Source organism: Quercus suber, unplaced genomic scaffold, assembly GCF_002906115.3.
Source record: "Quercus suber isolate HL8 unplaced genomic scaffold, Cork oak 2.0 scaffold_202, whole genome shotgun sequence".
Lineage (NCBI taxonomy): Eukaryota > Viridiplantae > Streptophyta > Magnoliopsida > Fagales > Fagaceae > Quercus > Quercus suber.
Window position 1 is genome coordinate 408,419 of NW_027069660.1, and position 70,640 is coordinate 479,058.

Sequence of the window (70,640 nt, forward strand, 5' to 3'; positions counted from 1 at the left end):
CTAAAATATTATAACTAAATTTTATCTTTTAAACATTATTAATTTCTCTGTTTGGATTAAAAATAGTCTTTATTTTATTGAAAAAAGTCTTCTTGTCGATGAATTTGTTTTTTAGAAGGAATCTATCGCCCAGATTCCGAGCGCACACTTACCGCCATGTCGTGCACACACATTGTATCCTTCCCACCAAACCGAATCAGAAAATAGACTAATGGTCGAATATCCTTTGGCCTTACAAATACAGAAACAACACGTGGTTTCAGCAATTAGCGACTCAAAATCCTCACCTGGCTCACTCTCTCTCTCTCTCTCTCTCTCTCTCTCAACTATTCCATATAATTATCATTCACGCTATTATCTGTGAAACTTCCTAGGGTTTCCTCTATTCCGATCTTTCATCAAATCTCACACCCATTTTTCTCCAAATTCTCGTTTCCGATTTTGCTCTCTGACCATCAGACAAGTTCATAGCTTTCTCGATCTCCGAAAGCTGAGGAACATTTTGGCTCTGCTCAAAGGTTCGTTCTTTTTTCCCTAACCTCTTTGATTTTACTGGAAATTAGTTTCACAAAAATTGTGTATTAGGGATTTATGGAAACTATCAAATTATTCAATTTTTTTTTTTAAATTTTATTTCTAATTTCATAAAGATATGAAATTTACTGATGGGTTTTTTGTGTTTTGTATTTTGGGTTGAGAACAGGGATAGGTGTGTACAAAAGTTTGGCTTTTTTATTTATTTTTGGGTGATGTCTGCAATGTAATGTGGGAATAATTTGAGATAAATAGTGTTAAGTAACTCAGTTTTGATGAGGAAGAAGAGGAAAGGAAGTGATACTAATGGGTCACCAAATTTACCAGACACTTTAACGTCCCCATCATTGAGTTTCACCTCACACTATTCACTAGAAGACTATACAAGGTTGAAGAAGAGGTGCAAAGAGCATGTTGATACTGAATCTGTTGTTACCTGTAAAAATAGGCTTGCTGGGGTTGCCACTGCTCCGCCGTGTGGGACTTTATCTTCGGTCCCACCGGGGAGAGGGCTCAAGAGGAAGATAGGGTGTATAGATGTTGCAACCCAAATGGGTAGGAAGAATAAGGTGGAGGATGATTATATTTTGGGTGCAACTATTGGGAAAGGGAAATTTGGGTCGGTTTGTTCGAGTCGGTCTAGAGATAGTGGAGTGGAATATGCGTGCAAGACTTTGCGGAAGGGGGAGGAAACGGTTCATAGGGAGGTAGAGATAATGCAGCATTTGTCTGGTCATCCTGGGGTGGTGACATTGCAGGCCGTGTACGAGGAGCCGGAGTGTTTTCATCTTGTGATGGAGTTGTGCTCCGGGGGATGTTTGATCGATCAGATGAACAAAGAGGATCAATATTCAGAACATCGTGCTGCTAATATATTCAAGGAAGTGATGTTGGTTATTAAGTATTGTCATGATATGGGAGTTGTGCATAGAGATATAAAGCCTGAGAATATTCTTCTCACGACATCAGGGAAGATAAAGCTTGCAGATTTTGGTCTTGCCACAAGAATCTCAAATGGTAAGCGATACATGCTATGGAGAATGTCGATGCTTATTAAGTTGTTTATTTTATTTCCTTTGTAACTTTTCCACCTGAATTTTTAGCACCTTGTGTTTTGAGTTTAAATGGTAGTATGTTGTTAATGCATGTCCAGAAAACACAGAGAGTGAGAGTGAGGCAATGGATATATCATTATGATTGATAAATTATCTAATGTGTCCTCCATGTTGTAGCTTTCTGTTTCTGTTTGATCAAATGAAGTTTTATGCCTCTGTTTGGCTCTGATCATGGGTGTCTTTATCTGTTAATTGTGGTGAGAACAAGATCATTTTTTTAAAAGAAAAGTAGATGGTATCAATTTGAGCTTCATATAAGGATCATTCTACCCATTTTTTCTTTGATGTCCATTTTTTGACTCTTTTGAGACATTAGGTTCCCTGATATATACTAAGTTTTAGTAATTTGCCATATTTCATAATGTATGTATTATCATTATATTTCTGATCTCTTTTTCATTTTAGTTAGTAGGTCTTGTATGTACTCGTTCCTTTTTTGGGAGATCAAGGCTATAGAATGAAAAGAAGAGTGCATTAGCCTATATTTGTTGAATCATATGAGTAGCTAAATGGAGGAAAATCATTAGAGACAAGTGCAGGTCCAAAATGGGAGGTTAGTTAGAGTCCACAAAAGGTGAGTGAATTGGACACATTAGAAGAATCGAGTTGGAGAGAAGAATTTTACAACCCCCCCCCCCAAAAAAAAAAAAAAAAAAAACTACTCAATGGAATTTTGTTCATACTCCAAAAGAAGCCATCCAGTTGCGATCAAGTTGTGGTAGATGCCTCCTAGTTGTCCATCGTGCATCCTTTTTCATTTTCATTTTGCCTATTCTTTTGGACTTTGGTGGTTTGATTTTGTGCAATGACCTTGCAAGAAGAAGCCACAGGGGCTGAGGCACCTGTCCAATTGCAAAGAACCCAAGAGGTGATTGCAGTTTGTATAACTCTCATCCTTTGTTCCTTAGTGCAGTCTCATTCCTTAGTCTACGATTCCATTCTCCTCTATATCCACAGCCAATATGATTTCGTACCAACCCCAAGGCTGACTAAGGCAGTGACCAAATATCCTGAATCAGGCTTCTGCTTGTTGGTAAGGCACCCTGGCATTCTTTAGACCAAATGACATCATTCTCAGCCACTAATTTAGAAGAAAATGGAAATTTATTCCCTTATGCGGTAAAGAAAGCAAGTAGGCCTTGAAAGAATTGAATTGATAAGGAATTGTTCAATGATGTGTGTGTTTAAATGTCCATCGGATTGACTTGCTTTGTTGGTTTAGTGAAGACGTACAAATAGATAGACCAGGTTCATAAAATGTTGAGGTCAATGCAAATCTGTTTGTGATTAAGATTCTATGTAGCGGAATATACTTTGCCCCACAATTAGTGTACACAACAACTATCAAGATTGATGACTCACTGAACATTTGCTCCCATTGGAGATTTTATAGCTTTAGGGTGTTTAGAGCTAGAAAGTATTACAGTCACTTAGTGGTTTAGTCAATGAAAAGTAGATACAGTACGAATACAAAAGGAGCTAAACAATCAAGGTCACAGGTGAATAGCTTCTCTATGTTAGAATGGGCATGGGACACGGGATTGGCAGATCCAGTCAAGGTTTCAAAGTCAAATCCTACACATGAAGAATGACTATGCAAAAATCACCCACCAGTCAGTTGGGCCCTATTTGAAGCAGAAAATATTGAGTGTAAAACTCAATTTCAACTTGACAAGACCTTTGAACGCAAACTATGAGAAACTGACTTTGTTCCATATCCTGTAATGCATAACCCCTAATACAAATCTAAATACATATTACTTGTCAAAACATATGGATATTATCTCTATTATAGAGAAATGACCAAATAATATACCTGTGTGTTTGTGCGCATCCACAGATATAATATAGTAAATACAATATAATACAATAGATGTGCAGCTTTTAAATAGCACTGTACAAACAAATCATTGTTGACTCTTTATAGCTTAATGCTTCTATCTTGTAAAGATGATTTTTTTGGGTCTTTGGATGATTAAGTTTGTTTCTACTAGGTGATACACTACCATCTATTTGGCTATATTATTGTGAAACTTTTGCTAATGAATCTGGCTCAAATGGTATTTCCTCCTCCATCAATAATATAATGGATTTTTGGTTCAAGACCTATTGGGTGTGTGTGTGTGTGAAACTTGTATAGTGGATAAAATCCTTTGACTAGGCTCCTGTATGTGCATATTGAATGGTTTTCTTATTGTATACCTTACAAAGGGATAAGAATTTCTAGAGGGATCTTTAATCAGCAGTAATCATCATGCCTCTCTATTGAAATCATTATCTATCACATCCCATCATTTATTAGATATTTTTCCTTTAAATTATTTTCATTGCCCTGATAAATGACATTGTATATCCTCTCTCTAAATACTATTTACAAAAATCTCTTTTTTCCCCCATAATACTATATATATTATTTGTCCGGTTCCTGCCTAAACACAACTACAAGTGATTGGCATGTGTCCTTGTAAGTTTCTGTTGGATTTCTTGTTGTCTCATACATTGGTTGGTTGTTGGTGAAAGCTTTGCCAGGTTGCTCATAAAATGACACAATTACTACACTGCAGGTCAGAACTTGACTGGATTGGCTGGAAGTCCAGCCTATGTTGCCCCAGAAGTCTTGTTAGGAAATTATTCCGAGAAGGTTGATATTTGGAGTGCTGGTATCCTCCTCCATGCTCTCTTGGTTGGTGTTCTTCCATTTCGTGGAGATTCCAAAGAAGCAATTTTTGAGGCAATTAAGAACGTGAAGCTTGATTTCCACACAGGAGTATGGGAGTCAATATCTAAACCTGCTCGAGATCTTATTGGTAGAATGCTAACAAGGGATTCTTCAGCTAGGATAACTGCAGATGAAGTATTAAGTAAGTTTATGATGCTATTGATTGAGATTTTAATTATAGAGAACTTCTAATTACTTCCTGTGCTAACTGCTCTATCAGTCCCCTCATTGCCCTGCATACTTGAATCATCTTTGAAATATCAACCAGTGTTGCAAATTTTGTGTTCAGATGCTGTGTTACACTGAAATGTTTTCAAGTGTTGCATATGCCTTTTTCTTATGCTTTTCTTCCAACAAGCATTAGCTGGTCCAACCATCACTAAAGGTTGATCTGCTTACCTTGGCCCATTTTATCTTTTTGTCTAATTGCAGCTATCCACACAACTATAAAGGGGCATTTGTAATATAGCATCCTAAATTACAAATTTTGCACTCAACACTTTAATAGCAAGTACAAGATTAATTTGCAAAGTCCATCCACCATCCAAATTAGTGTCTAGATTATCAGATTAGTGGAAGATTATCTCACATTTAGCTGTAAACTATATGATTTAGACCCTGATTTGGTCGATGGGGTGACAATTGCAAACTAATCTTGAATTGGGGTATTGATTGCAGAATTTTGAAGTTTGGGATGCACATGGTAAATGCCTCCATAATTTAGGGTGGATAGCTGACTTATCAAAAAAAAAAAAAAAGGGTTGATAGTTGTTAATAACCCTATTCTTTTATTTGCTTGATTGCTTGTAACTTCTTTAAATATATGAGTGGGTTGTGTGTGAGTCTTTTAATTATTAATCTAGCAGTTTGGGATGTGGTTTTAAGACTGAATGATGGCCGACCTCTGGATTTGTTCATAGTCAATTGACACACAAATCGGTCTTGTTTCAGGGCATCCATGGTTATTGTTCTACACAGAGCGCACACCGAAGACTCTTCCCCTGAAATCAAATTTGAAGAACCATAGAGGAGCACCTAGATTAAAGTCAGATGGAAACGGGATGCTTATTGGCTCTCCCAATGAGGTCTTGAGTCCTCCTCCATTGTCTGAAAGTTGCAAGTCAGAGGATCCCGATGAATTCTGTTTGGTGGATGCCCTTGCCACTGCAATCTCACATGTTAGAATTTCGGGACCAAAGAGGAGCAAACTGTGTGGTTCTACAGGCCCAATAGAGCAGCAGGGTTCATCTAACATGCAGGCTAACAATCTCTGCAAAGCATTTTGACCCTACTGACAGACTGACTCTACCAATATCACTATCTCCGCTGTTTTTATTTGGGGGATTAAAATTAACCCGCCTCGGTGCAAATGATGATTACAAGTTGATGTTTGTAGATCAAAATGGTAACGATCTATATCATGCTTGTAGCTTGAGCTCTTGTTGCAATTCTTCTATGTTTTTATGTGTGCTGTTTTAACATAATAATGGTGCTAATCCTGATCAACTGACGGAATTAATGTACAGTATATGTAAATAGAATGCTAGTATACTATGAATTGATTCCCCTTTACTTACAGCATGGGCAGATACCATTTTTTTGTTAATTTAGTTATTTGTTCAAAAAAAGTTGCAGCTGTCTTTGAAGAAAAGACTTTGTTTTGTTAGTGGTTCAAATAAAGTTGCATTCTTCTTTGAAGAAAAGGCAGCTTGGGATTTATGGAGCAAGGATCTTTAGCTAGCGGTTGGTCACAGATTAGTAACATTGTTCAGACTTACTGTGGTTGTATTTTGGTTTATTTTACTTGATTTTATATTTTTTTTTATAAGTTTTTAGAACCGTTCAAAGAGAACAAGAAGCATGCAAACATGATGTTATATATATTTTTTAAGTAGAAAAGAAAACAAAAAACAATTTTAGTCAACCACATTTAGATACTTTCTGAAAATAAATAGTCTGATTTCTAGTTCTCTGAAAACCATTTTTAAAAACACATTGGATGGGTTTTTTTTCCCACTGTTTTGTGTGAATTGGGGAAAAAACAAAAAACAAAAATCTGTTTCTAATAATTAGAAACCAAACAGATTTCATTCTTTTTCCGATTCTTACAATGTTTCTCCTCCTATTTTTCTAAAAAATTCTAAAATTATCTTTTCTTGATGTTTATAAAATGCCTACTTGTGTTCCCTATCAAATGGCTCTTGGAATCTGGAATTGTTGCAGCCCACTGTTTTCCGCGTCTCCTTCCCAGTTCCCACTTGAATTTATTTCGAGCGGGAATGGTGGATCTAAAACAAAGCTCTATAAACAATGGTTTCTCCGATCTATCTTCTTAATCAGACCCGCTTGACCAGGCTATAGCTTGAAATTTCACAAATATAGATGTACTTTTTTATCTTGCCCGTGACTGTGCCAAGTACATGGAACATTAATACTAAATATCAAAACTTTTGTCAACTGAGTATCATAAGGGCATACATTAGGATGCCTTTAATATTAAATTAAATGAATAAAAATATATATATATTACATTAAATAATATTTTTAAATTTAATTGAAATTGTGCATAAATATTAAAAAAAAAAAAAAAAAAAAAAAAAACGCATTCAAATACAACCATAATAAATTTGTCTATGCAAAGTACTAAAATTATTGACAAATGTATATTTTAAAGGCTTCTTTTTGTTAATGGATGCCATTGCACTTCCGTTAAGAAAGAAATTTATTAAGTCTCATTGCATTGAGAAGTAATAAAAGCAAATAAACAAATACTTTATTAAATAACTCATGTGAGACTGCACTCAATCAAAACTCGATCTTAACTATTGCTTTTAGACACTCGATAATGGGATGGGACCATTTATTATTCTTTAGGGCACTCCTTAAAATTTAATACCACGACCTAATGCATTCGCAAGTCGCACACACGAAAACACGATGCCAAGAGGAAGATTCTGCATCCACTTGCTAAAATATTGATTGAAAGTGTTGGGTGACTAGTGGTAACTCAAGGACTTCAATTTTTGGACCCGGCCGATGGTAGTAGTATTATGATGGTCAACACTCTAACAGCATTTTACAGCACTAAATAAATTTTTGTCCTCACCACTCTCTTCCATCCACCACACTTTGCTCACGAAGGGTGATATCCTGTGAGATTGCACGTTCATGCCCTTTACACAAAAAATAAAATTGAGATCAGAATTCATGCTTTTTTTATTAATTGAACAGCCATATCAATCTCGAGACACTTATCCGAGAGAGAGAGAGAGAGAGAGAGAGAGAGTCAATTATAGTTATACACGTTTTATGAAAACATTTATCAATAATTTATTGCTCACGATTTTGCATGAGCAGGTTCATTTTTTTTTTTTTTTTTGAGAAGAATGAGCTGGTTCAAAATGATTGTGATACTCATTGACATTTTGTGTGTAGTTTAACTTTCTTTTTTTAATCCATTAACAAAAACCTTTTTCAAGTTCTACAATTTTTGTCTTTTCCTCAAGAAAATGAGTAATAAAAATCATAAATACAAGTTCACTTGGGCAATACTCAACTTGACCAGGCTGATGGAGGTGGAAACTGGCCGCAAAGCTCCTACCAAAAGAAAGAGTTCCTTCTACTCAATCAAACTCATAATATGTGTCTTTGTACTGTTTTTATTTGTCATTCTTTTCCAAGCAGAAACCTCTTCTTTTGATTCTTATTCCTTATCACCCACTGCTTCTTCATGGGAATTTTTCAAGAAATGGAAAGGTTTGGCACTGAAAGCCAACCATGTTCCAAGTCACTCAGATATTACAGACAGTACTATAATCTCAAAGCTCCAAGAATCTGTGACTTTCCTTCCCTTAAAAGACCTCAGGTTTTCTGAGACTGCCATGTCAGGGAACACTTGGTTTATGAGCTCCTTGAATGACACTTATGAGGAAAATGAAGCTGAGTACCTATATTTCCCTTCAAAAGCATCAAAGGGAAGGATTTTGTGTATTAAGGGTCGTGATGTAAGAGATGGCACAAAAAACTCATATGCTTTGGCTTGGCCAGAAAGCCTTCCAGACAAAACTTTGTTCATGAAGGGCTTGACTTTTGTGTCAGACAGTTACTATGACTATGTGAATTTGTGGCATGGGGTGTGTGCTATGGCTCCATTTGTTGGTTGGTCCATGAAGAATGAGTGCTTAAGACCAACAAGATGGGTACTATACCATTGGGGTGAGCTTAGGAATAGCATGGGAAAATGGCTTCAGAACCTAATGCAAGCAACCTATGGGGAAGTTTTGGTTGAGGGATTTGAAAAAGGAGATGATGGACCTTATTGTTTTGAGAAGGCAATAGTGATGAGGCATAATTTGGGGAACATGGGGAAGGAGAAAAAGCTTGAGGTTTTTGATTTGTTGAGATGTAAGGCAAGAGGTTTTTGTGGCATTAACCAAGCAGGTAGAGGGAGAGAAGTCAATGAAAGAGGGGAGCCAATCATAAGGCTAACTTTGCTGATGAGGAGAGGTTCAAGATCTTTCAGAAATGCAAGTGCTGTAACTGACATATTTGCAAGGGAATGTGCAAGAGTGGAGGGTTGCTGCTTGAAGGTAATTCAGTCAGAGGATCTTACCTTCTGCGACCAGGTTTGTGATCTCTTTATCTTGGCTCTTACATTTTTCATTGAGTAACGCTAGGAACATTCGATTTTTCATTGGAGGAGCATCAGTTTTACATAGGCTTAACATTGATACAACTTTTATTATGCATTAATCAAAATAGATTTATTGTTTTTATTTGGCCCCTCTACTTCCAGAGAATTTAAACACATTGAAATAACATTCTTGAATTTCATCCTCCTCCACCCCCTCCCCCCCCCCACCCCCTCCCCCCCCCAAAAAAAAAAAAAAAATTGTAAGATAGAATGTGAAGGTGGCCCATATTGGTGACGGTGATTAATGCTCAGGTTGACTTAGAAACAAGAATGTTAGCAGTTAAAAAAGTAGTGCAAACACTAACCATCTTCTATGAAGTGTGACTAAAATTGGTGTTTGTTCAGGTCAAAGTTATGTCTAACACCGACATTGTAGCATCTCCTCATGGGGCTCAGCTAACAAACATGATTTTCATGGATAGAAATAGTAGCATAATGGAATTCTTCCCCAAAGGATGGTTGGAACTCGCAGGCTTAGGCCAGTATGCACATCATTGGATGGCAGACCTATCAGGGATGAAACACCAAGGTGCTTGGTGGGATCCAAATGGCGAAAAGGAATGCCCATTTTCCAAAGAAGATCCTGAATGCTTTACCTTCTATAAAGATGGCAAGGTTGGTCATAATGAAACCTTCTTTGCAGAGTGGGCAAGACGTGTCCTCAAGCAAGTAAGGATAAGCAAGCTGGAACAAGCCAACAAGAGTACACCTCTGATATCAAGCGCTTGTATATGCTAATCCTAGTTGTTCATTTTAGTTCTTACCACTTCGCTAAAAGTGCACAAGTGGAGGTAATATATGGATGGGACAACGGTTCTTTCTTTGATACAAAATACAAAAATAATTTCATACGTTAAGGGTAGTTAGTTCAAAAATGTTTGACAAGCTCAAAGCCTTGTTGCTCAACTAGTTGACATCTCTTAATATGTCCATGACATCCAAAATTCCAATCCTCCCTCCACCGTTGTATCTATTTAATTATCAGGGGAAAAAGATGTTTGGTAAGATACACATTCTTTTCCCAATTAAGAACTCACCTTTTTTCTTTTTGGTTGAATGATATTGTATTAAATTCAAACAATATTATTTCCAAACGTCTTGGAATGTAATGTTTCTGGTATGTTCTTGGGAGTACCAATTTTGCTGCTGGAAGGGCTTGGATACTTGTGGCATAGTTTTAAGCCATTTAACAAGCTAGCTCAAAAGCACCGTAACTTTGCTAGTAAAAGATATTTGTTATCAGTTGCTATAGGGCGAGCAAATTTGCATCACTCAATAAGCGAAGCTTAAATATTGATAAAAGAATGCTTTCTTTTATACAAAGGTCATTTCACAAAAGTTAGGCATACTATTGTAAGTTGTAACATTTAATAAGCAGTAATATCCTTTCCTTCTCCACATCTAATAACACAATTGTTCTAAAACCTAGTCAAAGATGTCCTCTTTCAAGTCACAAGAACATGACAAGACTTTACAAATTACAACAGAACCAGTAAATTGTGTGGTCCAGAATAAAACCCTTCAATTGAACTTCTTTGAAGTAACAGGTCATCGGCAGGAAGGGTATCTCCAGTGCCCGCTCCATGGAGTGGACCTCTCACAGCAGGGCTGCTGATCCTCACTTTCTGGACATCTTGGCCCAAAAGTAAACCACGAAGAAACAAATTAGAGCAAAAACAACCACTTGAACGATATGGTTGGAGCCATGCTGGATTATGCTCTTGTTCAATCGCCTTACATTATTCTTCACCCCTGCTTGAGCTTTGAGTACTGTCATTTGCTGTAATGAACCAGATAATAGAATTAAATGTAAGAAAGCTGTTCAACATTTTCCTTCATGAGGAAAGGAACACAAAATGCTTCTACTTCTGACTAAAAACAAACAAGCAATTCCAAAGATGTATCAGACATAAAATATATGTTAAGAACTTTTCCTCAAAGAAATTTTAACTAGTAGATTCATCATGCTCAATTCGAAATTTAATTTAAATAACCTAGTAGTTCCTCCAATAAAATTCAGGATATCTTGACAGTAAGAACCAAGAGCTGGCCACAAATCATAAGAAATATAAATGCGTGTGTGTGAAGCAAGGGTATGTGAAAGTAAATGGTTTACCAGCTGATTAAGAAAATCTTTCTGAAATCTTGCTTCTGTCCCTATCTCTTCAGCAACCTGCACCAGAGAACTTGAAACACTAAGCAAACTGGGGGAGAATATTTAATATAAAAAAACAAGAAAACTGAGCAATTAGATTGACAGCATTAATCAGGTAAAAAGCATAAAAGAGCAACAAATTGCAGACAAAAAATTCAATTGATCGAGGAAGAATGTGCAGATTTGAAAAGAATAGTGATATATGGCAATGAAACTCACACCATGTTAACAGTTTAGCTAGACAAAACAATAATTTAAGGTCGAATCACTGAACAGGCACCATATGAAAAGATATGTGATCAAAACCATGGCATGTCTATTAGAAAACACACAGAACTACATATTGAATACATCTAGTATCCTCCAGGCAGCTCCAAACCTTTTTCTCAAGCAATGCCAAGATCAGTTGATATCATAACAGAACATCTCTATAACAATTAAGAATAAAATTTATCATTTTTAAAGCAACCCCACAAACTATCGGAGCAAAGAGATAAGAAAATAAAAAGACATTTCAACGTTTTTGTGGTTTTGTACATGTGCTATATGGAAAACAACTTATTGTGTGGATGTCTATGTATCTGCATGGGAAGTAGCTAACAAAAGACAAAATCCTCCTTGTAGGGTCACAATTTGTAGCCCACGCCCTAAGGATAGGAGATATAGGCCCAATGAGCCCAGTACAATAAATTTGTAAATAGTGGGTGAAAGATCTGGGCTTTTGGTGGATTAAACAATGGCTAGTAAGGATTTCAAAAGTGAATAAGCATGAAACACACATAAAACTCGATAAACTTGTTGTCCGAGGAGGTAGTTTATAAAAATAAACTAATAGGACTGAACACTAATACAGATTTTACTATCACAGTTGTTCTTTTCTGATTTTTTCTCATCCCCTTCTCATGGGAGGTCTTTTACATTATATAGTTCCTTCCAAACTATCCTGGTCGTAAACTTGTCAATCATCTAAGCCTTCACTTGAGTACACGTCCCATCAGACATTTTCTTTGGTTCTCTGTGAATTGTGGTAGATGAGACAGCACTATTCAGGGGTCCTCTCCACATAAAAGTGGCCAGAAAAGTTGTTGCAGTGCATTTAATGCGGCGGTAGCAACTTTTCCTTTAGATATTTCTGAGCTCTTATCACCTTTGTATGTGCCTGAGGTTCATCCTTATTGTTAGAACTTCTTGGAAGGTCACCTAAATTGCCCAAATATAGGTTTGATCGATATTCATCGCATCCAAGAAGGAGATACTCCTCGGACTGTATTCCTCTATTCTTCTCTTATGTGATTCTCAACTTTGGGGCCTCTCCCAATCATTTACTCCTCTTTGGACATGTCCACGTCCTTGGATAAGACCCAAGGCCCAGTATACAATTTCGGGATCTTGCCCCCACACTCCTCTTTTATTATTTGGTTATTTATTTAATCTAAGCATCAAATGAACTATTATTATGTGTAAAGTCAGCAACTTCTCTCTCTTCATTTATTTTATTTTATTTATTATAGAACTTACCACTTCAATACATCATATCATATTCCACCAGAACTAACATTAGTGTGAGAGAATTTGTTTAGTGTACATCCATGATGCATAGGTTACCAACCAGTTATATTTGTAATTGAAAAAATGGTGAAATTAGAAGGTAATATATATATATATATATTTTGATAGGTGAAATTAGAAGGTAAAAATACAGCTCAGCCTAAAGTCTTGAGAATAATGATGAGTAATGACGATAAAACAAAACAGCCTGAGCTACATATGAGACTAAACTCACTTCGCACTAGTTCTCGCCACCAGTCACTTGTTCTCACTAGTCTTTGATAAATATGGGAGGTCAAGTGTGAGGACTAGAGAAGAAAAACAATTACAGAAAACAAATTTTCCAAGATGTAGTTAAAACTTCAAAGTTCTAAGAAAAAGTCAGTGGTACTACCAAATACTTAGAAACCTGATAAAATAATGCTTACCAAGTTAGTAATAATAAAAATGTTGCTCAGGGCATCAAAATACACACTTAATGCATTATAAAATGAGGAAAGATGTAAGTTGCTTTGGGTTTCCAAGTTACACCTGGAGAAAATATTGTTTTTATAGTGACAAATGGAGATAATACAACATTGAGAAATTAATATTGATCAAGAAAACATTGGAACGAATCTGCAACATTTAGATACAAATAATTATCTAAAAAAAGAATTAGAGGGAAGAATTTGGAAACTTTCTTTTCAAAATATAAAAATAAAATAAAATAAAATAAACCTCGTAAATGGATATTAGCATGGTTCAACCTTTAAAACTAGATTTCTATAGCAATAGTTTTGAAAAATGTGCATATCTCTTTTTGAATAACTTTTATGCTCTTAATATTTCAAATAGCTTCAAATTCGTTCGTAAAAAAGGTCCTTGGTTTAAGAATTTAGTGCCACCAAAATTAACCTTCAAAACGGAGTTATTTTGAAAATAAAAAACAGTTTGCTAGGAACTATGTTACTAGACTAAGTAAGAGAAATATAATCACATTAATATCACTGTAGTGAGCTTTGCACCTTGGGTTTGAAACCTGCCTAATTATTACCCATTGGAGAAAAGAAGATGCAAGTAATTAAAGATGTAAAAGTAGCATAAAGCTTGTGTATCTCAAATATAAGCCTTTGAATTCTCCCGTCTCTATTCAGAGAAATTAGTATACAACAGCTAAAATTTTAAGTTGTACAAATTATAAAGATGTAAAAGTAGCATAAAGCCTCTTGTGTATCTCAAATATAATCCTTTAAATTCTCCCTTCTCTATTCAGAGAAAGTAGTATACAATAGCTAAATTTTTAAGTTGTACAAATTATCCAGGTGATGCAAAAAACAACACCAACATATAGTCAATCTCGGCTTTCTTAGTGCCAACAGCTATCTATAAAAAGAATAAGCAAAAAGAGCAACATTTGAGACCCACAAACATTTCTGCTTTTCTAATGCTTTCTTATAATTTTTTCGTTCAAGACATATGTATGTTAGTAATGAATGCCCTCTGTACCTCTCAAGAAAAATTTGTTCTTCAATTTACGTTTTAGTGCACATAACTCTTACTATATATACTTATAAACAAGCAACCACAAAGAATTAATACAAATTGCAAAACCATACATACATACACATATATATAGACACACATATAACGTAAAGAAGAGCCCTTTGGACTCACCTCTATCCACTAAAACCTACAGGCAACTAACCTACCACCAGCCATAACTAGTTGTCGTGTGATCTAGTGACATTTACCCTTGACGGGCTAAGCAATTTATGCTCGTACCCAAGAGCAAAACCCACATAACATTAATAATAACCATTCTTTTCTTATTGGGGAAGATGTATATTTTTTGTTGCCTATTACAGGGTGCGTTTGTATAAGTTGTCCTGAAACGGCGTTTTGGGTTTTAGAAATGCACTTTTAGGCTCCTAAATCACCTAACCAAACGGACTAGCAAGCTTAATCATTTTTTTTTGGGGGTACCCAATTCAATTAATTAAACAACAGAGCCTTAACCCCCAAACTATGGGGTTGGGTATGAATCCTTAACAGACTAATCAGGGTCATTCATTCGCATGTGATATGTATTCTTCTCCATCATTCTATACTATCAAAAATGATAATATCCCCAAATTCAATCAATTAAAATTCAAAAAAACACAAAAATTGAAAATGTGAGAAAGTAAAAGAGGACATACGTGTCTGAGTTTTTTAACTTGGGTTCGGAGACCGGTGATCTCGTCGTCAAAATCGGCGTGCATAGGATCGATTCGCAATTGAATTTCATCAGAACCACCCACTGCTCTCGTGCTTAGACCCTCTCTGCATACCCCAAACATCAACAACCACCAAAATTTCATCAAAATTCAAATTGAAATAGAAAAATGAAAATTGTGCAATATGAGAGTCCGATCCTTATGGATTAACCGGAATCAAATTTTCGAATCAAACACCTTGATCGATAAGCAGCAGCACCGCCATAAGAGGAACCGCCATACGAATTAGACGCCATTGAAGAATTGAAGAATTGAAGAAGAAGAAACCCTAGATCGAAGAAGAATGGTACAACAACGAATTTGAATTTGAATTCGAATTTGACTAGCTCCGCTTCGATTGTTTGTACGATTTTGAAAATTTCTAGACCAAGGAAAATACAATGATGATGTTGTAGGAGGGTAAATCCACCGTGTTTTTTTTTTTTAATGATCACACGGTTTTGAAGGATTATGTCGGCACGTGTGGGAATTTTTTAACAAATTTAGCGCACGCACACGGAAAGGGTGGAAAGTTGGTAAAACTATCCGTTGGGCCCAAACCCAACCAAGTTGACTAGAGCTCAAGATCTTGGCATTTGGGTAATTTGGGAGACAAATTTTTTCTAAGATTACGAGCCATTTGTCACAACTTTTATTTTTATTTTTATTTTTTATTTATAAGAATGCTGGTAAGCTTTCATTAAACTGGGCTGAAACCCAAATCAGATACATCATTAAGAACTTGAGACACAATTATAGGGGGAATATCTTCCATCCAAATAATACATTTAGAAATCTGTTTGGCGTGTTTAGCCATGAGGCGAGCTGCTTGTTCCCTTCTTTGCGCGTGAAGAATGTCACAACTTGTTGAAGTTGTTGATTGTGAGCGGAGAATAATTACTTTCATATAAACCTACCACTCATAATTGATCTTATTAAATTGTAGTTAAGAAGTTGCATCCTTGGACTTTAGCTTTTGAGACATCTCATAGCATAAAAAGGGTTGATAGAGCTAAGCAAGTCTCACGTCCACTTGAAGCTCGGCGACACCCCGTCACATCTACATTAATTTCCCCCTGTTATCACTTGTACATTAAATGCAATATGGTAGGTAGCATCATTATGTTGTCTTGTGAGCTATACCCATAACTAGCCCCCTAACTAAACTAAAAGGGCTGTGTGTTGTTAGGCTTCTGTCTCTCTTTCTTTCATTTGTCACAACTTGTTATAGTTGTCGACTATGAGCTGAGAATAATCACTTTTATATAAATCTACCACTCATAATTGATCTCATTAAAATTGTAGTTAAAAAGTTGCATCCTTGGACTTATAGCTTCTATGACATCTCATAACATAAAAAGGGTTGGTAGAGCTAACTAGCTAAGCAAGTCTCATGTCCACTTGAAGCTCGATGACACCCCACCACATCTACATTAATTTCCCCCTACTATCACTTGTACATTAAATGCAATAGGATATGTGGCATCATTATGTTGTCCAATGAGCTATACCCATAACTGGATTTTATTAAAAAAAACAAAATTCCTCAAACTATTTTATTAGTAAGGCAAGGTTTGAAACTATTTTTGTTTCTAACAATTCGAGTCTAGAGAACTCGATTTTGCCCTTTGAAAATGCACTTGAAACACTCGATTTCGAAACTCGAGTGTGAAACACTCGATTTCCAAGTGCATTTTCAAAGGGCAAAATCGAGTCCTCTGGACTCGAATTGTTAAAAACCAAATATGTTTGAAACGTTGCCTAACTAATAATATAATTTGGGTTTTATAGTTATTTAAAAAAAAAAAATCCCCCATAACTAGCCCCCTAGGTAAACTAAAAGGGTTGTGTGTTGTTAGACTTCTGTCTCTCTTTCTTTCTTTCTTTCTTTCTTTCTTTTTTGGGAGAAGGGGGGGAGGGGGGGGATTGCATTGACCCTAACTTAGACAATCCCATAAATAAAATGATTATGTTAACGGGTACTCTTAGGGTAATTATTAATAAAATATCTAGGAAAATTTTGAAACAAATTTTTATGGAAAATATAAAAAATCGTCAAAAAAAAATTAATTACTTTTTTATTTTTTCAAAAAAGGTTTCTAAAAATATTTCCTAAACCAACGTCCTTAGAGCATCCTTTTTTTTTTTTTTTGGTTGTAAATAAAACTATCAGTATGCAATTTATCTTGCGCGCAAAAGCCACTTTATTTCTAACTTCAGTTTTAGAGTGCCTCAAGCTAACTACGTTGGTTGTTTGATTGAGTTTGCAAGTTGTCCTTCTTTCGAAAGTTTGATTTTATCTTGCTTTTATTTGGATTCAAATCCCCTAGATTTCTTAGGGTACTCTACCAATAAATTTCCTTAAATTCTAACCAATTTTTTTTTAGTTTAAGAGTCTAAATTCTGTCATGTCAGCATTCTACTAATAATACTCTTAAAATAATATAATAATGTTGCAAACAAAACAATTACGATTATTGTTAGTGGAATGTTGATATGGTAGAATCTAGATTCTTAAATCATAAAATAATTGTTAAGATTTAAGGAAATCTATTTGGTAGAGTATCCTAGGAAATCTAGAAGATCTGAATCCCTTTTATTTTCAATATAAAATATGAAATTTGATAATTATGATATTTATTAATATGTATTTATTCTGGTAGTCACAATGTTTTTTTCTTCTTTTTTTTGGAGCAAATATGAAACTTGATAATTCTGATAGTTATTAAATATACATCTATTTTGATTGTATTTGTATATGAAATATTAAATTTGAAATTTGATAATTATGATATTTATTAATATGCATTTATTTTGGTTGTATTTTTGTATGAAACTGTGTGGACGAGGATCCCTAATCTCATTTAAGTGGATTGCTAAGATGATTTCTGAGGATGCACCTCGGACCTCGGGGATGAGCACTGGACAAACACGAGACAAACACTTGTTGACCTTGGGGAAGAGCAGTAACCATAGGAGGCTCATAAAGTTAAAATATCACATAGGGAAGAAAGTAGATTTGGCACGGGTTACGAGGAGGGTGAAAGGAGAAGGGTGTGAAAGCTATCTTCTCCGCATTAAGTGCAAAACAACTACTCCTCTGGCTGCATTAATGAGGAAATGACTATGAACAGTGGTGACACAGCTCAAATTGCAAGGCAAAAACTTAATAGTATGTTCTTGATGAAACAGAAGTCTTGGGAATGCAATCTTAGCCTCCAAATGTAGGATTAAGATAATTTATGTGTAAATATAAAAGGAAAATGAAGATCCTTATTGAGGGGAGGTAGAAAGAAGAAGAAAAATATTTGTGAAAAAGAGAAACAAGACTCATATATAAAAGATCTTCCTCGGGTTGAACTGAGGATCCCTTTTTCTTCATAATTGTGTGATCCTACTCATTTATTCGGCGTTTCTTCTCATTGTGATTAACTTTAGCTCATTAAGTAGTCAATATCCTGCCAATTTTCCAACAAATTTATTGTGGTAGATTCATTAGGCCACTGTTTGGTCATTCTTGGGCTGTAGGTTTGTTTGTGCCCTTACAGAAACTATTAAATAAATAATTATGGCAATTATTAAGATATATTTATTATGATTGTATTTATTTATTGAATCATTTTTTTTATCATTTTAATTAAAATTAAATAATAAATATAATCATAATATTAGAATATTGACATGTAAAATTGTGAAAACACAAAAATTTATGTAACAAAATATTATGAAGTCAACTAAAAGTTAAATATCTTCCATTTTATTTAAATTATAATTATAAATGGAGAATACTAAATGTATTGTAAGTTTTACTACTTAAAACATACAAAATGATGTGGTAATGAATGTGATTAGTGAACTTCAACCACTCATAACTAAATTTTAAATTGTTTCTCTATAATTGGTAATGACACATTAATTTTTAATATCAATACATAGTAATTATAGTACTACTCTAAATAAATTATAAATCATAAATATAATAATGTAGGACATGGCTTTTGTCAAATGCATTAGTGCACTTGACACATGTTATACTTTTCTTTGATTTGTTTTTAAGCTATTAGCTATTCAGTTGATTATTCTTCAAATAGGACCCATTGATTTACAAATTTTATTAACCACCGAATTTAGTGAGCGGCTTGTTATACTTTACTTGAATAAGTTTGTATGTTATTAAATATTCCGTTAGGGTTTGACTTACTTTTAATACTTTTTTAATTGGACACGTGCTTTTGATTTAAATATACAATAACAAGTGATAATAAATTTTAATTTTCACATTTTATTTAGTTAGTAGGTGATATGACAATTTCTCATTATAACAAAAGAAGATTTTTAAAAAAAATAGAGAAATGCTAACAAGTGCCTTTAGAGTACTCATTAATAATCTATTTAAAGAAAGTTTTTAGGGGAAAAAAGTAATTAATATTTTGACAGTTTTTTTCATTTCTTATAAAAGTGGTATCAAAATTTTTATAAAATGAATTATTAATGAGTACTCTTAAGACACTCGTTAGCACAACCCTTAAAAATATACTGAAGATAAGCCAAACCCGTTCGGTTGATTCTTCTCCAAACAAGAACCACCCATCTACAAATTTTAACCATCAAATTTAGTAAGCAGCACTACGTGTGCGTATCTTAAAGTATCAAGTGCATTAATGCACTGAATACCATCTGTAACCAAAAAAATATATATGCACATAGTCCACTTTCCTAATTTTATTTTCCCCTCGAATAACTCCGCTTTCATAATCAATGACCTCAAAACACACCATTTTTCTTAAACGCGTCCGATTGAAAGCCTTCACATCCATTGACCCATCTCACCGTGGTCCAAAAAGACGGAAACTCTTTTGTCTCTGACACGGTCCCTATATTTGCCTTTAAATTAAGCGACGGCCCACGCATTATAGCTCCATCCCAGAATTGCGGAAACCAAGAACAAAGTAAACGGTAAAATATTGTCCACACTATAAACACCTACGAAATACTCTTTATTATTCGGTTTGTTCCTTATTAAAGTCTCAGAAAGAAGAACAAAGGAACAAAAAGCAAACAAGAAAAAAACATGGGAAGCGAAGCTGAGACGGTGACTTTGAGAAAGCCCAGGTTTCTATGCCTTCATGGGTTCAGAACTAGTGGAGAGATTCTGAAGACACAAGTGACGATGAAGTGGCCCGAATCTGTAACACGAAAACTCGACCTCGTTTACCTCGATGCTCCTTTTCCTTGCCAAGGCAAATCCGATGTCGAAGGAATTTTTGATCCCCCTTATTACGAGTGGTTCCAATTCAATAAGGTATTTGTTAAATTTTATTTTTATTTTATAAATACTATTCCTTGATTTTAGTGTCTTTGTGGTAAGAATATATGGTTGAAAATGTTTTGTATTTTTCTTAGGAATTTACGGAGTACACGAACTTTGATGAATGTCTTGCATATATCGAGGATTACATGATTAAGAATGGTCCGTTTGATGGTCTCCTTGGTTTCTCTCAGGTGAGTGAGTGTAAAATTTAACTTGATTTCGTTTTCATTGAATTGGGAAAAAAAAATTGTGAACAAGTGATTCACTGATTTGATTTTCCTTTACGTTTTGTCTTAAATTTGGGGAATTATGAATCGTGGGTCTTGTTTACGTGGAGAAATTGTTTTCCAGTAAAATTTTGTTTTCTTTTTCATATTCATTTCGTGGTTCTTTGAGTCATGGAATCTTAAACATGCAATGATTCTCAGGGGGCAATATTGTCAGCTGGGCTGCCTGGTCTGCAAGCTCAGGTACGTGTTCATTTGTAATGAATTAGTTGTTTTTTTTTTTTTGGGTGGGAATTTTCAACTATGAATGTCCTTTTCTATCTTGGGTCATATTTAGGGCGAAGTTAAAACAATTGTTAATAATTTTTTAGGAAAGTTTTGACTTTATTTCAATAAGAAATATAAAAAGTCATTAAAAATTTTAATTATTTAAAGAAAAAAATATATCTTAAATTAAGAAAATTTTTCAGTACTACTTGAGTATGGAGAAATTTTGTTACATTTTTTATATTCGTGATGGATCTTATTAACTCCACCATGAGTCATGTTGGGTCATGTGTACGGCAAAATTGTTTTAACAATTGTAAATAATCTTTTAAGAAAGTTTTGACTTTATTCTTATAAGAAATATAAAAAGTTGTTTAAAAAATTAATTATTTTTTTCTTTCTAAAAATATATTTTAAATTAGGAAAATTCTTAAGTATTGCAGGAAAAATTCTACTACCTTTTCTTAAATTTATGGTAGATCCTACAATGAATTTAATGAGTAAACTCCATTATGACTTATGAGGTGTTTGGTTCGCTATGATGTGCATTATGATGATATGATATTAAAATTTTTGGTTTATTTTATTTTTTCTAATATTACCATAATTTAAAATTACAAAATATATCACATAATTTTAATCTTATCACCTTCCTTTTTTTTTTTTTAAATCAACCTTATTACCTTTCTAAACAATCTAATATTGTATTATTGTATTGATATTACATTAATGTAAAATTACAATAAAAATATTATAGCGTAATGTAACATTATGGCGAACCAAATGCCATTGAATGTGAGAGAAGGAAATATAATTTTTCCGTGTTCTAGAAGTACATGATAATTATTCCTCAAACTAATGCCATCTGTTAATTTTTTTTTTTCTTAACATTGTAGGTCCTTTGTTTAGTAAATTTGACGATGTAACTGAGGTTTATGATTTGGTTTTATTTGCAGGGCTTGACGTTCACGAAGGTTCCTAAAATTAAATTCCTAATAATAGTTGGGGGAGCCAAGTTTAGGGCAGCATCACTGGCTGACAAAGCATATTCTACTCCAATTCAATGCCCTTCCCTTCACTTTTTAGGTACTTCCTCAGTTTCTTTACTTATAGCATTTTACAAATACAATATTTTGTTATTTTCCTTTTGATGTTTTGTGATGGCTACGGCTATCACGGCTACACACCCATCATTAAGCATTTAAAAAATAAAAAATAAAATCTTTGTTTGACTTTATTTGCCTTTTTTTTTGGTTGAGAAGGAGATTTTATTTGCTTGATTACTCTAAATCAAATAAAAATAAAATGTCACTTAAAAAATAATTATATTAATAAAAATTTCTCATTAATTCGAATAAACTTAAAAAATATTGAGTTCTTGTATAGGTGCTACTCTTCCTTAGGGCTAAGAGCATTCGCATCAAGCCGACTAAATTTTTTTGTCTATTTTAGACTAAGAACCTATATATATATATATATATTTTATACACCCACTTCTTAAAATCATCCATATCAGTTCATCTATTCTACAATATATTTTATTTAAATAATCAATTTCTTAACTTTTTTTATTATTTCTCTCAACTAGCCATTACCTTTTTGAACACGCACGCGCGTGTGCGCGCACACACATTCTCTCTCTCTCTCTCCCCATTTCTAAACAAACAGATTTTTGGTTGCCTCCATAGACAATCCTTTACTCAGATCTCCTCTCCCTTTCTTCCTCTCAGTCTAATCTCCACTCCCTCTCGATTAGATCTCCTCTACCTCTGTTCAAACCCTTAAGTTGCCTCAAGCATTCATCTCCGCCACAAGTATAGAGACTCACTCCAATCAACCCACAATGATAGATCTCCACTACAAACGTGTTTTAGTCAACCCCCAAGCACCGACCCACAACCACATCTTCTCAACAATCCTCTCTTTGTCTCTATTGTGTGTCCGTATATGGGTGTATTTGATTTTCCTTTGAATTTGTGGTTGGGTTATTATGTATTGTAATCTTGTGATGGTGGTAGTGGTTGGATGGTGGTGGGTTGTGGTGGTAGGTGGATGGATTGATCGGTTGTAGAGAGGGAGAAAGTGAGATGGAGAAGAAGAGAGGATGTTAGATTGGGTTGATTTCTTCGTTTTCTTCCTTTTTTTTTGGATTGAAGAGAGTGAGGGGAAGAGAGAGATGCTGTATTGAAGAGAGAGATTCAGGGGAAGAAAGAGAGAGATACTGTATTGAAGAGAGAGATTTAGGGGAAGAAAGAGAGAGTTGACGAGGGTGAGAGAGGAGGGAGAAAAAATATTTAAATAATAAAATACAAAGCTACAGTAACCGTGTAAATATGCATAATCACAGTTTCTGTATTAATTTTGGAAATGCACAATGTTATAGAAGGACTGGTGGGGGTAGATTTTGAGCAAAAATTTGTAAAATGATGCACTTTTTCTATTATATAGGGATTGATGCAATTGCTCTAAACTCATGACTTGGACGGTTCTACCCCTAACATTTAGTATGTATAATTTGGGTTGGCATTGTCAACATCCTGAACATAGATGGGCTTACCAACCTTACTATAAAATTAGGGTCCTATTAACGTATATATGTTAACGAACAATTTTATAAAAGTTTTGATACCACTTTTATGATAAATATAAAAAAAGTGTTAAAAAAATCGATTAATTTTTCTCTTCCCATAAAACATTTCTAAAAATATTTCTTAAATCAATGCATTTGTTAACTTTTCCTATAAAATAAGATGCGCTTACCAAATTTAGCTGACTAGTTCCAAATTAGGCACATACCAAACTATCATTTTTTTAATGAAACCAAACTATCAATTAAGAGCCTTTTCTTTTGGGTAGTCCACATTCCACAATCCACATTTATCCAAGCTTCACATGAATCACATCCCTTGTAATTAATAAAGATCTATGTGCCAAGAGTTTTATAACTGAATTGACACCTCCTTATGCATGAAGTGCTTGGGGGTTTAAGGGGGAAAATATTCAAGTTATGGGGTTAGTAGCATACTATAATTATCTTTAAAAAATAAATAAAGACCTATGTGGCTGTGTTGTAGGGGAGACTGACTTCTTGAAGGAATATGGAAAGGAACTCTTGGAAAATTGTGTAGACCCTGTTGTGATTCATCATCCTAAGGGCCACACAATACCCAGACTAGGTAAATTTATCAATAGATTGCTGCATTCTCACTCTCTCTCTACAATTATGCTTTGCGTATGAGTTATTGATAGAAAAATTTCTCTTTTTATATTTCAGATGAAAAGGGTTTGCAGATTATGGAGAGCTTCCTTGAGAGGATTCAAAAGATGGTAGATGAGAAAGAAATCAAAGAATAATGAATAATAATATGCTTTGGTAGCTGGGCATGAAAGAATAAATGTGCTTTATTAGTCATCGACTCATCGTGTTATGCAAATTCCCTGTTCTCTTTTAGCATCTTCGGGGATATTCGGATTGTCCTGTTTTATAGTACCATTAAGTGCTTGTTATAGGTAGATTCTTGACATATATGGCACAATCCATTGAACTTTTTTTTGGTAATATAATTACGAAATTCCCATTGCTTATAAACTTAATACGCAAACTGCAAAGTCTCCACTTCAACTTCGGGGAGTTATTTCTTCTCAAAAATAAAAAGAAAAAAAGAAAAAAAGAAAAAACTTGGGGGTGTTATCGTAGTGTGAAGTTGCATCTAAAAAAAAAAGTTTGAAAAGTTCTTATATTTATTAATTTTTTTTATACAAAATAGAATTTCTATTTTAGTTTAATCTAAATGTATATGTGTGTAAAACTTCCTTTTGGAGATTTGAACTCCGGCTTTACCTCTCACACCCCACAAGCACTTATACTTGTGGAATAACCACTGCACCAAGAGTGCGTAATAGTAAAGTTTAAAAAGTTGTGTAAATTAAATAAGTTGAACAAATAACTTATTTTACCCTAATAGTTAATGTGAGCACTTAGAGTATTTGTTAAGTCTCATGAGTAATTCATACACCCTATGCTTTAAAACAAAGTAAACTTTCTTTATTATTATTATTTTTTTGAGAGAGAGATGTATCATAAGGATGGTTATCCATTGTTTGTTCACAAAGTATCTTCTTGATTAATAAATCATCTCTCAAGGCAAAATATTTAATGTTTCTATCCTCTTAAAAATTATTTTTAGTAAAAATAGACAAGAGAGAGAGAGAGAGAGAGTTCAATTGTTACAATAAATGGAAGAAAATAATTTGAACTTTGGTTTTGTTCGTATAAGAGGTTAAATAATGCCACTAAATTACAAGATTTTAAACAACACAATAACTATTTGATAAATTATTTAAGTTATTAGAAATGTTTAAATTATAAATATTTCTATTGAAAACATAATCAATTATTGAGTTACAAGCATTCTCTCATTAGTCCCTCTTATTTTTATTTTTTATTTTTTTGACTTAAGATCAGACCCCCAATCTAACTCCGCAAAACTGCAAATTTTGTAGCCGGTGATAGAGGCAAGCAACAAAAACAGGGAGACACATCAAAATAACCCATTTGTATATTCGTCTGCCCTGAGTATTCAATACTGAATTTAAACAAAAAGCAGAGCATCACCCATTTCTGACTTCTCACCCTATCCTCCCATTCGAGATTAGAGATGCAAAAAAAAATCGATTAATTTTTCTCTTCCCATAAAACATTTCTAAAAATATTTCTTAAATCAATGCATTTGTTAACTTTTCCTATAAAATAAGATGCGCTTACCAAATTTAGCTGACTAGTTCCAAATTAGGCACATACCAAACTATCATTTTTTTAATGAAACCAAACTATCAATTAAGAGCCTTTTCTTTTGGGTAGTCCACATTCCACAATCCACATTTATCCAAGCTTCACATGAATCACATCCCTTGTAATTAATAAAGATCTATGTGCCAAGAGTTTTATAACTGAATTGACACCTCCTTATGCATGAAGTGCTTGGGGGTTTAAGGGGGAAAATATTCAAGTTATGGGGTTAGTAGCATACTATAATTATCTTTAAAAAATAAATAAAGACCTATGTGGCTGTGTTGTAGGGGAGACTGACTTCTTGAAGGAATATGGAAAGGAACTCTTGGAAAATTGTGTAGACCCTGTTGTGATTCATCATCCTAAGGGCCACACAATACCCAGACTAGGTAAATTTATCAATAGATTGCTGCATTCTCACACTCTCTCTACAATTATGCTTTGCGTATGAGTTATTGATAGAAAAATTTCTCCTTTTATATTTCAGATGAAAAGGGTTTGCAGATTATGGAGAGCTTCCTTGAGAGGATTCAAAAGATGGTAGATGAGAAAGAAATCAAAGAATAGTGAATAATAATATGCTTTGGTAGCTGGGCATGGCAGAATAAATGTGCTTTATTAGTCATCGACTCATCGTGTTATGCAAATTCCCTGTTCTCTTTTAGCATCTTCGGGGATAATCGGATTGTCCTGTTTTATAGTACCATTAAGTGCTTGTTATAGGTAGATTCTTGACATATATGGCACAATCCATTGAACTTTTTTTTGGTAATATAATTACGAAATTCCCATTGCTTATAAACTTAATACGCAAACTGCAAAGTCTCCACTTCAACTTCGGGGAGTTATTTCTTCTCAAAAATAAAAAGAAAAAAAGAAAAAAAGAAAAAACTTGGGGGTGTTATCGTAGTGTGAAGTTGCATCTAAAAAAAAAAGTTTGAAAAGTTCTTATATTTATTAATTTTTTTTATACAAAATAGAATTTCTATTTTAGTTTAATCTAAATGTATATGTATGTAAAACTTCCTTTTGGAGATTTGAACTCCGGCTTTACCCCTCACACCCCACAAGCACTTATACTTGTGGAATAACCACTGCACCAAGAGTGCGTAATAGTAAAGTTTAAAAAGTTGTGTAAATTAAATAAGTTGAACAAATAACTTATTTTACCCTAATAGTTAATGTGAGCACTTAGAGTATTTGTTAAGTCTCATGAGTAATTCATACACCCTATGCTTTAAAACAAAGTAAACTTTCTTTATTATTATTATTTTTTTGAGAGAGAGATGTATCATAAGGATGGTTATCCATTGTTTGTTCACAAAGTATCTTCTTGATTAATAAATCATCTCTCAAGGCAAAATATTTAATGTTTCTATCCTCTTAAAAATTATTTTTAGTAAAAATAGACAAGAGAGAGAGAGAGAGAGAGTTCAATTGTTACAATAAATGGAAGAAAATAATTTGAACTTTGGTTTTGTTCGTATAAGAGGTTAAATAATGCCACTAAATTACAAGATTTTTAACAACACAATAACTATTTGATAAATTATTTAAGTTATTAGAAATGTTTAAATTATAAATATTTCTATTGAAAACATAATCAATTATTGAGTTACAAGCATTCTCTCACTAGTCCCTCTTATTTTTATTTTTTATTTTTTTGACTTAAGATCAGACCCCCAATCTAACTCCGCAAAACTGCAAATTTTGTAGCCGGTGATAGAGGCAAGCAACAAAAACAGGGAGACACATCAAAATAACCCATTTGTATATTCGTCTGCCCTGAGTATTCAATACTGAATTTAAACAAAAAGCAGAGCATCACCCATTTCTGACTTCTCACCCTATCCTCCCATTCGAGATTAGAGATGCAAAAAAGTTACAACACTAAACTCAACTCATAAAGCAAAAACACAAACAAAATCTACTACCATTCGTACATATACATACATGAAAAACCATGTGGTCATCGTTGGCACGCAAAAGCCGAACCATGACATGCCTATTCCTCGGTACTCACCAATCCTCACTCCCTCTCATTTTTAACTCCAACGTTCTGAAACCTTCTCGCTCTTTCCACCACAACGCTCTCTCCAATAATAAACTCTCCCCGGTAATCCTCTCTCTCTCTCTCTCTCTCTACACTTTCTCTCTCTATAACTAACATTTTAACTACCGACTAACTAACTCACTCTATTTCTTTCTTTCTGTCTAGGCATTTCTCACTCCAATTCCGAGTCTCTCAATTCGTGCATTTTGTACAAAGCCCAGTGCAAAAATGGCAGACAGAGCGGTTCAAATCCAAAACCCAGACTCTATATCTTATCTCACGCAGCGTGAAGCCGCCGAGATCGATGAGATCCTCATGGGTCCTCTCGGGTTTAGCGTCGATCAGCTTATGGTCAAGCTCAATCACTCACTCACTCACTCATAATTCAATTCTTCTTTGCCTTTTTGTCATTTTCACATTTTTTCAATTTAATTTTGTTTATGATGTTTAGGAATTGGCTGGCTTAAGCGTAGCTGCATCCATAGCAGAGGTAATGCGTTTGTGTTAGGAATATATTAAGGCTTGCAATTGCATTCAAATTGTTTGATGATTTGTCTCTGTGAAAATCCAATTTTGCTTTTGCTCTGTTTACTAGCTAGAGGCCAGTCCAAAGGGCTATTCTTTAGAAACGTGAAAACCCAATTTTGTTTTGTTTTCAATTTTAGGTTTACAAACCGAGTGAGTATAAGCGTGTGCTCGCAATTTGCGGCCCTGGGAACAATGGTGGTGATGGACTCGTGGCTGCTCGTCATCTTTATCACTTTGGTTACAAACCGTCTGTTTGTTATCCAAAGCGTACTCCCAAACCTCTTTATTCTGGTTTGGTCACTCAGGTATGTATGGATGGCTCTACCTTTTCTTTTTCATGGAAAATTGATTATATATTTTGTTGGAAACTATCTTATTTGATGTTGTCAATTTTGTAGCTGGAATCACTGTCTGTCCCTTTCTTGTCAGTTGAAGATCTTCCTTTGGACTTATCAAAGGACTTTGACATTCTAGTTGATGCAATGTTTGGATTCTCATTCCATGGTAATTATCTCGTTTTCTTTTTTAAGTGTTTTCTAACTTTTATGCTTATACGGGTACTCTGCATTGGATGTTATTTTATTATTTAGGACTAGGCAATCGTATTGAATTTCACTTTCCTATGTCTTTGACAAGTTAATAATAGTATAATACTTCTTTAAAAAAGCTCAACTCAACAAGTTATTGTTGCATCACTTATCTCTGATATTTTAGGTTTCATTGGTAAATGATTGAGGGTGATGATGGTAATGGTGTTTGATTGGAAACTTCTCGTCTAATATTGTGTTATCGAACTCAAGTAGTTTTTAATTCCTTTAGGCATCCCCAGGCCACCTTTTGATGATCTTATCCAAAGATTGGTTTCTTTACGAGATCATGATCAAACACACCAAAAATCCCCTGTTATTGTCTCTATAGACATTCCGTCTGGGTGGCATGTTGAAGAAGGAGACATTGGTGGTGAAGGCATTAAACCTGACATGTTGGTATGTTTCTAACGGAAATCTCAATTTTGTGTGTGTGTGTGTGTGTGTGTGTGTGTGTGTGTATGAGAAAGTCTAGTGACAGAACTTATTCACAACTTGCTTAAGTGACAAGTTGTGAATGGTAATAACTAGAGGTGATGTCGATAGTGGGTCCAAGTAAGTGATTGTCCATCACTCACAACTCATCACATTAGCAAGTTGTGAAAAAAAAAAGTGAAATATGTTACATGAACTTGTGTGCAAGCACATACACATTGAATATACTGAGCAATGCGACTTTGGTATTTTCTAGGTTTCTTTGACTGCTCCAAAGTTGTGTGCGAAGAAGTTTTGTGGTCCACAGCACTTTCTAGGCGGTAGATTTGTCCCACCATCTGTTGCAGATAAGTATAAGCTTCGTCTTCCACCATATCCTGGAACTTCCATGTGTGTCCGAATTGGAAAGGCTCCAAAAATTGATATATCAGCTCTTAGAGAGAATTATATTTCCCCAGAACTCCTCGAGGAACAAGTGGAGGCAGATCCAATTGATCAGGTATTAATTAAATCAAAACTATATCACTGATCATATATATCATAATCTACTTTTGTCTTCATGCTTTTGAGCTGAATAGTGAATTTTAAGGTTTATACATGAGACCTTTTTTTATTGGCCGTGATTTGTCACAATCAATAGCAAAATCCTTGTTTCAGAAAGCAACATCAACTAATGGCCATCTATCATATCATTAATAAGCTGTTAGTTATCTTGCAGTTTTGCAAATGGTTTGATGATGCAGTGGCTGCTAGCTTGAAGGAACCAAATGCTATGGCATTGTCAACTGCTGGGAAGGATGGAAAACCGTAATATTCAACTCCTTTGTTTTTTTCGCTTCCTGTTGAAAAGTGACCATTTGATTTACATGGGAACCTAAATCTTAATACTTCAAAGTAATAAAATGTGTCAAATTCAACACTGGTTTCCATTATAATTCAACATGCTTGCACAGATATTAAGAAATATGTTATTATGTTGTGTTAATGTGTGATTTGGTTGATTCAGCCCCCATAATAGTTCACCATTTTTTTCTATGTTGTCCATAATAGTTTCCTGTATTTTGAAGATGATAAAAGCAGCACCCTTCTTAACAGGGGGAGCTCAGATATCCATTTATGCGTTACAGCCAGTTAATTTTTCACTTTGGAGTTGCTTTCTAGACCTTTGAAATGAAGGACTTTGGTTCTGAACCTTCAAAAATTTACCCCCCCCCCCCCCAAGTGAAGGAAAAGCTCAATTTGTGTGCTGCTATATTATAGGTCTTCTTGCCTAATCATTTTTTGTTTTTATCATGTGTAACTTTTTGTTAATGTTACCCTACTTAAATAAATTTTAATTAGATTTAATCTAATTATTGGTTATATGTTCTTTTTGTTCTTAATGTACACACCAAATTTCATATTAATTGGATGCTATTTACTCTTAGATCCATAAATTCATTTTTTGAGTATTACTTAAAATATAACAATAACAATAAAGCCTTAGTCCCAAATTTTTTGGGCTTGGTTATGGATCCTTAATATATTAGTCAGGGTCCGCCATATGTATTCTTTTTCTCCATTCTATTATATTAGAACTCATATCCAATGTAGTGCATCACTAGTAGAGGATGCCCCAAGTATCTGTAGTGGTCCATTTATAATAGAGTAACTAAATTTTAAGGTGGCCATCAATCTATAGCAACCCCTTTTCCTGAGGTTAGGACTGGCTGGGAACAAAATATATGACAATAAGGATAGACACATACAAAGTTAGTATAGTTTGAAAAACCAAAAACTACATATTTAAACATTTTTACGAATTAGATAGTTATTGGTCTTTGACCATCTTGATATTTTGCAAGCATGAAGGTTATAGAAAGACATTTAATCTAATAATGGATTTGTCAAAAAAACGTATCCAATATAAAGTTATTTAGTGATGAAATTTTGATAAAAGTTACACTAGGTATGACTTGAACTCATTAATACACTGTCCCTATATACATAATATCACTAGTGTCCTTGGATTTCTCTATAGTAGTTGATATGGTGATTTGATGATTATCAGCATGTTTATCCTTTTTAATATTTATATGAATTTTTGAAATTATATATATGGAACTTTTTGACCTTTTCTAATTACTCCACTTCATCTTACTTTCTGCTTTAGGTCATCACGAATGGTATTGCTAAAAGGAGTTGATAAGGATGGTTTTGTCTGGTTTGTATCTGTTACTGTTTTAGTAGTTCATACGGTTGACTATATTTTCCTTAAATTGATTGTTCTTTTCTTATCTTCTGCTGTCACTATATGCAGGTACACCAATTATGACAGTCGAAAGGCACATGACTTATCTGATAATCCCCACGCATCACTGCTTTTCTATTGGGATGGTCTTAATCGTCAGGTAATTGTACTACTGAGTGTTTAGAATAAAAAAATAAAATGTTTAAATTTACCACTTCCCATTAGCTAAGGACATGTGATAATTAATCATTAGTTATAACAATCTGTAGAATTTTTTTTACTCACCACGAGCCTTGAAGCTCAAATAGTATCTCCTAGTGTTTCCAATGAAGATATTCAGGGTTCAAATCCCCCCACCATCAACTATTAGACTATGAAAAAATAAAAAATAGAACAGTTTTTACTCTGAAATTTGATGAGGCAGATTATTATATTCTCACATGACTCATGCAAAGTAGTATGATATTTACATGATGCTGAACACCAGTAGAGTAACTTCAGCCTGAATTGACCTGGATTAATATATCATATAATCTTCTTGAGCCACTTGGAAATAGATAAATGGGACTTGTAGCAAAGTCTAGTCAATTCTTGAAATATGGCCCCTATTTCGGAATGTATTGTCAAAAGTCTATGAATGGAATACAGATTCAAGCTTTCACATTTTACTAATCCACCAATTCCTAATAGAGTGATGCTAGATTACTAGGGACGCTGCAAATTTTATCACATGTGCCTTATGAGCTGATGTGTTAACTTTTAGCCTCAATGTGAAAAAAAGAAATTTATTTATCATATTGTTGATGTGACAGTGACCAGATTTTTTATTTTTTGGATATGTAACCAATCACATTCATTGTCATGTCAATTTGTAGGACTTTCATCTTAAAATTGGTAGTAGCTTTACTCCTTGTAGCAATTTACTTATCCTTCACAGGCTTCTTTTTACCATAATGGTTATTGTTGACGTTTAGTTTACTTTGATGCAATTTGGTTAACCCTCCTGCAAAAATTATCCACTTAACGATCCGTAGACTTGGCGTAGAGTTCCTAGGATGCTCCTTGATTTTAGAAAATATTATAGTCCTTATTTTTGGAATATCAGGTACTGTGAACTTACGTTGTTGTTTTGGGGCTAGAATTTGGATCAGTGCCAAAGAGCAATGCAGGAGTCTGCATGGGATAGTACTGGCTTTCCAGCACTCCAGCTGGTTTTTCTTGGGTCATTTAAAGCCTCAACAGTTGGGCATTGATTCAATTTGGTGCTCTGATTGTTGAGTATTTTATTTTTTATTATCAACCTCAAATGGTGGATTTGTATCAAACAGAGTGACTTACTGAGAGAGAGAGAGAGAGAGAGAGATTTTAAGCATCCAAAACATGGTGCCAGCGTCACATCATTCTAACAGGCATTGCAGCAACTGCATGAGTGTTTCTAGACTAGACAAATTGTATATGTTCCCCATGATTAATATATATGTACGTACACCTGAAAAGGTGAGAAAACTCGATTGTTAAGATATACATATTTAAAAAAACAGCTTACTTAGTTGGCAAATGACTGATAATTAGAGCATTATGCTCAGGCTCAAGCAAATCTACAGACCTGAGGGGTTTTTTTTTTTTTTTAAGAAACAAACTATCTGTTAAAAACACACACACACACACACTTAATTACACTCTCTCACCAAGCTCAAACACATTACTTAACTCAAAGTACCACTACAGAAGGGCCTAACTCTTGCAGTAGTAGAGTGGGGTTGAGGGTTAATTTACAGGAATGTGTCTCACCATTTGAGGGATTTGGGTGCGCTGCCTAGTGCCTTGCATCACCCTAATTATATGAATTATGATCACTGCACTTTTGCAATTAGTTAATATTTGAAGTTTTCCTAGTGAATGCTTATGGGGAAGTACATCTCTTTGGGAATTCTGAAAGAACATTGCAGATCAGTATGGGACTTTATATTAGATCTTTAGACAATGTAACTTAACCTTTACCAAGCTGCCATGTTTCAATGCGTAACATTTGCCCTATGAAGACAATTCCTTATTAGTATTCCTGGATGAAGACCAGATTTAATAAAGTTTAATTTCTAGGTAAGAGTGGAAGGATCTGTGCAGAGAGTTTCTGATGAGGAATCTGAGCAGTACTTTCATAGCCGTCCTCGAGGAAGTCAGATTGGAGCAATAGTTAGCAAGCAGGTTTATTTCACTATATATTTATCATTATTGATATTGAATACTAGCTTTACTGTACACATGAAGCTTGTGCAAATTCATTTTTTCTTTGAAAAAGATTGTTGCATATATTTTGCAGTAATTTTAGAGACTTTAAACATTTCAACTATGTTTTTTTGATAGGTGACTTTAAACATTTCAATTATGTACAATAATTATAATGTGTGGTAAAAAAAACAAACAAACAATCAAAACAAAACTTTCAAACAACCTTTTATGTGGAACAGAGAAGATCAACAAGTTGTAGCATAATTCTTCTTCTTCTTCTTCTGTTATTCTTTATTATATTAATATGTTTCTTTAATTTCCTTTTTACATTACTTAAGATCTGGCATTATTACAAAGTTACAGAAGATGGTTGTTGTAATGGTATAAAGTGTTGTTGAAAAACTGTATAAAGTAGGTATCATAAAAGAATTAAAACTCAAACATATATGAAGAGGGGGGAAAAAAAAGTGGGTCAAGGAGGTAATGTTCTAAGAATTTCTAATATCACCTCCTTCCCTTCTATAATAGGATGGAAGGTGAGATTGTGGATTCAAGACCCATTGGGTGCATGAGTAATTTGCTAACAAGAAAGAAAGAAAAAGAAAAAAAAAGATTAGTGGGTATCTTATTGACTTAAGATGGTAATGCTGTAAGAGTTTCAAAGTAATTAAATTTGGATGGAGAGCGTTATTTGAGAAACTTAAAATTCTTTAAGAATAAGAGCATTTTATCTGCCTTTCTTCTGAATTTAGTTGACTGCAAGATTTATTTTTCTCCCACGGATATTGATAACATGTTTGCTTTAACTTATGAGATCATCATCTTGCTTTCTTCAGAGCACCGTAGTGCCTGGAAGGCATGTTCTACTCCAACAACATAAAGAACTAGAGGAAAAATTTTCTGATGGGTAAGTTTCTTTGTTTTTTTTTCCCCACTTTAATTTTTGCCACATGCCGAGCAGGGGGTGGTGGTGTTGAAGGAGGGTAAGTTGTTGGATTTTAATTTTTACTTTTGACAATTTGGCTTGTGCAAGCATTCTGTTAGAGACACTTGATCACAAATGTATGCTATGTCATTGAATTAACTTCAGATGGTGGTCCCTTGTCTGGTTCTGAATAGAAGTGTATGCCATGTACCAAAAGTGAAAATTTTTGCAGTAAATTTCCAACCTTCATTGGATTAAACCTTTGAGCGTTCATCACAAATGTCAGAATATTAAGTACTTTCCCCACCCGTCACTACCCAAGAGAGAACTGTCCTAAAAATAAAACTACCATGGGAGAAATTTGAAATAAAAATCTTCTTGTTTTTGTTAAGAGAAATTTGAAATAAGAATCTTCTTGTTATTTATTTATTTTCATTTTGTCTCTGCAGAAGTTTGATTCCAAAACCTAAACACTGGGGAGGATATAGGCTTAAACCAGAGCTGTTTGAGTTTTGGCAAGGACAGAAGTCTCGCTTGCATGACAGGTGGTTTCCATCCCATTTATGAAAGGTGGTTTTTATTCCATTTTCTTGCTACAATTTCTGTGATGGGCTTGCAATGCATAAATGGAGCTGGTTTGGGCCAAATTTGGTTTAATTTGGGTTCATATATCCTGGGACTGCACCTTTTATAGAGGTTTGAGTAGAATTACACTGGATCTGTGGTATAAATTTTAAAATCCAAATTGGGTTTGTCTTGGATCCATAACCTGTCAGTGAATTTTGTTGATTGATATCATTTCATGGTTTGATCATAGAGCCGCAGACCAAAATATTTTGTCCATCTTGAGGGTAGATGTGATTCTGTGTCTAGTGGTGAATCTGGTGATCAAACTAAATGTGATGTCAGATTTATCGTAATAAACTGCTACCCTCATAAACTGCATTCCAAATCACTCAGTTGAGATCTGTTCCAATACACCATCTTTCATTATCCAAAAGTTTCTTTTCTTTCATTCTTCCCACGTTTGAAAGACAATAGTTTATGTGACATCTTTCATTCTTCCCACGTTTGAAGGACAATAGTTAATGTGACATTAATATTTTACATTTGTTATAAGGTCCTTGGATGGAATCAAGCTAAAATTACAAATATGATAGCTTGAGAGGACTTTCTTATCATTTTTTTTTTTTTTTGATAAGTAACTTTCTTATTAATTTTAATTTCTAATGTTATGTATATATATAAATATATAAGTTGTATATAAGCAAACCCATCGTTAAAAAATTTCAATAATGTGTACCACGTTTCATGTACCCGTACAATCCATGCCTTAGGTAACATAGGGTCATGTATATGTTTCCTATAGTCTTGGAAATCCAACTAAGGGGCCAATGAACATGATGGATTCCAAATTTCTGCATAAAGTTTTGGATTTGAGCTTCATGGATTCCACTCACAATATCTGTGTCATGTCCTGTTTACTTGTTGCTTCTTTTACCTTTGATACATGGAACTCATGCTTGCGGCAGTTCAAGCACAAATTGTACAAGAGAGATGTGTTTCATATATTTCAAAATGTATCTCAAAGAGTCCATTGAAACTTTTATTTTAATGAATGATTCCTTAGAAACTTAAATGGATTCTTTTACATGTCTCATCCTTATTATTGTTATGTCTTCCTGACAGGTTGCAGTATTCTCCTCATGAAATCAATGGACAACAAGTGTGGAAAATTGAGCGGTTGGCTCCTTGACTATAAGTTCAATCTTCATTCAAAGCAACTGTAGGTGATGAACCACGACTTTGTGAGCGTACGTGTATATCCAAGAGTGATTAGACTAATGCATAATCTGTAGAGGAAAGTTTTTGAACAAATCACACAGATGGATTCTTACATATCTTGTCATCTTTTAAGTATAATTACCTCAGTTGTAATGCCATGAATCTTCTATGCAGGGTCTACAAATCTTTATTGTGTAAGGTATACTTTATTGTGGGACTGCTTCTGGGTAATAAAATGGATCTGTGGATCAATGTTTTGAAATACTGCCAAATATTTGGTTACTCAAGGCTGTAGCTGTTGCCACTGTTCTAGTTGTCCTATGATCTATGCTTGGGAGTAATATCTCCTAAATGGTTTTTTGTATAGGGAATCATATGTGCTGGAAGACTCACTTTTTAATAATTTGTGCTGGTAGAATCAACTCTGAAACACAACATGACAAGTCTTTTTAATAATTCTACTCCGTATTGCGTCAATACTTGTATCATCATATTCCTGTTGTTTTTTTTTTCTTCTACATCTGTTCCCCTAAGTCTTGTCTCTGTAGATGATAATTATTATAGCTCAATTCAAACGTATTTCAACTTGGCATGTCTTTACTTGTAAAGCAATTCCACTATTTGTTTTGCATGATTGTAAGATAAACTTTTTCAAAATCCGCTTCTTGAAGATTTGAGTATTATGAGCTCTGCCTCAGTCCTGTAGCTGTCCATCCATTGAACACAGCCATTGGTTGGTAGCATTTTTATTAAAGACAAAAGCTTTCATACGAGCTATCTACTAATGGTAGGTTGCTTTATAAGCTAATGGATCAAGAATTTTCTTGTTATGAGTTTTAGTTAGCTTAACTAATAAAAGTTTTTTGCCCTTGAATAACATACTTGGGTTCAAATCCCGCCAATTTAAATAAAAGAAAATCTAATATTTTAAAATTGTATCTAGAAATTGTATCTAGAATGACCGGAAAGGTAGAATTTTCCTACCTCGGGGATAAAAGCCCTTCCCTTTTTGGTCGGTTGTGGGAGAGAATCAACATATATATATTTTTTTGTTTTACTCCCCGCAATTCTTCCTTAACGGGGCTTGGGCAGAAATAAGAGACTTGAATAAGAAACCCATTAACGTCTAATGAGAAAGAGTAATTATCATGAAACATGTCATAGATTTTAAGTCTTATCACATTCATAAAAAAAATCATTGCTTAACTTCATATTTAGATAGTTGTTTGTTGATAAACTATAAAATTATGATTGACACTTTGTGGGATTGTAGTGCATATATATTTGACTACTAATTTGAATGGATATATGTAAAAAGGTCTTCTCTCTCCTTTTTTTTTTTTGGTGGTGGGGTTGAGAGAGACAGATTGAGAGGATGATCTCCCTTATCAGGATTAACTTTACTTTCTTTCTCTTTGAAGTTTGGTGGAGGCTTGTCTTCAAGCTTGGAGTTTTCTTTCTTTTATGTGGATGCTTCTTGATATTAATGTTTGGTTATGTAGAAAGAGCGTATGTCAATCATGACTAAAATGGGCTCCACAAGAAAAAAAAAAAAAAAATCAGAAAATTCTTTTCAAGCCTCTTTGACCAGTGCTGAAGCTGAAACCTGAAACACTACTTTAAATTATTTTTTTTCTTTTCTTTATCTGAAAGGCCAAATTTGATGCAAGGTGACCACCCCACTTTCTCCTGAAAGGGTGGTTTTTCCTCCTCAATGAGTGGAATATCAAAGAATTTTTTAGATGCATATAATGTGAAAATTCAAAGTCACTGTTTGTACGCATCACCCATAAAAAAAAAATAAAAAAAATAAAAAAAATAATAATCTAAGAAGGACTAGATGTGGCGGAATTTTCATAGTTCTGAAGGAGAAATGATTAGTAGATTCCTTCAAGCTCTCTCTTTCAAATCATGGATCTAAAAAGGCCTACGATCCTTTCTCATAGCATTGGAGCCTCACCCTCTATTTTGTTTTTTATATGATTTTTAATATATTCCACAAGTGTCAAGTGGGCATAGCTATTTGTTCAAACTCTCAGGTATGAAAGCATATTGATTTTTAAGAGATTAAAAAGATCATTGACCCCAGAAAGTATTACTCTTCAAGTGTCTCTATGAACAACCGTTGTTGGATGTTGACCCAACTTCCCAATTTGGTGTTCAAGTGGCCACGTCCCTAACGAGCGATAGTTCTATTTGCTAAAATGCGTTTGTATTATGCATGAAATCACTTTCACGAATATATTTTTTATACTGATTTTAGCAATACCAAAAGCTAAGGATCTTATTAACAATCTTATCCTTTATTCCATTTTCATCTTTTTCAAATTTTTTTCTCTTCTTTGCTCTTCTTTAACTCGTAGCTTTCATGTATGCCAATTAGATTACCATTTTTTTGTGATATAGTTAACTAAATTTGACCAAATCCTTTGTTGTCATAATACAACAAAAAGAAACTCATTTTACATTTTTTTTTCTTTATAGCAAATAAACAAGAGTTTTTCTTCTTTTATAGAGCAGTAAAAGAAGACAAATGAAAGCTAGATAAGAAGATAAGAACAAATATATAGTTATCATAATTTGCTAAAATAGTTTTCGTATAAACACAACTTGACACTTTACTTTTACATAACGATCGCTACATTTTATTGGCATGAAATTTGATATATATATTTATAGCAATAAAATATTAATTAACTCTCTATTAGTATTAGTATTATATATTTATGATGAATTTGTATATATAAATTGTTCACGAAATTATTAACTAGCAAAAAATCATTTGGAAAACATGGTATTTTTCGTATGACAAATTTTGTTTTCTACAATCAAATCCAAATATTCTTCAATCTCTTTAATGGTTAACAGATTTCAAATCCTATTACATCAATTAAAAAAAAAATATATATATATATATACCATAATAATTGTTACATTTGTTACAAGTGACACGTACTCCTAGATAGAAGCCAGTTCCACTTTGTTGCCAATGAACTCTCCAGATCAAAAGGAATAATACATTAATTAATACTTGGCATCAAAGTTTGCGCGTAAGAATTGCTATTAGCTTTAGCCAAAAAAAGAGAGAGGCTATTAATAGCAATTTATGTACGGATGGTTGGGATTTTAATTTTAATTTTTTTAATTTTTATTTTTTGAAAATCTGATGGTTGGGATTGAATTTGAAAGGAAGGGGCAATGCTCTTCAAATCATGATTGGCAATTGGTACAATTCTTGAGCTATGAAGGATTGGAGTTTTTTTTTTTTGGTGAGAATGATGAAGGATTGGAGTTGATAGAACCTTTCAGTGCCTTTTTGAATGTGCAATAACAATTAAAGTGGGTTCAATCCAGATCTTCTAGAGGGGAAATAATGGTGTCCCTCATAAACAGAGAAGAAAAAATTGAAGAAAGTTTGAGGACCCCCACATATCTACGATATAAATTGGGCACGCAAAAACATCTATATATAGACTATCAGGTTTTCAAAGCCACATTTCTGATAGAGATAGTTCACTGTTTTAAAACCTTAATAGGAGGATGAGCTCAAAATAAAGAGAAAAATGCATCAAAAATTTTCAAATGATTTATTATCTTTTTTAGTTTCAGCTATTGAGTGCCATAGGACCAGGCTTAAGTAAAATTTATTATTCTTTGACTAAATAGTTTTTTTCATATTTTTGAAGGGGGGAAAAAAAACAAAAGATCATTATTGTTGTTATTATTATTATTTCTTTTTTTTGAGAAGACAAAGTTTATTGTTTAATTAGACTGATTAAGGGAGCTTGACAGTAGATTAGACTTAGATGCTTTTTCCTTGATAGTTGGTGTAAAAATTTGACTTTCTTTGAAAATAATGTGATTCGACACAGGAAAAAAAAAAATAATGCTTGTTTTTTTTGGGGGGCTAAGTATTAGATGAAAGATATTGGACCATTGACATAAATCTAACAAAAGGAAGGAGGACGCGGCCAAGCCATTAGGTCGTTGGCATTATTATAGCTAAAGGATATGGTAAAATGTCTTATCCCATCCCGGTTCAACGCTAATTTTTTCCACCCCAAAGAGGAGATGAATATCTAAATCTATCTGATCTTGAGTGTATGTGTGTGCGTGTGTGTGTATATCATATTTTAAATTTTTTTTTTTTTTTAATAAATATTCTATTACCATCTCCAAACCGTCACTCTCTCTCTCTCTCTCTCTGTTTGCAAAGATTGTAAATGAATCGAGTTTTTTATGAACCACTTAGAGTTAGCCCAAAATAATACTTGTTTACATTCCTTTATCTAGTAAATGAGCTAAGTTCAAACTTAATTTTAGGGTCAACTATTAAACAAGACAAACTTAAACATAATAATGTGTTTGTAAACAAATTCGTAAGTATGAGGCTCTATATATATATATATAATGTATTTTCAACTATAATTTATTATTAATATAAATTTGTGAAGTAGTAAAAAAAAATTTAGTCATATTGTTTACTATATATGAGAAAATAATAAATTAATCAAGTAACTCCTAAACAAGCTTAAGCTTGTTTGAAAAAAGAAAACAAACCATGATTGAACATATAATCTAGTTTGGAAATAAGCTTGAACTGGTCTCATGTTTGAAGTAAAATTAAATGAATAATTTTAAACTTTTAATACTTTGCTCAACTTGACCATTCACAGCCCTACTCACTAGTGTCCCTCCCTTTCTCCCATTATTTCTAGCACCATTTCAATTTGGAATGGCAAAATGTTTCCACCACACCCCACCTTGATTTTCCTTAACTTGTGTACTATGGGAGTTTTGTCCATCCCAAAGGAGATGAGATACCTATAGTCGAGCCTCAATCTGCCCCTAATTGATACTTCTTAAACAATGTCACAAATTTGCTAATAAAAGTCATTTATGATAGTTTGACCTAAATATTGGTGTTTGAGCTCTTTTGGGTGGAGATATATGAGGTACATTTTAGATTAGTACATTCGATAGCTTCTAAAAGAGTTACAAATATGAAATAGGATACTCTCCATTCAAAGTAAAATGAAAAAAAGTTTATTTCACAGTTTAGATTTCATTTACTGAATTTGACAGTATACAAACTACAAAGTAACATGTCATTTTAAATTTTTAAATGATATGACATTATATACATCTTTAGATTTGTAATATTTAATCTAAATCATGAGTGAATCCATTTCAAAGGAATATAATTCTTTTCCTACAATATTACCATTCGTTTCCACCTTAAATAGATATGTGAAAGAAGTAACACATGAAAATCTTGAATAACTTTCCATGAACACAAATTAATATAAAAATAAAATCAATAAAGATAAGGACTTGAAGTTTTTTTTTTCAAAAAATGTTGGGGTTGTTAGTCGGGCACCCATTTCCAACACACACACTAAAAAAAACATTATTAAAAAAAAAACACACACACACACACACAAAAGGCATTGCAGGTTTTTCTAGCTTTGGTAGGCATCCAGCATCGCTTCATCAAATAGAAAACCAATAATTCTAAAGAAAGTTGATTTACAACCCCAAAAAAATCATAATTCAAAATGCAGTTCTTCTTAGTCCATCAAATTTGCCACAATTATTTGTTGCAACTTGATGATATGGGCGATTATAATTGGTGAGACATAATTTTTTATATACCACCCACAGTCACACTCACACATATTAAGATTATGACAAAAATTATTACAAATTTGTGTTAAAGAATGACAAATTATTATACAAAAGTTGTGCCCACTTTGTTTTCAAAGAATGTGCCAAAGGCCAAGTATTTCTCTTCCATCTAGATTGTAAATCTACAACATACTGGTCGATTGCGGCAAATGCCTTTTATCATTTGCTGATTACAGATTTGACACTTCTTTTTAACCTTACTCGATGAGAGAAATCTCCTTGGATGAGGCACGCCAAACGGTGGCTGTTGTATGGAAATCAGGTTTATTTAGAACTTTGGAGAAATTTCAATAGCGAGTGCTATGGTTACATCCTTGATATCGAGGGGCATAGGATACTGTTGTTCAAATAGAGGATTGGAGTAGCACTTACTGCGACAAAATCATATGCTCCTTTTCTTCTTCTTTTTATAGAAGAAAAAAAAACAGTAAGAGGGGATATTAGAGTGACTTTTCTCTTTAAATGTTACCATAATAACATATTAATATTGAGGGCCCCAAATTTTTTTTTAAACACTCCAACAATAGGTAAAAATAGAGCCTATTCAATTTTTTAAAGAGCTGGCACTTCCAAAAACAAAGCGTTGGCCTCCCCACCTTCAACACGTGAATGTTTGCCTCTTTGTAGCTCCATTTTACATTGGCCCTCCAAACACAAATTCCTAGCTTTGCTCTTGTTAGCATTCTATCCTCCAAGTCCAAATCTACAAAAGATAAAAATGATGATCCATAGTTATTATCCATTCAACAAGGATGCTAGTGGGTATTGAACTGAGGGCATAAGAATCATATACTTCTTTTATGAACTCTTTAATTTGTAAGTTTTCAAATAATAAATTAAAAGCCTTTTGGAAAACTTATAATTTCTCTAAGCCTTTCTTTACTAGGTTAAACAATCACTCTCATTTTTAGCAATTTTGTAATAACACGTTAATACCTTGAGAACTTCTAATGTCAACTAATCTACCTCGAATTTCTTTCTTTGACATTTTACACACAATTATTAAAAGCATACATGCAACTGCTGCAAGTAACTAAAGCTTTCACTTGGAAAAATCCTTCAATGTTGTACTCATTTGTTATGTTTCCTCACAATTCTAGCACTCCATCCAAGTGAAGTCAAATATTAGGTTTGTGTCAAAACAAAAAGGCTTTCGTTTTTACGAAAGTATTGTGCCCACAATTTCCAAACACTTTAGGTACACATCTTTATCTTCACTTTTGACATGAATTAAAATTATATAACCTCTTAACGTGTCATGTTTAGCAACACAACAGTGTCTCGTGCCCTTCACATGCATAAGTAGCTCAACAAAGTTTTCCTCCACGAGTTTTGGCGTGTTTCTTCGAAACACACATATTTATTACATTTTTAATCTAATTCAGTTGTCATTAAATAAGGTTAGTGTTAATCTATGTCTATGCTATATGACAAGTAGCTTCTAATATAATAAAAAGATTATATTAATAGTTTAATACAATCACTTTTGTGATCCGATCGGATTTATATGTACAGCGTTCCATAGGCTTACTATCAAATTTGAATTTATGTGATTATATTTCCAAGTAAATTTTCATGCTAAATTAAGCTTCATATTGCTTATTGCAAGATGCACGAATATAAATGCAGGTACGACACAGCTACACGAACAAATTTTTAAAAATTATAACATGAAACAATAAGTATGACATGAGTACGGCACTCTAAATAAAGTGTTCATATATCCTAAACATAATTTGTAATATCATAAAATCAAGATTAATAGGAAAAAAGGCCAATATATTTTGAAAAAGAAAACTTAAAAAGAATAGTGGAAATTTATTAATAAAAGTGGTGAAGCAGAGAGAGCATACTTTAGTGGTTGACCTCGTGCTTAGTTCAGCCATGAATGTGCTTAACAGACAAAAAAAATAGAGATAAAAAATAAATAAATAAAAAAACCCTAAAAACCCTTTTTGTGTGGCTTCACCGACTTTTATATTTTTTCTCTCTCATCCCTCCACTTCACCCACTGGACTAGCACCTACCTGACAATTAGTTGGGTTTCGTTGTTTGTTTCCTTGTATGTATATGTATGTTATAGGCTTATAGCTTGTGATCTCTGCCCCTCCACTAATATTAAAACAACAATGATATTATTATTAATAAAATGCATGATTTTGTACATTGAATATTTTTAATGTGTACAAGGGGCATTAATGTATTCCACCACCCAAACGGTACACGTGGCCCACACACTCAATGATCAGGTGGTGGGTCAGAGCTTGAGATGGGTCTTAACCAATCAAGCCCAAAGAAGCTTAACTTTTGTCATTGCAACATATTATTATGTATATGTGCTTAGTAAACAGTATAATGCATGTGCTAACCAAATGGGGTTGATGTGCTTATTCACTCAGGACCACATAATTTGGTGAATATTTATCTACGAAATGATGGATTTTGATATATGTCTAGTAGGTAAGATAGGTCCATCAAAATGGGTCGTTTAACTCAGCAAACGGCTAAGATTGAGAGTCATTCAGATTATCGTCCTTGTGTAACGTCATTATCATATTTTAAATTTTTTTTTTTTTTGTTTGTAATTTCACTTTTTCTCAAAGGGACAGGTATGGTTGCTCAAAAAGAAAAATAAAAGGCAAACTGAGAAGATATAATTAAAAAGCAGAGGCTATCATTCATTGGCAATGGTCACCTAAGGGACTATTCCCACCGTAAGCGCTATGGATAAGCTAAGCTCTCTAATAAGTACTGAAACTCCAATGTTTTTTTTATGGCTTCTGTTCAATCCCACACCCTTCTTATCCTTAACTGTCCTCTTTGCCAAGTAAACCGACCCAATTTGACCCTATGAGAGAGATAGATAGATAGAAGAGATGCCCCCATTTGCCTTTAAACCAGTGGAAAAAAAGAAAAAAAAAAAAAAAAAAAAAAACCATATTGGGTTTGGTCCACTTGGGTACAGAGCTAGGAAGAGAGATAGATAGATAGAAGAGATGCCCCCATTTGCCTTTAAAAAAAAAAAAAAAAAAAAAAAAAAAAAAAAACCATATTGGGTTTGGTCCACTTGGGTACAGAGCTAGGATGGATCATCGACAGGAAAGAAAGCCGAAGCTTTGCTTCCCATCACTTATTCAATTGCACAGTCAGATCCCACTTTCATGATAAGCTTGCTTTTTACTACCCTGCCAGAGAGAATACCAACAAAGAAGGCAGATAGATTTCCATCTTAATTATGAGAGAGAGTGAGAGAGAGAGAGTTCATTGTGGACTTGGCTGCTTTATAACGCAAACGCAGGGGTTGTGACAAATCATCAAACTTATAGGTCCCACCTCCCCAACCTATTGAAAGTAGAAGAAACTATATACTGAAGGAGTACATGAAGAAGTCAGAAACCAACTCAAACACTCAAAATTCAGCAAAGTTAAACCCCAAACAAAGAGTGAGATTGACACTGGCTTGAGCTTTGGCATTCCAGATTGATTATTTTTAAATTTGAAAGTCTCCTCCAAGGATTTGAGAGAAGATCAGGACCATGATCCAATGCCCCAAAGTGAATTTGGGATTCTCTGATGATATGTGAAATGGAATCACACATGTTTGAGAAGATGAAAAGGGGGTCCTGCAACGTGTACTTGTGCAACACTTCCCATACATCATTAATGGGCCTCACAGTCAATTTGATCATTCCACAACCAGAAAAAAGAGGCAAAGACAGAGTCCCACTAAGTATATATATGGCATATGGTCCATGCATATTTTGGCATTTATTACTCATCTCACATTTGCTAACAATAACAATAATAAATTCAACAGTCAGGTGCTACAACACATCTGAAAAGAACAAACACTTAGAAAGAGAAAGAGAAAGAGAAAGAGATGCATCAACCTGGGCATTTAGTTCTCAGCAGCTACAGCTTAAACTAACTACCATTTGAATCAAAATAAACAGACTTAAGTTTTTTTTTTTCCCGAGTGAACACTAGCTCCTGCTTCTCTACTGGTGGCATGGAAGAGAACTTCGAAAATTCACCATTCTGAACCCCCAATTCTTCAAGACCGATCTCCATCTCTTCATAGAAGGATAAATAATATGATCCAGGTTAAACTCATAATTTAAATTCTCAATGCAGCTTGACAATCGCTCCCCCCTTCTCTTCTGGCAACCTTCGTTTATGATAAAAACGAATATGAAAGCAAAAGAAACATAAAATTTAGAAGCGTACCAATAGAACGATATTGGACGATCCAATACCTTGCTTCTGCTTTGAATGCTCTTGCACCTGCTCAAGCCAGGAACAGGACTTGTTCAATCCTTATTTGTTTGACATACAGGGATTTCAGGGACCTTCAAGCGGGTCATGTAAAAGTCACCCGCCATCTTCAATTTTCCCATAAAAATGTTTTCAACTTGCTCGGTAGCCACCTAACAGCCAATTGACTTCTTTTAATGCAAGATGGTTACAAAGCTTGGGGCATCATCCCTTGGCCTTTCGAGAGACCGATACATGTATAATATGTCAAAATTATCATCAATGTGCTCCTCACAATCTCCCCTGATCACGTTCCCATCATCCCTGATCACTTCCACCACCAGACGGGGCAATGCTCGAGCAATCTCACAACAACCTTGGGGAGATAACCTACATGAAGACATCCAGAGGAACCTCATATTGTAGTAGTGATGCAAACCAGAACGCAAAGCTGCATCCCCAAATGGGCTATCCCTGATCTCAAGCTTTTGCAGTCTAGGACAGCCCTCAAGCACATATTTAAGCCCCAAGTCACTATCTCCAGCAAAAGCAACTGACAATGTTCGAACCAATTTCCCGTATCTTCCAATATAACTGAAAGCTTGATCGGTCAGTAAACCAGACACAGCGAGACGAGTGAGCTTCTTACAGTTCTTAACAATGGCTCCGAAACCTTCATCCATTGGTTCACCAGTCACATGGTCAGGACGGTGTCGCCCCATTATACAGAGACGGAACACTTCAAGATCCGGGCAGTTGTTTGACATGGCTACCACAGCTGCATTTGTCATGTGCTGACAGAAGTACAAAATCGATTGTAGTTTCCTACAACCCTCGGAAATCGCTTGGAGTCCCACGTCAGAAACAGGGCCCTCACTATCCTCCCGTGCATCAATAGGAAAAACCCGAAGCTCGCGCAAGTCCTTGCAAGTTGCAGCTGCAGCTTGAAGCCCTTCATCACAAATTGAATCAAGCACCTGCATTACAAAACCAAAAGTAAGCTTTCAAAATCCATAACTTGATCACTATTTCGCCACGCAAAAAATCCAACACACAAAAACTCACCCAAAAAGTCTGCAGTTTGTGGCAGTGAAATATGACCGTCTTGAGTTGCTCCGCATTAATATTCGCATAGCTCAAATTGAGGGAAGTCAGATTAGCACAAACAGCATAGATAGCCGACAAGTAATCCAGCGTAATTTCCCTAAAACCCGATAAACAAACCAACGACTTGCACGCAGCAAAAGCAGACTCATAATCGGGCTCCTGATCACCGTGAGCTACACCCTCGGGCAGACTGAACGACCCAGTTCCAAGATGAGTAAGCTGTGGAGCTCGCACCATCAATCGATATAGCTGCCCAATCGAAACAAAGCGGTTCAACCTCAGCTTCTTCAAAGATGGAGACCTGATCACCAACCTCTCCAATGCCTCAAAATTTATTGGGCTCTCAACACAATCAAATATCAAAGATTCCAAACAGGTTATTCCACTCTCCGGAAACTCCCCTATCCAATCCATATCAGATTCCGCAACCTCGGATTCAATCAGATCAAGCACTCTCAGTTGTCTGAAATTCCACAAATTTAAAATAAATTAATTTATTAAAAAGAAAAAAAAAAAAAAAACATCAACATAGATTAGTACCAACTATAGCTTTATTACCACTCTAAGCTTTATTCCCACACCTAAAATTCCAATTATATAGCACTATTCTCAACATTTACTACTTAGGGTTCGATTACTAAAATTAATAAACAAATATATCTAAATTTGACAACCAACCATAATAACAGATCTGCATTCAAAATGATAACACAAATAGAAACCCTAATTAAAAATTAAAAATATTCAGATAGATCTAGTTGTACTATACGAGTACCTGCACTTCTTGGCTATTACGGCGAGGCCACGTGTACCAAAGCCGTCGCAACAAACAAGGACGAGTTCTTTGAAGTAAGGGAAATACTCAGCGAGATGTTTCAGATCTTCGTCGGTGACAGACATGCGTTTCAGGTAGACTTTTTCGAGCCAAGGATAGGCGGAGCCCAAGGCGGCGACCCACGGCGCGAAGTGGGCCCCCCATTCCGGCGGCATGAGGTTGAAGTCGGCGAACCTCGGCCTGCCCTTGATGGCCACGGCCCGGACGCGGGAGAACCGGGCCGTGGCCCGTTTGGGCGAGACGGAGTAACAGTTCCCGATGAAGAGCTCGGATCGGGTCAGGGCCTCGACCCGATACCACGACTTGCAGACCAATGAGGCGGCGTTGCGGTCCCGCCGGGAGGTGAGGAACTGGAGCACGTTTTCGAGGACGTTCTCGAGGACTTGGTCCGGGTACGGAGCCTGGAACTCCATGGGATTCAAACCGGTGACATGACCCGACCCGGTCACGCAGTTCCGGGTCTTGCTCGACGACTCGGCGATGTCCGCTCCCCGAAGATCCAACGGTGGAGATCGATCGTCGTCTTTGGACATTTCAGTCCTCTCCTCTCTCATGTGACACCTAATTCTCTCACTCTCTCTCTCTAAATCTCTATCTCTCTCTATATTTCTGATCTAGGTTTTGATAAAGAAAGAGCTTTTAATTTAGATCGTGAAGTTGAGGTTGAGGTGTTGAGATTTTTTAGGAAGAGAGAGAGAGAGAGAGAGAGAGAGAGAGTTGAGAGATGCTTAACTAGTAGAGACTGGTACTACTACCAAAGGCGTCGCAACAGTGAGGTTATTCTTGATTCAGTTTTATATGTAAGATAATTGAGGAAAATATATAAACTATTATAGTATATCGAAAGGGAAATTGTTTCTCTCTCTCTCTGTGCTGTAAGTTGTGGATGAAGCCCTTATTTTTTGAGTTATTTATAGGCTTGTCTAGTGAGTTTTCAATTTATCTACTACATACCCACTCAACTTTGAACTTTCCCACTTTTTTTGTTTTTTTTGTTTTTTCTTTTCTTTTTTGGGCTTAAAAAAAAGGGTTTTAACAAGGTAGTTCAATAGCAAGCTTAGAGAACGTAATTAAAGTTCAATTAAGTCAATGAATTTTTTTTTTGAGTAATGCTACATTTACAAATTATTTTACAACATTTTTACAAATTGTTGATGTGACCAACTTTTTATTAATTTTCATCTAGGCCCACCATTAAGATCACTTTTTTATTTACCAATAACCATTCACCATATCAGCTGTTTGTAAAATTTATTGTAGAAAAGTTTGTATCTCTAGTATTATTATTATTATTTTTTTAGTAAAGTCAATGAATTTAAGTGGACATTTAGATCTCATTGCTATTAAGTGTTTTTTTAATAGCAGTCATTGTCTAAATAAATAGGAAGATTATCATTTACTATGTTAAATAATTAAATCAATGAGTTATTATTGACCATTTAATTAGGAAGTATTTCTAAGATATGATGGAATTAATTAATCTATATAATTAATGAATTTGATTTTATTTTGAGAAGGTTCTTTTATAATTTTTTATTTATCTGAAACAGAATTCTACTCTAGAATAATCTATGGAGGCTTAAATTTTGACTCTTACCTCCATACTTATGCTTGTAGAGTGATCATTACGTCAACGATGCGTAGGGGTAATTTAATTATTGGTGAAAGGATATTTAAATCCTAAACATCTTATTTGAAAACACAAAAAACAATTATAAAATATATTTTATTTATATTTTGTATATATTTTTAAGTTTTTTATTTTATTTTATTTATATAAGATAGAAATTCTACTCTAACATAATCTAAGTGTATATATGTGTGAAGCTCCCTCTTGAAAACTTGAACCTTGCCTCCCCCCACAAGCATTTAATATTTGTATAGTGATCATCGCATCAAGAGTGTGCGGTGGTAAGTTTTTGTTTTTCATATAATATTAAATATATATCAATTTAAGACCAATAATGAGTAATAAGAGTGAATTTATGACTATTAAAGGATGTTTAAAAATAAGAATATACCCCAAGAATAAGAATATTTCTTAATTTTCAAATGTATTGTTATTATTAGAGCATGAATGCTTACTTTGTTTTATACAAAAATGTATTTGATTTCTCTTGTTCCCATTTCCTGGTCATATTCCACAAATTTTTCTTTAAAGAACACTGCTGAAACATGCATGTAAATATATTTTATACGCTTCACATATCCAATACATGTACGTCACCTCAAATAAATTATGTTTGCTTCATAGTTGACAATACAACTAAAACTTCATATACGAAGGGCTCTAATTTATACGAAATAGTTCTATTTTTGTTATTTTAGTTTGACATTTGAAGGCCATAAATTATCTTAAAAAGGAATTTGAATTGAGGGGTTCTTTACTTCTTTTATTTTTCTTTCGTAGAATTGTAGTCAATGGGTGAAAATATCAATTAGCGAAAAAGTAGTGGACATTTTCACAAATATGCTAAAAACAGAAAAGGGGCATTTTACAAAGATCCCTTCTTGATTTTATGCCTAAATGGAGCTTTATCTCTACGCATTTTCGGACGAAAGTGGGAGACACGATCCAATGAGAAAGTAGTAAACTGTTGTTTGACATTGAACAAAAGGTGACCGAGGTCATATATATTGTATTGTCTTGTAAAAACGTCACACTCACGCGCTGTATATTTGTGGGAGAGAACCAACTTTACCATATTTTACTGCTGCTTGCAGCCCTCTCCTCTGAAATCTGAATCCTTTCTTGTTGTATAGCGGAGGAAGAAAAATGACATAAAGATAAGATAAAGAATATAGAAAAAAGGAAAAGAAAAGAGAGTGGATGTCATTGAACTGACCAATAATGAGACCTTTTGTTCATCTCACTTGGATCTAATCTTTACAGTTTCCCTTTCTTTTTCTTTTTTCTTTTCTTTGGTACTGTATCAAAATTTTTTTTTTTTTCTTTTTCCTAGTGGTTATTTTCTGAACAATACATCTCAACGAGAGCGTGACCCTTTTGGTCTTCTTCTTATGAACAATACATCTCAACGAGTAAGTTTTGATGTAATAAAGATACCAATCGTTGTTTCAAAAATCCTTGGGTGAAAGAGAATAAGGTGCAAACAAGGTCGCTCTTATGAGATGATTCATTCACGCATTATCGATAATATTATTGGCACAAAAAGGTTATTAATACAACAAGCCAAACCACCAATTATAAACCTTACAAATCAACACAACTTAGTCAAAGTCTTTATAAAATGTAACACCTCTTGTACCGTAAAAAAAAATGATTAAAGAGGAGGTGACTATGGAAAGAAGTTTTGGAAGAACCTTACTTTTGAGTGGCGAGAACTTAGAAGAATTCTTATGCGTATGCTATTTGAAATTGAAAGTGTAGGAAAGAAGCCTAAGGCCCTAAGGCCCTAAAGTCACACATTAAATGAACATGTAATAATTTATTAAATTCTACCCACCAACTACTTATTAAAATTGCTAAAACTAAATGTGTGGGGATTGAATTATGGATAAAACTATAAAAAAATGTTGCCTTTATATAGGCAGACATTTGAGTGATTTACAAGTAAATTAATAGGGGTATAGTACAATTAGACTACAATGGGCTTGGGCCCCTTTGGATTTTGTATTTTAACGGCACCCTTCAAACTCAATTCGGGTGGTGTGAGATTAACTTAAGTTTGGAGACAATATCACATAAGCGACTTGGAGGAGGAGTTTTGGTGATAACTAATCTTTTGGGAGACATAATGTAGTTGCAATGTACCTTAAGTAGATGATGTAGAACGAAATGACAATCAATCTTAATATATTTGGCAGGCTCATGGAACACATTATTATAAGCAATTTGAATGGCACTTGGATTGTCACAATAAATTAGTATTATGAAAATTGTCTACAGATCCTCACCTGGGATAAAGGAAGGGGACTCGTTGGAGGTGTAACCAATTGTTTTTGCGTGGGTGGACTAAGAGAGCGGACACTCAGAAAAAGATATCGGGAAGATGATCAACATAATATGGAAAACATGGTCGATAAAGTGGGATTAGGAGTGGAACATCTTGTATTCCTATTTCCTAGCATATGACTGGTAAGAGATCCAAAGTTGTTTAGAAACTTGATTATAACATATTTATCCTTTTTGTTCAATGCCATAACTAATAAAAATTAGGGGTGTCCAACAGAAACCGAGACCTGACCCACCCGCCTAACCCATCCGATCTGGCCCAACGCCAGTGACGATCGGTGACGGGTCTCCACCTCTAAAACCCGAAAATGGTAGGTCGGTTGGCGGGTTTTCTCCCCAAAACCCGAAGAAACCCGACCGAACTGAGATATGACCAAGTCTTAGTCTCACTCTCTCCTCTCAATCTCACGATCTCTGCTCTTCGCCAATGTCTACCCTTTGCCGATACTGCTCGTCGTCGATCTCTGCCTCTTCGTCATTGATCTCCGCTCTTCATCCGCAACGTCCCTAGCTCGTCTTTGCCTCCATCTCTCAGATTCGTCTTCGCCTCCTTGAAATTTTCATCTCTTAGGTTCGGTTATTTGTGAAATTTCTGTCTATTGTTGTTTATGTTCTTTGGATTTATGGATCTATTCTTTGGGTTTATAGATCTACTCTGTGGGTTTGTAGATCTATTGATTTTGTTCTTCAGGAATCAAAGTTCAGTGTTTGATCTTTGTATTTCAGTCAAAATCAAAGCCGATCGCCTCCCACCTGAGCCTGATCCGACTCGACCCACGGCTTTTCGTGGTCAGCGGCGGGTTTGGAACTTCTCCACCCGTTCTGATTAGGTCGGTTACGGGTTGGGCAAAAACCCGACCCGGACCGACCCGTGGATAGCCCTAATAAAAATATTAGAATTGTAAGTATGGTTGAAGTTTGGTGCATTTATATGGTTAAAGGTGAACAAAGAAGGCACAATAAATAAATAAAAAATAAAAATAAAAACATGAATGACTCTAGTTAAAAGGGTTTGCCAAACAACTGATCAAGAGGTGTTTGGTCACGCAACAAGAGTTATGGGAACCTATTTATGGTGTGTTTCTAGCATAGTTGGCTTCATTGTTCTTTGATCTTGCCATTAGAATGGTTTGTTGCTTGAATCTATGCACAAATTGACCTCGATCTTGATAAAATAGAATGACGGTGGTAGTCTTTCACTGGTGATTGCACCATTTAAAGTGGTAGAATTACTGAAAGATGGAGGAAAGTTTTTTTTTTTTAAGCCTAGGCTTTGATATTATGAAAGATTTGTTAACAGGTACTTTTAAAGTAATTATTAATATATTTGTAAGGGCACATTTTGATCCCTAAGCCCAAAGGGTGAAAGGATTTAGACTTAAAGAGCCAAATACAATGAATTTGTAGAGAATGAGTTAGAAAACTAGGCTCTAATGAGTTTGACAACAATTATAGTATGTCCAGATGACAAGAAAACAAAGATAAACTGGTTTTATCCAAAGAAAATCGTCATCGGCACAATCCAAGGAGATCAGTTCTTATATGTATTTCTTTTGAATTTGATTACAAGTCTAGTTTCTGTTGTTACAGTGTTTTTCCCTCAATTCCTCGATCCCCTTCTCTCAGGGTCTTCTTTTTCTTTTATACTATCTTCTTTTTTTCATCTCCACCCTCCACGTGTAGACTAGGTTGTTGGCGTTGATCCTTATCCCATTAGCACCTTCCTGAAGTCTCTAGAAGTAGCTATAAGACTGAAAATTACTGTTCAAGTATCACTTTCACATTAATGCGCTAGAGAGTTAACTGTAGAGTATTCAATGCGGTAGTAGCAGCTTTCTCTTAGATATTTCATAGCTTCCCTTTGTCCTGTGCTTTCATAATGTATATCCTTATCAATAGAATCTTCCAGAACTTTGCTCTAGATGGCAAACCACACATTCTGACCTATGCTTTGCTTAGCTGAGGAGGCATTCCTCCTCGGCTAACCTTTCAAAACCTTCTCAGTCGTAGTTTGCTCGTAGAGTTCTAACTCTTACATCTTCATTATTGTTTATCTATCCTTGGACTACTAAGCATCCTCGGACAAGGCCCACGACCCAATATGTACTCTTGGGCCCTTTATCCCTGCAATACTAATTTAGAAAAGTTTTAATATCATTTCATTTGAAATATAAAAAGCTATCAAAACAATTAATTTACTTTTTCTTTTGCCATACAAATTTTCTAAAAATATTTCATAAATTATTGCACTTAGGGTAGCCCTTAGCTTTTCCCTCTTATGAAAAGACTAAATGTTAATGTATTAAGTTATGTACAAAACTGTACAAATGATAGATCGAGATTATTATTGTGTACTTTGAGAGTATACTACATCTTTCTCGGAGAGTACAAAATAATTTCTGCCTAATGTATAAGTAAATAAAGGTGGGCCACAAGTAAATTAGAACGAGCTTCGGTCCTTGGGCTTGTCTTCTAACAAAGCCAATAATAAATGCTTTAGTTGTATGTATGTTTATGCTTTATTGTATCATGTAACAAAATTTATTTTTCAAGCCAAACAATAATAATAATTTTGGGGGGTCCGAGAACCAAGGAATCTCGGTCGAGGATTAATTTGCCTAAACCAAACCAAGACAGGTAAGCAAACTTTGAGGATTCTGCATACCTGAGGAGAGCAAGAGAAGTAGGACAACTGATACCCCTTAGAAGTCCAAGGATAGGAGAAAAGATAACAACTGAAACAAGGTTGGTGGGAGGAAGTTTCCTGAAGGAGACACCTCCCACCTTCGCATTGAATGCCCAGCACCAATCTCGTCAGCTGCATTAATGTGGAAATGACCCTTAAATAGTAACTTCACAGCTAGCAACTCCTTCTACCACCTCTAGAAGGGTCCTGATGGGACAAGTATCCTGAGAAACCTTGGGACGTATAGGTAGAGGGCTGATGTTAGGGAAGGGACTATAAAAGAAAGGTAACCCCCCAGAAAAAGGAGATGAACAATTTCTAAAGTAAAAAGTGACCAGTAAGGAGAATTGATGGTTATCTTGTAAAGAACCAAAACTAAACTTATGTACAAGAAATTGATTCTCGAATTTGCTCAAGGAGGATATTATCCTCAATTGTTGTTCCAATTGCGCTTATCTACTACTTTGGATTTCTCGGTCTTAGAATTGGACTTAACCTTGAATTGCACTTGAATTGGTGACCCGCTCTCTTTAAAAATTCTATTATTTGGGCTTGATTTGAGGGATAAGGAACCACTGTTCTAGGTGGGCTTGAGCCTTTATTTTCTAAATCCTTGCAATAATAATAATAATAATAATAATATTATTATTATTATTATTATTATTATTATTATTTTATACTGCAACAATAACATTGTGCAAAAGTTAAATGATTTTCTTGAAATTTTGTGTATAATTCGAATTCAATGTGAAATATGGCCCGCCCATCAATTCAAAACTTGTGATTGGTCACAATCTTTAAGTTCTAAACTTATAATAGATTGAGATACACAATTGCTTCAATATTAAACTGATGATAAGAATCTATTTAGTTTTTGTTAGGAAATCTATAAGAAAGAATGATTACGCAATACAAAGGATTCTCTATTTCTATCACCCAAGGCCGTGACCAGACCAGAGTGAGTGAACTGCCCCATGAGATGTAGCAAAGATACCTTATCAATTTTCAACCTTTTTTTGGCTTCTACCCAACTATTAGGAAACGCGTTGAATAAGGAAAATAGACAAGAAAAAGATCAAAGAATCAAAATGTTTTCTTTTTGGTGCTGGTTTTGGCATCTACAAGATATCTAATAGGGCTAGGGGGCCTCCAATCTATGGATTCCATTAATACAAGCTCTAGCGCACTTGGCGACCGATGTTTCCGACTTTTATGTTCAATGCAAACTGTAAAGCCAATTTGCTGAATTGCCAATGACAAGGAGGATTTGGATTTGAATGTCTCTGTTAGAAATGTTATAAGGCACCAACCAGTTAAGTTACGAGTATGATGAGGTGTCGTATGTAGTGGCAGAGCCACTTTATAACAACCTGCCACATAGGATTTGTAATAAAAATATTGTGAAAATATTATATACATAGCATTCCTCATTTAAGAAAGTCTAAAATAAACATAATTTTCATTTAAATAAAATACAATCCATAAATATATATGTCAACAAATGACATTAATTAAACATTCAGCATCTTTAAAATGAACACATAGGTATTTTAACAATTACCTCAACAAATAAAAGGGAAAAAAAATTTAATTTTCATCACAACACATCTAGAGCTTACTTGTACACAGCAGTAAAAAAATTGAAAATTCAAAAACTTTGTTGATGTGCCACATCACCCCACACAATTGCAGAAACATTTTGCCTCACATATGTGACTCTTTCTTTCTCTCGCTCTTTCTGTCTCCATTGGCGACTTGGTGTTTGCCTTCTTCCTTTTGTTTTTTGTCCTTTTCAGTTCTTTCCTTTTCCTCCCTTCCATTGTTGTTGTAGTTTGTTTAAAAGTGAAAGTTCTATACTGTGTGACTAAACTAGACAAGAAAGAGTGAAAGATTTAAGCTTCTATGCCGTGGGTCCCTCATCCCTTGACTGTGCAATACTCTATACCCCTAGCTAACCGACTGACCCCTTCTTTTTAACTCTTTCCTAGGTACAATGCATTTACTTTGTTTTGATTTTTTTTTTCTTTACTTTTCATTGCTTTCTTTTTTATATTCCTTATAATATATTATTTATTATGATAATAATCAATATATTATATACTGAATGGCATTGAAAAGGAAATTGCTGTCTACATTGAAAAGGAAATTGCTGAGAATTTCAATACTGACTCAATACTTGATGACTTTAGATCTCTTAAAAAGCGTAGCTTACAGTTTTGAAAAAAGATGTTTAACTTTTATGTTATTGTATATTTTGCTACTTTGCCCATTTCATAGTTGATTAAAGATATTAAATCGTTTTGTCAATATTGTTTCATGATTGTTAAATTTTAATTAAATACACTTTTGTTTATAGCACATATTGAGTGTGTGTTTGGCTCCAACTTAAAAATCAGCTTATTTTACTATTCAGTTTATTTTTTCTACTATTTATGGGTTCTATTGCACTTTTTGGTACTATTCATGGGTCCCACTATATTATTTTAGCTAACTTTTACTATTTTCAATAAAAAGTTTTTAGTTTTAGTAAAATAAGCGAATCCCAAATAGATTTATGAAGTATTGTACATTAATATTTTACATTTCATATACACAAAAAAAAAAATAAAATTTATATATGATCCTTCAAAGATAAATTTCTGACTCTGCCATTGGTCGTATGCTTTAAGATATACAAAAAAAAATTTGAGGACATAACTTGTTACGTTTATAATAAAATGAAAATCTATAACGACCATAATATGTAGCATTATGCTATATTTAAGAAAATGAAAATCTTTAACGACCATAATATGTAGCATTATGCTATATTTGAGAAATGTTAGATGGGTGTTGAGGTGCAAAATAATTAAATAGCCACAAATAGGCCCAAAAAGAAAAGAGATGAAAAAAAAGACCTTAGGCCCATTTCACACAAAAAAAAAAAGGAGAGGGAAAGAGAATAAAGGATGGGCTCTCACAATAAAGGAAAGGAAGGAAAAAAGAAAGAAAAAGAAAGGAGCCCAGAGGACCTAATCCAGAGGTCCACGAAGAAAAGGGCCCAAGAAAAAAAGAAAGATAAAGGAAACAGCAAGCCAAAGCAAGCACAGAAGGAAGATTTGGGTCGGGACGCCCAGAAGCAATACCAAAGCCAGAGGATCCCCCGGACGAACGCGTGAGGTGAAATTAAAGCAGATTTGATGAAAAGAAAAAAAAGACAAAAAGGCACGCTGGGAGACTTTCATTTGAAGAAAGACAAAAAGATAAAGATGCAGAAGATTTGATTCCAACCATTTGAAGAAAAAAGACAAAGAAAGTACAACTGGGAAAGCTGGGAAAGCTGGAGCAAGAAAAGCCAAAGCGCCTCAGGTCAACCAACGGAAAAATCTGGAAATGGGAAACCAGCTGGGAGACTTTCATCCGGTCGCAGCAAAAAGAGAGGAGCTATGAGAAAAAAGGAAACGACATGATCTGGAACAACCAGGCGCTGAACCGACTTCAAAGGGCAAAAAAGAAAATTGATAGTACCCCCAGGAGCCCGCCACTGTGCTATAAAAAGGGGGGAAAGGAAAAGCATAGGAATTCAATTCTGGATGCTTAGATCATCCGTTAGGACACTTAAAGTCACTTCTCTAAAAGTCTTAAAAAGATATAGAAGAGACTCTGTTAAACTAAAGGGAAAACAGAGGAATCTGTTCCCGGTATCCCAGAGGCAGCCACTACAGTACACGCTCGGATTCAACGAATTCAAACTTTGCAAGTCTTTGAAGCTTGAATGGCTATCAAAGTCTGTAATTTTTGAACTCATTTGAACCTTGCATCATGTCTTAGTGAGCTTTGCAATCACAGTTAAAAGAAACTAATGAAACATACCTCACCAATTAGAGGATCCCTAACACGTTCTTTGCATTATATTTCATTTATTATGCATTTCCTTTACTGTTAAACGTTATTCAATACAAATACTTTTTTTTAGTTGTTTGTAATTGTAGGAAGCTTGTTCTGTGCACAAATCTATTCTTAAATCAGCCCGTTAGCTGCGGAGAATTGATCCCAGTCCACCAAGAACCTCTCACACGGCCCAGGATCCTTGGGCCATAGTGCTAAAAAAAAAAAGCACTCTCACATTTTGGAGACTCCGCTGGGGACTGGGTAAAGAAAAGGGGAAGAAGCAATCCCTTCCAGAACATGCCTCAAAGACAAAGGAACAGTAAAGGTACTAATGCGCCACCCACGGCCTCTGAGCCCGTGGGAGAAAATGAAGTGGCCTCCAGACAAAGAGGCGAGGTGCCCCTAGCAGAGCACGAGGCCGTGTCAGAACAGAGGAATGCAAGACAGGAGCTNGCAAAAAGAGAGGAGCTATGAGAAAAAAGGAAACGACATGATCTGAACAACCAGCGCTGAACCGACTTCAAAGGCAAAAAAGAAAATTGATAGTACCCCCAGGAGCCCGCCACTGTGCTATAAAAAGGGGGAAAGGAAAAGCATAGGAATTCAATTCTGGATGCTTAGATCATCCGTTAGGACACTTAAAGTCACTTCTCTAAAAGTCTAAAAAGATATAGAAGAGACTCTGTTAAACTAAAGGGAAAACAGAGGAATCTGTTCCCGGTATCCCAGAGGCAGCCACTACAGTACACGCTCGGATTCAACGAATTCAAACTTTGCAAGTCTTTGAAGCTTGAATGGCTATCAAAGTCTGTAATTTTTGAACTCATTTGAACCTTGCATCATGTCTTAGTGAGCTTTGCAATCACAGTTAAAAGAAACTAATGAAACATACCTCACCAATTAGAGGATCCCTAACACGTTCTTTGCATTATATTTCATTTATTATGCATTTCCTTTACTGTTAAACGTTATTCAATACAAATACTTTTTTTTAGTTGTTTGTAATTGTAGGAAGCTTGTTCTGTGCACAAATCTATTCTTAAATCAGCCCGTTAGCTGCGGAGAATTGATCCCATCCACAAAGAACCTCTCACACGGCCCAGGATCCTTGGGCCATAGTGCTAAAAAAAAAAAGCACTCTCACAATGGGTTATAATTCAAATTATGAAAAAGAACAAAGCTTCGGACACATGACAATTAATCGGATCGCGCAGCCACAACAGGATCTTATTAAGTTATTATCATTCATTATACTAATTTAGTCCAGGAATCCAATGGCTAAGTTAATTTAAAAAAAAAAAATACTGCTGAATAGAAGATGTTATTTTATTTGGATTAACAACATTTCTTCCCGTTTATGATGATATTAGAATTGCAATTAGTAGATTTTCACAGTACTTGGGACCGCAATATTATTAAAAAAATTATTTATTTATTTATTTTTTTTGGAAAAAGGGCTTTATTTTTTTTTTTTTTAGAGAGTTTCAATTTATGACGTTCGCTTCTGATGATAGCTCGTTATTATTAGACTAAGACACTGGTCGGTTTTTTGTGTAGGCGGAGATTGATGTCAAATATCTTATTCAACCATTAAAGATTTTACCAGTTGAGTTGACTCAAATCCATAAATGGTTAAATTTTTTATGTTCTAATAACTTAAGCTTCGTTGCCCCCCAAAAAAAAAAAAAAAATACTAAAACTAAAACTTGTAGGACAATTAGTAATTTACCATGGTACAAAAACAAGTGGTTATGAGTTTGAACACCGAAAAGAATAGTGTTAAGTACATGGAAAGCCATTTCATTAAATTAATATACTCTAATTTATACACAAACGAGAAAATTATTACATGCAGAGTGCAAACCCTCCAATATCCGTTCATTTAGCAATAAAAGCTTCTAGAACTATCATTCAAATTTTCAACACATTTAAAAAAAAAAAAAAAATCAACACATTTTTAAGCCAAAAAATTTCCTACTATATGTAATATGTTTGAATTAGAAACACATAGATCATTTAATCATTGATTATAGTTATTGGTCCCAATTTAATAATGAGTTTTGTGTCACTAGAGGTGTGACTTATATTAGCACTCTCAACACTAGCTCGGTATATTGATCTCACGACAAAGAAAATTTTGGATGTTAAAACTTAAAAAACTCTAAAAATACAAAACACAATCATGTTGATGGTAGTGGTCCAAGTTTTTCTTTTTTAAGTCTTTTCAATTTCACTATGCTTAAGTTGGTGATGATGTGCTACCTAAAATTCACTCCATATATGGAGGGGGCAAAAACCTTAAGGCCCATGATCAACAAGCCCTCGAGGCTACATTAAATTAAGTGGGCGATAGCTTGTAGTTTGAATCCCTTTTATTTTGAATCTTATTATGAGATTTATTTCACTGACTTAACTTTCAGAGTGCCTTCAATCAATAACACTAGTTAGCGCGGGGTTTAAGAAGTAGGTTATTTAATCTTTATAGGTTCTTACCTTGGTGAATAGTTGTTCATCCATTAGTATCTTGGTTCTTACTTGGTGAATAGTCGTTCATCCATTAATATCTTGTTCGGTTAGCATTCTTAACGTGGTTTCTCTATTATCATTGCAACAAAAGGTATTGCTCAATAAAAATATGGGATTAAGAGAGAGGGAGTGTGTTTAGATGAGTTAATGAAATTTAATTGATTCATTTTCTTTAAAAAATAAGTAGTGCAAAATAAAAAGCTGCATCTAGGAAAAAAAAATAGGTTTAAAAAGGTTGTTAAAATAAATATTGTATCAGTAAACTGTACCTACACAAAAACAAGATTGAAAAAAAAAGAGTACATAAACTACCTTGAAAATAGTTTAGATTTATGGTTAAGACATATATATCCTAGTTACAACTTACAAGTTGATCAAGTATCAACCAATATTAATATACCATCCTTTGATTTCAAAATATGTATATGTATTATGTACCATCCTTTAAGAATATATATATATATATATACATTTTTTTTTTGACAAGAGACAAACTTGTTGATTGTTGTTGATCAGCAAATATGTATATGTACTATCCCAAAGCTTTGATAGGAAAACACGGTATGCAAAGGGGTAATAATATCAATAAAAATAAAGTAAAGTTAGTAAACGAAAGATTCTTGATTCTTTTCTTTTCCTGAATGATTCTTGTTGCTCCTTTTTAAGTAAGAGATTTTTTTTTTTTTTTTCTAACTAACATTAATACATATTCTATGATAAATAATAAAGTGAATTTGAAAGGGGGGAAAACTTCTGGGACAAAAGCACTATATATATAATTGCATCAGAAACTATGCTAAAAAATATATATTAATAAAAGAAATCAGAAACAGATATCTAACCGATCAATATAGGTCCCATAGCTGATACACTTGTACGTTTTTTCTTTTTTGGAGAATGATAGACCAACGTGAATGCATTATTTTGGATTGCTAGAATAATTTATTTGGTGAATGCAATTACCAAATTTGTGGGTAGTAATTATTTTGCTTTAAGTTTTTCTTACTTTGTCATGACTTCACTTATAGGATTTCGAAATTTAATTTAACTTAAAATATATCTAAAAAGTAAAAAGAGTATATTCATAAAGTTTTGTAATAGCATGAGAGGGCGAAAATGGCACACTACCACTGTTTCTCAAAAAAATTAGCAATATACTACTGTTTTGGAAATATGTAGAAATATACCACTTTTTTGAAATTTGAGTTTGTGAAACTCGAGTTCTTTGAAAAAATAACCTTCAAATTTGTCGAAAAATTTTTGATGGGACTTGAGTTCCATAAAAAAATTTCAAAATTTTTCCATGGAACTCGAGTTCCATGGGAAACTCGATTTCCTTAAAGTTGAGTACCTCAAAAGTGGTAAATCCCTACATATTTCTAAAACAGTGATAGATTGCTAATTTTTTCAGGAAACAGTGATAGTGGGCCATTTTTGGCAGCACGAGAGAGCTCCTTATAAAATTGACCTCAAACTTGATTCAACTCGATCAGTGAACTCCCTTACAGATAAAATAGCTCAAGTGATTATGATAAATTTTTATTGTGTTTCTTGTGTGCCAAATGTTCACTCGAGCACCTATTTTTGATCTTCTTCACTAACAAAACACAACTTTTTATTTACCTTAAAAAAAGGTAAAATTGTTCACTTGTGTTGGTTTATGTGAAGTCTAGTTTGTGTTTAATCCAAGTTATGATCTAACTCGATATAAAAGTTTTAAATTCGTAAACAAATTGTCAAATCACGTAATTATTTGTGTCGTGTGATTGCTTTGTGTATGTATTATTTTTCTATTTGCTTTTTTCACCTATCTTAGATCTGGGAATTTGCGTGTATTCCCAAACAACTTTATCCTTTCTCCTGTGATTGGTGAACACAAGATTATAGATTAATTGATAACACATTTGAGACAAAGATAATGTGAGAAAGTTACATAACTGCTTTGGGAATCCTTATTACTCCACAAAGATTTTTTTTTTTTTTTTAATAATTTTTTTTTTTTTTTTTTTTATAAAAGTGGTGAAAGTCGAACAAATACTCCACAAAGATTTTTTTTTTTTTTTTTAATAATTTTTTTTTTTTTTTTTATAAAAGTGGTGAAAGTCGAACAAACACGGAATTGCTTTGAGGCACCTTTTTGGCATAGCCTTTTGAGCTATGTAAGTAAAGGACACAAGCTATGGGCAATGGGACAATGGGCATGACACTTTAATTGCCATTGATGTTCCCAAATCGGGGAAAGCTTTGGAAGAAACTTCCTTGGCTTAATATGAAAATGTATGAGTTTTCAATGAATTTAAAGCTCATTCCTATAGTGGGTATAATAGTGAAATCTTGTTGAATGAAACCTATGCCTTATAGCTCTAGATATTTGTTGGATAAAAAAAGCTGTCAAAGATAATAATTGGTGGCACACATGACAGTGATCTATTAGAATTATGATATATAGGTTGGCCTGCATTTAATACCACACACACACAGCTTCCATTTTTTTTTTTTTTTTTGGTTTGTCTTTGGGGGTTTCCATTTCATAGACTATATAGTCTATGGCCATTGCAGCTCCATTAAAGACATCCTTAAGCAAAAGGCTGTGAAAAGGTGCATAAAGCTAATGGAAAGTGGGTCTAACTATACAATTGGAAAAACCGTTTTGGTACGTCTGCCATTATTTAATATTGACATTTTGAGGGCCCAATCATTTTATCATGTCACTGTCGCAAAACTTTTTATTGCAAGTAGAATGCCAGAAGCCAGGGTTTGAATAGCATCTGGACTTTCTTTCTTCTTTTCTTCTCTGGTTTTTGGTGAGCAAGTGAATTCATTGGTTCTTTGTTAGAAATGCTCTCATATTGCTATTTGAAAAAAAGTTTAGTACAAATAGGTTCGAAGTTATCTTCCTCCAATTTTATTATTTGATGGTTGAATAGATCATTTATGTATAGTTTTAGCGTCACTGCTTTTTAAATAAATTATGTGATTTATTGAAACAATACACATGAAAAGTCTTATAATTCACCACACAATGAGTTGGAAGAGATAACTCCAAACTAATTTGGAACTAAACTTTGTCTTTACTATTTTGAGTTAGTTTTACCATTTGATTTACTTTAATGTATTAAAAAAAGTTTTCTTATTAAAAAATAGTGATTTTCTTTATCATTGTTTAACAAGAAATATGTATTTGTTAGAATCTTATATGGAGACAATATTGTAAAAGTTAGGTAAATTTAATGGAAAAGGTCTTCTCATTTGGGAGAGGATATAAACTTTTAGAAGATCACGATTATTATTTTGAATACTAATTTAATAGTTCGATTTGTTTGTGATATTTTGTTGAGTATGTTTGCAACCCATATTGTTATTAGTAGATTTTTATAAGCATTATTTGTGGATATAGGCATGAAAATGGTCAAACCATGTTAAATTTTGTGCCTTATGTGGATATTGTCAAATTGTGAAGTTGACCACTCATTTGCACCACCATCTTAGTCGTCGGGTGGGGTGGTCGGCATGGGGAGAAAGAGTAATTGAGGTCATTAGGAAATGTGCTTGTAAGATTGACACCAATCAAAGAAAAAAAAACAACTTAACATGTTTTTCCCACATAAGTTTGTTAATTTGGGCCACTAGTGAAGAGATTTGACAATCTATGGTGGTGGATGTGGATTTTGGATGTCAATCTATATAGATTTGAGTTGATCTATGAATGACGTGTGACAACGTGTGTAGGATGGAAATTTCACCACAACCTCCCTCGCCATTCCACTCACCAAAGAGGTGATGCGGCAAGAACGGGATAAAATCTCTGCCTCAACCTTAGGGATAGGGGGGAGGATGAATATCAGTTTCCTCACCTCGAATATATTTACTAAAGTTCCATTATATTTGTTATAATTACAAAATTACCATTAGAACCATTATAGTTATATTACTATTATATTTTAATGGAATGTTGGATACATTAGGAATTTTTTTTTTTTTGAAACTGGATATATTAGGATTATTATTATTATTATTATTTTGTTAAAAGTTTAAAAAGTGTACATTATGACTTTTTTTTTTTTTGTTAAGCATTTATATGTGTTGTCCATCATACATGGAAATCAATTATCTAAAATATTCAATCAAAAATTGTTATTGAGAACAAGTTTCCAGAAGCTTCGAAAGTATGCTTTCTCTTACAAATTTTTTTTTTGGCAAATATTAAGGCAAACGAATGTTTTATCTAAAAATCCCCCTCTCTTTTTCCCCCAAAGAAGAAGAAGATTGTTCAGAAAAAAGAATCCAAACAATTCATTTTCCAATTTAAAGACAGAAAAAGAGACTCCTGACCTACCATACTTTGCTTTGAATAAAAAATTTCACCCGTTGACACTTGACAGCATTCAATTCTAGCCTTCACATCCACCCTGATCATTTGCAAGATTGCCTCCTTAATTTTGACTTGACCATTATGAATTCTTGCATTTCTTTGTCATCCATATGTAATTTTCCAGTAATGGTTTGATTTGAAGTTAGGAGAAGATTCTGTTTTATTTCATTACATTGAGGTTAACATGAAGGTGACCGATATTTAAAAGTGCAAAGATTTGTTGCGAACTTGGCTTGTCATGTCATGTTTTTCTGATTACATTGATGTTAACATGAAGGCAACCGATATTTAAAATTTTCCAATTTAAAAAATGGGTTAAACGCTATATGTAATTTGATAAAACTTCAAACAAGTACAATCTTAATTTTCTCTCTTTCTATGTAGATTATCACTTGGAATAGCAAAAATTTCTCACCTTACTTGACCTGTCATGTTATGTTTTGCCGATTGCAGATTTTCTCTATCCCAAAAGAGTTGACAAAACAGATTTGAGTTTTTCTCACCCCATGTCTTTACCCAAAACACTTTGAAATTTTTTTTCCCTCTCTTGTAGCACTCTCATCATGATTGCTCATTTCTCATTTTCGAAGACAAAGAAAAGTGGGAAAAAAAAAAAAAAAACAATTCATAGGACCCAGAGACAAAGGCCCAATACAAATGGGCTTGTATTGGGCTTCCCTCCAAGTCCAGTAAGGTCCATTTTAAAATTTTTTGAAACCAGTAACGGCAATAAAACAACGGCTGGGAGGGGTCCAGACAATTTGACCGTTTTGACCGACCTCGAATGATTAAATATCCAACTCAGTCCAACCATTCAACGATTCAAAGACCCCTTTCCCTCTATTCTTATCTCTCTACGCTTCTCGAAACTCCCATTTCAGATTACAGCTTAGAGATCCAAACACACAAAAAAAAAAATCAAAAAAAGAAAAAAGAAGAAGAAAGCAAAAATGAGTGGTGAATCTGATCAAAAGCACTCAACAACGAAGCCAACTGTTGAGTCTGATCCCAAATTACACAGCGATAAAAATAGCGCTAATTCTCCTCACACCACCGACTATGCTCCTTACCCTAAGCTCGATCCAAACGACGTCGATCCTCCGCCGCCTCCTCAAGTCGACACGTGGAGCAACGTTCCCATGCAATCGCAATCGCAGCCGAAATCGCAACCGTCAATTCCGACGGAGAATCCAGTGCACAGCGAAGCTAGGGCTCCGATCGCCGACGACGCCGCCACCACCATGCCGACCGAATCCAATCCATACGTATCTCCTGCTCCGGCGCCGGCTCCTTCATCCTCCGTCAAGAGTGAGTGATTTGAATTCTTTGTTTTTGTTTTTGATTTTTGTTTTTTTTGTTTTTTTTTTTTTTTGGGGTTTGTTTGTGTGGAAAATTTGTGGTATTTGATTTGTTTGATCAGATACGGTGGATTCGGTGAAAGATGTGCTTGGGAAATGGGGGAAGAAGGCGGCGGAGGCAACCAAGAAGGCTGAGGATCTCGCTGGGAACATGTGGCAACACTGTGAGTATTGTTATTATAACAAAATTTTGAACTATTTTTGGCTTTCACAAAGTAATTGTAACGTTTCAAAGGTTGTAGAAGTTCTTGTATTTCCCTCCTATTTTAGAGGGAAAAGAAGAAGAAAATTGAAAGTGGTAGGTAGCACCTTTAATAGAAAGCAAGGGACATATCGAACAAGGAAAATGCAAAAGCTACTATAAATTTTACTACATAAATTTATAAATTGATGTGACAATAAATGTGATCAGCAGTCTTTAACTATAATAAATGAGCGTTAAAATTGTGTTTTCGTGATTGGTGACATGTACGGAAATTTCATTTTGGATGCCGTATCCATGTCATATCACTATTGTAGTAGCGTCTTATCTGCTTTATCATGTTATAATTTTTCAAAAATTGCTCATGATGTTATATCAAAAATTACTAGATGTCAGCTTGTAAGCTTCATATAGTAAAATTGTAGTGTCCTTAGCACCACTTATCAAGTAATCATGCATTCTCGTAATTCGGTATGGAAAATGTAAAGATATTATCAATTTGACAACAAAAGGCCTACAAAGTGACATGACAACATTGACAAGATAGTAAATAAATTTCTTAATTAAAAGATGACACATGAGTTTGTAAGGTTGTAAAATTTGTAGTACCCTAAGGCCTAGACTAAGCATCAGTCACTGGGGACAAAGAGAATGGTTAGTTTATGCCTTTGATTTTGGACTCGATGGTAATTATCAAGTGTTGCTATTTTTGGAGTTTGAGGGTTTTAGATTGCAAAGGTGGTATGTGATTCACTCACAGTTTTCATCATACATTTGTAAATAGAAAATCTATGGACACAACAAAATCTCACAACATTTGCACAAAACCTTGTTTTGAGTGGTGCTGGGTCCAAGTGTAATCTCTTATATATATATATATATACTGTTCTTTTGGACTTGGCATTGAAAGGTTTATGGTTTAATAGTTTTTGTTAGTTGTGAGCGCATATAATACTTTTCGTTTCAGTGGATTGTTTTGAATTTGAATTGTGACCTTTTCCAATGAGCTCTAGCTCAAATGGCACTTCTTCTTCCCTAATGATTGGATGGATTATAATGTTGTGGGTTCAAGATTCATGGGTGCATGTGTAACCTAGGAAGCATGGACACAGGTATGACATGGTGATACGGCAATTTTTGAAAAATTAGAATAGGACATGGAGGGGATTGTATATTAATTAATTATTAAATATTTTTTATTTATATTTTAAAGCATTTATTTTCATATATTGTTAAAACATATATTAATTTAAGAGCAATAATGGATAATAAAGTGAATCCATGGCTATCAATTGATGTTTAGAATAAAATTAATTTAAAAAAAGGTCTAACGCATCAAATACTAACAGGACCATCAGTTATTAATAACCAAATCTTATATTTTTTAACAATTAGAAAATATTAAACAAATAATTAAAGTTAAAAGTCAGTAAAATAATTTTCGAAATTTTTTTTTTGGCCAGACTCGTTCGGGACACACAGGTAGCTGTGTCATAGGTGTGTCCATGTTCAACATGAACACGCAGCCCATTTTGGGGTGTGTCGTAGAGTTTTGAATGCTAAGATCCATACGTTGAATGTTCTTCACTCATTATGTTTGAAATACTTTTAAGTTTATTTTTCTATCAGTGATCATGGTAATATTAGGTTTGAAATAACTGTTAAAATTCAATCAAGTTCCTTTGTAGTATGTGATGCATATATTGACCTTTCTTGAATCAGTGAAAACGGGTCCTAGTTTTGCTGATGCTGCTGTGGGAAGAATTGCTCAAGGAACAAAAGTTCTTGCAGAAGGTGGTTATGAGAAGATCTTTCGATCAACTTTTGAGACTGTGCCTGAGGAGAAGCTTCAAAAGACATATGCTGCCTATCTATCCACATCTGCTGGACCAGTAATGGGAACTCTATATCTGTCCACAGCAAAACTTGCATTTTGTAGTGACAATCCACTTTCTTACAAAACTGGTGACCAGACTGAATGGAGCTATTACAAGGTATACCAGTCTTTATACTTGTCAGCATTTGATTAATTGCAACCTTTGTTCATTCTAGGAGCCTTTAGTGCATGGTGCTTGATAATGAAGTCAGTATCATCATTCTTATCATTAATGATAAATATCTATCATGTAATATTTTAGGAGGGCCATATGAGTTAGTATCTTAATTTATGAGTTTCCATGAACTGTGGTGCTAGGGTGATGTTATTGTTACCTACTTGTGCGCGCACAGTTTTTTTAATCAAAATAGGAGGAAGTAAGAACTTTAGTAATTCTTGATAATTGATGCGATTTGAGTAAGCCCTTTCAAGTTCACAAGAATTTTCTACTGCTGTTTGCCTATTTAGGTTTACTTTAGTTATATGAATCACAATTCAAATTACCAAATCATTGAATTAATGGTCAATGTAACATTGAGTACCAGACTTTTAAGTTTTGTCAATAATGGTTACTTTGTCCCTTTTCCCCCCTACCATTTCTGGCCTTTTTCCTTTGGCTAAGAATTGTACTCGAAAAGCTAAACTTCTTGTTATAATGCTACAGAACATGAATTCTTGGAAGAAATGGTGCTTTTGTTTTGTCATTGTGACCTACTGAGCTGTGAGGGGATTAACAAGTTAGGTTCATGAGCAATAATATAATATAAAAGCTATGGATATTTGGAGAAAGGTAGTGATTGAAAAACTGGAATTGTATTTTGGGATGGAATAGGTTTGTTGATCAAATCATTCCCTATGTTCTATTGGAGATATATACTTCATTGTACACTGAATGTTAATTTTATATTTCGTGGTTCTGCTGGCAAAGGTAATAATTTGTTACCTTGGAAGTATGTACATGTTTTCAGGAAAGAAAATTTGAATGGTTTAAATGGAAGTGTTGAGATTTGATGGTGGATTGATCAGTGATAATTTTCATAAAAGAAGTGCTTTTTCTTTCCCTTTGATAGTATCTCTAGAGATATATCCTTGTTGAGAGGAAGGGAGCAACCAAGATCCACCCCAAAAGTTTCCAGATACAGGATGACTTACCATAAGTTATACAAAACAGAGGCGTAGGCTGCTTGAATATGCTTAAGGATGATGTAAAAACCCTGAACCTGCAACCCTGTAGAGGTTTTAGGGTAACAATTAAGTTTAGCCAAGAAAAAATTAGAATCTAATAATGGGGTAACTATATTTTTACAACAATGCAAAATGCCACTGAAGACCTGCTTAAGTTGATTCAGAAATGTCAGGAAAGCTTCTCATGTGTACCGAATTAACTAAAACAATATGTCTATCATCATGGAAGTGAAACTTAGAAATCATAGTTACTTTGCATCGTAATTTAAATTTGTATTACACATTACCCATTGACTTGTAATGCTTTTTTAAGAAAAAAGAAGAAAGAGAGATGG

General features: G+C 34.3%; 7 protein-coding genes and 1 long non-coding RNA gene across 12 annotated transcripts in view; 6 read left to right on the plus strand and 2 right to left on the minus strand.

Annotated features, from left to right (window-relative positions):
- Positions 1-261: 261 nt before the first annotated feature.
- Positions 262-5,946, plus strand: LOC111997051 (serine/threonine-protein kinase PEPKR2). The gene is made up of 4 exons (XM_024029096.2): positions 262-518; positions 704-1,551; positions 4,214-4,510; positions 5,320-5,946. The coding sequence occupies exons 2-4, from the start codon at positions 810-812 to the stop codon at positions 5,652-5,654; spliced, it is 1,374 nt and encodes a 457-aa protein (XP_023884864.1). The 5' UTR covers positions 262-518; positions 704-809; the 3' UTR covers positions 5,655-5,946.
- A 1,900-nt stretch (positions 5,947-7,846) lies between these two features.
- LOC111997061 (uncharacterized) lies at positions 7,847-10,116 on the plus strand. The gene is made up of 2 exons (XM_024029107.2): positions 7,847-8,993; positions 9,407-10,116. The coding sequence occupies exons 1-2, from the start codon at positions 7,878-7,880 to the stop codon at positions 9,797-9,799; spliced, it is 1,509 nt and encodes a 502-aa protein (XP_023884875.2). The 5' UTR covers positions 7,847-7,877; the 3' UTR covers positions 9,800-10,116.
- Positions 10,117-10,354: 238 nt separating this feature from the next.
- On the minus strand, positions 10,355-15,445 carry LOC111997030 (bet1-like protein At4g14600). The gene is made up of 4 exons (XM_024029069.2): positions 15,200-15,445; positions 14,945-15,068; positions 11,178-11,234; positions 10,355-10,841 (listed from the first exon to the last, which is right to left on the minus strand). Exons 1-4 carry the CDS (start codon positions 15,256-15,258, stop codon positions 10,680-10,682), a joined length of 402 nt encoding a protein of 133 aa, XP_023884837.1. The 5' UTR covers positions 15,259-15,445; the 3' UTR covers positions 10,355-10,679.
- Positions 15,446-19,787: 4,342 nt separating this feature from the next.
- Positions 19,788-24,395, plus strand: LOC111997045 (uncharacterized). 3 transcript variants are annotated; one of them, XM_024029082.2, is made up of 6 exons: positions 19,801-20,303; positions 20,405-20,503; positions 20,741-20,782; positions 21,763-21,892; positions 23,881-23,982; positions 24,081-24,395. In XM_024029082.2, the coding sequence occupies exons 1-6, from the start codon at positions 20,073-20,075 to the stop codon at positions 24,158-24,160; spliced, it is 684 nt and encodes a 227-aa protein (XP_023884850.2). In that variant the 5' UTR covers positions 19,801-20,072; the 3' UTR covers positions 24,161-24,395. The 3 variants fall into 3 exon arrangements, with proteins under 3 accessions (XP_065635279.1, XP_023884851.2, XP_023884850.2); XM_065779207.1 differs by lacking the exon at positions 23,881-23,982 and having other exon boundaries at positions 19,788-20,303; XM_024029083.2 differs by lacking the exon at positions 20,741-20,782 and having other exon boundaries at positions 19,798-20,303.
- Positions 24,396-25,477: 1,082 nt separating this feature from the next.
- LOC136070003 (uncharacterized) lies at positions 25,478-26,400 on the plus strand. The gene is made up of 2 exons (XR_010631207.1): positions 25,478-25,987; positions 26,086-26,400. It is a non-coding gene; the product is annotated as an uncharacterized LOC136070003 (long non-coding RNA).
- A 941-nt stretch (positions 26,401-27,341) lies between these two features.
- On the plus strand, positions 27,342-36,642 carry LOC111997060 (pyridoxine/pyridoxamine 5'-phosphate oxidase 1, chloroplastic). Of its 2 annotated transcripts, none has more exons than XM_024029106.2 (14): positions 27,342-27,714; positions 27,817-28,002; positions 28,103-28,141; positions 28,317-28,484; positions 28,578-28,683; positions 28,999-29,165; positions 29,458-29,700; positions 29,920-30,008; positions 31,354-31,404; positions 31,501-31,591; positions 33,532-33,636; positions 34,497-34,567; positions 35,035-35,155; positions 36,275-36,642. In XM_024029106.2, exons 1-13 carry the CDS (start codon positions 27,562-27,564, stop codon positions 35,150-35,152), a joined length of 1,587 nt encoding a protein of 528 aa, XP_023884874.2. In that variant the 5' UTR covers positions 27,342-27,561; the 3' UTR covers positions 35,153-35,155; positions 36,275-36,642. The 2 variants fall into 2 exon arrangements, with proteins under 2 accessions (XP_023884874.2, XP_023884873.2); XM_024029105.2 differs by having other exon boundaries at positions 27,345-27,714; positions 35,035-35,130.
- A 9,143-nt stretch (positions 36,643-45,785) lies between these two features.
- LOC111997031 (transport inhibitor response 1-like protein) lies at positions 45,786-49,100 on the minus strand. Its single transcript, XM_024029070.2, has 3 exons — positions 48,195-49,100; positions 47,378-47,882; positions 45,786-47,289 (listed from the first exon to the last, which is right to left on the minus strand). Exons 1-3 carry the CDS (start codon positions 48,806-48,808, stop codon positions 46,507-46,509), a joined length of 1,902 nt encoding a protein of 633 aa, XP_023884838.2. The 5' UTR covers positions 48,809-49,100; the 3' UTR covers positions 45,786-46,506.
- A 17,400-nt stretch (positions 49,101-66,500) lies between these two features.
- The window catches only part of LOC112034121 (GEM-like protein 1), a 5,074-nt gene continuing 934 nt past the window's right edge, over positions 66,501-70,640 (plus strand). Inside the window, exons 1-3 of one of the 2 annotated variants that reach the window (XM_024066903.2) lie at positions 66,501-66,992; positions 67,126-67,206; positions 68,967-69,238. In XM_024066903.2, the coding sequence (XP_023922671.2) occupies positions 66,635-66,992; positions 67,126-67,206; positions 68,967-69,238 (711 nt within the window). In that variant the 5' untranslated portion in view covers positions 66,501-66,634. Of the gene's footprint in view, positions 66,993-67,104; positions 67,207-68,966; positions 69,239-70,640 lie in introns of both variants that reach the window. The other variant, XM_024066902.2, reaches the window with a different exon arrangement.

Excerpts from the sequence above, each read along its gene's own strand:
- LOC111997051 (XM_024029096.2), top strand. The coding sequence starts at position 810 with ATGAGGAAGAAGAGGAAAGGAAGTGATACTAATGGGTCACCAAATTTA. Across the intron at positions 1,552-4,213 it reads TGCCACAAGAATCTCAAATG|GTCAGAACTTGACTGGATTG; the intron begins GTAAGCGATACA and ends ACTACACTGCAG. Across the intron at positions 4,511-5,319 it reads AACTGCAGATGAAGTATTAA|GGCATCCATGGTTATTGTTC; the intron begins GTAAGTTTATGA and ends GTCTTGTTTCAG.
- LOC111997061 (XM_024029107.2), top strand. The coding sequence starts at position 7,878 with ATGAGTAATAAAAATCATAAATACAAGTTCACTTGGGCAATACTCAAC. Across the intron at positions 8,994-9,406 it reads ATCTTACCTTCTGCGACCAG|GTCAAAGTTATGTCTAACAC; the intron begins GTTTGTGATCTC and ends GTGTTTGTTCAG.
- LOC111997030 (XM_024029069.2), bottom strand. The coding sequence starts at position 15,258 with ATGGCGTCTAATTCGTATGGCGGTTCCTCTTATGGCGGTGCTGCTGCT. Across the intron at positions 15,069-15,199 it reads GCTGCTGCTTATCGATCAAG|AGAGGGTCTAAGCACGAGAG; the intron begins GTGTTTGATTCG and ends TGGGGTATGCAG. Across the intron at positions 11,235-14,944 it reads AAGTTAAAAAACTCAGACAC|GTTGCTGAAGAGATAGGGAC; the intron begins GTATGTCCTCTT and ends TCTCTGGTGCAG.
- LOC111997045 (XM_024029082.2), top strand. The coding sequence starts at position 20,073 with ATGGGAAGCGAAGCTGAGACGGTGACTTTGAGAAAGCCCAGGTTTCTA. Across the intron at positions 20,783-21,762 it reads TGCCTGGTCTGCAAGCTCAG|GGCTTGACGTTCACGAAGGT; the intron begins GTACGTGTTCAT and ends TTTTATTTGCAG. Across the intron at positions 23,983-24,080 it reads CCACACAATACCCAGACTAG|ATGAAAAGGGTTTGCAGATT; the intron begins GTAAATTTATCA and ends TTTATATTTCAG.
- LOC111997060 (XM_024029105.2), top strand. The coding sequence starts at position 27,562 with ATGTGGTCATCGTTGGCACGCAAAAGCCGAACCATGACATGCCTATTC. Across the intron at positions 27,715-27,816 it reads CCAATAATAAACTCTCCCCG|GCATTTCTCACTCCAATTCC; the intron begins GTAATCCTCTCT and ends CTTTCTGTCTAG. Across the intron at positions 35,131-36,274 it reads AAGTCTCGCTTGCATGACAG|GTTGCAGTATTCTCCTCATG; the intron begins GTGGTTTCCATC and ends TCTTCCTGACAG.
- LOC111997031 (XM_024029070.2), bottom strand. The coding sequence starts at position 48,808 with ATGAGAGAGGAGAGGACTGAAATGTCCAAAGACGACGATCGATCTCCA. Across the intron at positions 47,883-48,194 it reads GTAATAGCCAAGAAGTGCAG|ACAACTGAGAGTGCTTGATC; the intron begins GTACTCGTATAG and ends GTGGAATTTCAG. Across the intron at positions 47,290-47,377 it reads ACAAACTGCAGACTTTTTGG|GTGCTTGATTCAATTTGTGA; the intron begins GTGAGTTTTTGT and ends TTTGTAATGCAG.